The 71,002-nt window shown below is 47.1% G+C and overlaps 1 protein-coding gene and 1 long non-coding RNA gene across 4 annotated transcripts in view; both read left to right on the forward strand.

The window, feature by feature from the left end:
- The first annotated feature begins 17,120 nt into the window (after positions 1-17,120).
- Positions 17,121-48,351, forward strand: Proser2 (proline and serine rich 2). Of its 2 annotated transcripts, none has more exons than XM_075970410.1 (4): positions 17,121-17,421; positions 34,380-34,597; positions 45,065-45,320; positions 46,878-48,351. In XM_075970410.1, exons 2-4 carry the CDS (start codon positions 34,460-34,462, stop codon positions 47,903-47,905), a joined length of 1,422 nt encoding a protein of 473 aa, XP_075826525.1. In that variant the 5' UTR covers positions 17,121-17,421; positions 34,380-34,459; the 3' UTR covers positions 47,906-48,351. The 2 variants fall into 2 exon arrangements, with proteins under 2 accessions (XP_075826525.1, XP_075826526.1); XM_075970411.1 differs by having other exon boundaries at positions 17,121-17,275.
- A 19,821-nt stretch (positions 48,352-68,172) lies between these two features.
- The window catches only part of LOC142848934 (uncharacterized), a 10,986-nt gene continuing 8,156 nt past the window's right edge, over positions 68,173-71,002 (forward strand). For both annotated transcript variants that reach the window (XR_012910494.1, XR_012910493.1), the window contains exon 1: positions 68,173-68,280. This is a non-coding gene — a long non-coding RNA (uncharacterized LOC142848934). The remainder of the gene's footprint in view (positions 68,281-71,002) is intronic.

Genomic DNA, 71,002 nt, shown 5'->3' on the forward strand with positions numbered 1-71,002 from the left:
CTAGGCTTGTGGGTGAGCTCCCACACACCAGGATGGCAGTTAGAAGAGTAACTGGAGGGTGAGAAGGTCTGCTCTAATGGCCATAAATACCAGGAGGGGAACTTGGCAAGGCCTGTCTGTTCAGGATCTCAGCATCCCTGGGGAACTTTCTTTCTTTATAGAGCAGGACCCCTGTCACTTTGGGGGAGAAGAAAGCATGCCGACCTGCTTTGGCTGTCTTGTCCAAGGCCAAGGGGCCATGTTTAGCACATCTTTAACTCTTGAGTCTCTTCTATTAGTCCTAGGAATATTTTTACTTATTAATCAACAAGTCCATTGACTTATAATCCAGGGCCTGATGTAAATGAGTGTATGGTCCCTGGCTTTACAACTATCAAGGAGTTTCTGATGCCCTTGGAAATACACAGTAAGGTAGGTTGTTCTATAAGGAAGGTTTGAAGGAGGGCTTCAAAGAATAGCAAGATTCTTACAAGGGCCAGAACCAGAAGAGCACAAGCCAGGGCCTGGAGTCGGGAAGCTCAGGAAAAGCTCAGGAGACCATGGTCACCAGTGTCTAAGCAAGAGGAGACACAAGGGATCAGAAGGAAACAGGATTGCCGACCAAGCAGAGGGATGTAGACCTAGAGAGGTCCCACTGAGGTTGATGAGACAGTGAGCATTTCTGAGAGGGCCTTGTCTGTGGGAACTCATGAGATAGCAGAAATAATCCACAGAGATTTGGCCTTTCTTCCCCCAAAGTCTAATTACCAGTGTAGCTTCCCCTCAAAATTCCTAAGCCAAGCCTCTTGGTTTTGCCTACTAATGAAGAAAAAGGGGAAATTCAGTGGCTGTGCTACTCTGTAATTAGTAACAGACTCCAGCATTTTCTTGTGTCGGTGAATATGCAAGCACAAGTATGTGTGTGCACATGCATGTTTGTACGTGTGTGTGTGTGTGTGTGTGTGTGTGTGTGTGTGTGTAGGCCAGAGGTCAAGTTCAGCAGCCATTCATTGGGTACTGCCCATGTTGATGGCTTTTTGGGGTTTTTTTGTATGTATATATGTCAGTGGTGTACGTGTGTGGTGTGTGTGCAAGCCTGTGTGGGTGGATATATGGTACATATGTGCGTGCAAATGTACACGATGTGTATGTGTAGGTGTCTTCTTCAACTTCTCACCGTATTTACTGAGTCAGGGTCATCACTTAAAGCCAGAGCTTTCAGATTCGGCTAGTATAGCTGGCTGACTTTCTCCAGGGATCTTCTGTCTCCACCTTGTGCATGCTAAGATTAAAGGAAGACTGCCATTATCTGCTTGGAACTTATGTGAGGGGCCTGAAATTCCCAAGGATCCTCTTCCCCTGCCCCCCTAGTGCTAGGAGTCTGTGTACACACCACGTGTTCAGCTTTTGTGTTGGGGGTGGGGTTCTGGAGGGCAAATGAAAGTCCTTGAGCTTGTATGGCAAGCCTTTACTGACTGTCCCCCAACCCTCTTTCCTATTTTACAAAGACATAAACTTTGGGGTGAGGGCAGCATTTCCCTCCCCACTCTAGCCCCACTGAAGTCCATTGGTTTCCAGCTTACCAGCTGCTCTCCCAACCCCCTCCTCCCGACAGCAGCAGCTCTCTCCCAATGTGACTTTTGAGAGAAGTGGGTCATCACTCAACCATCTGGAAAGGCTGCCAAGAAGGCTCCTTCCCCGGAGCAGGGTACTAGCTGATCCTGGAAGGCAAGCCTGGCTGAAATGGAAGGCCTTTGAGATAGCAAACAATGCCATCAGGAACCGAGATCCCCAGCGAGTGTGGTCAGCCACAGGCTGGTGCTGAAATGTCACACTGCTTTGGCACAGAGCGGTCCTCCTGTTTCAGTTACGAGATACTTTTCACTAATTTAAAGATATCTCTCCAGTGCCACCCTATACACACCTCCTCACAGGGCAACGGCTCGAAGCTCATGATTAGAATACATGCTTGCATGTCTTTGTGTCCTGCTAAGGTGGATGGCTTTCTTTCCCCCAATCATCTGAAAGGTATTTTGTTGAAAAGATATGTTAGATTATTCTATTACTGCCTTGTTTTTGTTTACTTATTTACTTTCAATTTTTCAAGACAAGGGTTTCTCTCTGTAGTCCTGGCTCTCCTGGAACTCACAGATCTGCCTGAGTCTGCCTCTAAGAGCTGGGATTAAAGGAATGTGCCACCACCTCCTGGCATACTGCCTTGTTTAAACAAAAGCATTTCACAACAACCCCACCTGTATGGCAGTGTCCCTAAAAATGAACTAATTTATTGAAGACAGACTGGAGTCTGGAACCCTTTCTTCCTGGTTCAATTTTTCTTCTGAAGACAGATATGTAATTCATCTGATTAACTCTGAGAAACACTTTGAGACTCAGGCATGAAAACCATTCCAGGTCCAGAGTCAGATGTATCTCATCTTAGCAGAAAGAAGTAAAATGTGCTTCTAAAGCTGTGTGTAATCTGAATTCTACATCCACTGCCATTGCTGCCCTGCCTCCTCTTGGAATTAGAGCCACGGGAAGGTGGAGTTGGGCTGTCTGCATCTCACGTATGCAAGCAATGTCCGAGATTCCATATTTACTGAGACCACACTTCAAACTCACAACCACTCTACATGAAAATGTGGGGGGGGGGCTGGACTCACACCTAGGAACTCCCTCATGCTGGTTAAGCATTCTGAAGCATCCTACTACTGAAACATCCCTTGCTCCTGAATTTTCTTAGCACATGAGAGGCATTCACGATTTAGTAAATGTATCTATGAAATAAAAATATTTTCTCTTCAGGGTGTTTCAAGGTTTTATTTATTTATTTATTGAGAAAAGGGTTTCATATAGTCCAGAATCCCAAATGCTGCATATCCTTGGCTACCAAGGATAACCTGGAGTTTATGCTTCTCCTATATTGGCATCTTACACTGGGTTATGGCCATGTGCTGCCCAGCTAGTTTATGCGAGGCTGGAGATCAGACGTAGGGCCTTGTGTTTGCATTCTATCAACTGAGCCATGGTCCTAGCTCCAAATACTTGAATTTCAAAAACAATTTGATCTTACGTGTGTGTCCATCTGTGTGTGTGAACACAGGTGCACGTGCGCATGGCCAGTCGTCACTTTCCGCTTTGTCTGCGTCAGTCTCTCCCAACACCTCCACCCGCTGGGCTGAGAACTTCCGAGAATTCTTCCACCTCTGCCTCTACTCCCTCTACAGAGCACCAGGGCCACATTCGCCACACTGGGCTTCCGGAGGATCCTGGGGTTTGAACCGAGGTCTTCAGACTTGTAAGGCAAGCAATTTACTCATTGAGTCATCCCCTAAGACAATTGTTGGACACAATGTAATCCAGAAATGACCTCCATAATGTATCACACTCCATAATAAGATGATTCCTTGCTCGTGCATCCTGCGGAGCTCTGGAGACAACTCAGAATTGCTTGATGCCTTCAAATTATGACCTCAACAAAGCCTTTGGAGGCCTTAAGAGCTTCTTCCCAGGAGAGGAAGGAGAAAGGAAAAATCAATGAAAATTAAATGAGTTCATTTTGGTTTTGTAAAGTTGGGAAGTAGACTGGTGAAATACAAATCTCAAACCCATTATGGAATTATTTGTGTATCAAGTACCCCTGCTATCCTCCAGATACTTCATGGGATGTGTTAATGCCCCGCTGAGCATCAGCGCCTGCCGTAGTAAGCAGTTTACAGGGACAGCCCATCTGTTCTTGTTGGGAGAATTCAGGAGCGAAGCAGCCGTGTCTGGGACCAGCTCTTCCCCGAGCCTGTAAAATGATGACTTCAGTGGAGCTGGAATCCCAGCCGTGGTCTTTCTGCTGCTTCTGGGGCTTTGTTTGAGTGAAGGGTGTTTGTCTGTCTTGGGACGAGATGTTGTGCTCATGGAATTAGTTCGTTTTAGATTTAATTGGTTTTGGGGGAAGCACAGAACCTTTTTATAACTCTATGTATTGTTACTTCGTACTTGGCACTTGGTTATGCTTTACTATACACTTGAGAGAAAGTTTTGAGGCCTTGCATCCAAACCCTGCTGGATTTTCACGTCGTTCTCAAGCTCCAGCTGAAAGATGCAGCTTCTTCTTCATTATCCCTGTAGCCCCTCCTCTCATTGGCTCCTCAGCATCCTCACTCAGATGATTATCTAATAAAGGAAGATTTCCACATCTGTAATGAGATTTTCACATTCCCAATGTTTATTACCATTCCTTCATCTCTCATAAAGGTCTTACTTTTCCCAAGGCTAATTCGATAAGCTTGAAATAGCCAATAATTGGAGTACAAATACCTTAACTGGCTTCACGAAGTGGAAACGCAAGCCCTGTTATGGAAGGAAGCCACAGAATGGCAGTGGACAGCAATATGGGCTCTTTCTCTAGTCGCTGTAGTAACACACCTGCACAAGTGGTTCAAGGAAGGAAGGGTTTGTTCAGGCTCAGAGTTCAAGGCTAAGTCCATCTCAGCAGGAAGCCATGCCGGTAGGAACATACGTGAAGAGCATCCAGTCAGGAAGCAGAGAGGCAAACGCCGGTGCTCAGCCTGCTGCTGCTTTGTATCCAGCCCGGGACCCCGATCCACCAGTGCGATGGTGCAGCCCACTCGGAGTTGTCTTTCCTACTCGGGAAACATTTCTGTAAACACGCTTATAGACACCTAGAGGTGTGTTTCCATGGTGAGTCTAGATCCAGTCAAGTTAACAATAAAGATTAACCACCACAGCAGCTCTGGCAAAGGGCAAACAAGGCAGTCGCCTTAGTGACCAACCTGATGCTTGCTACACGAACGACTCTGAGAAAGCCGTCAAACCCTTTGGAGCCTTGATTTCCTCATCTGTAAAATGGGAGCATCTTTTAAGGCTACTGAGAGAATCAGATGTGTGTGAATGAGTTTTGTATACTGTAAAGTGATATAAAGATATAAGTGTCATAGCATTTATGAAATATGAGAACAAGATCTCTAGATTTTTTTGTTTGTGTATGTGTTTGTGTGTGTGTGTTTATGGGAGTGCACAGGTGTGCACGTTTTTTGGAAGCCAGAATCAACCTCAAGTTCATTCCTCAGGAGCTGCCCACCTTAGGTTTGTTTTTGTTTGAGAAAGGGACTCTCATTGCCCTGGAGCTATCAAGGGGAGTCTAGGCTGGGTGCAGGATGCCCCAGAAATCCGGCTGTCTCCACCTCCCGGGCACTCGGATTGCTAGTGCCCCCATGCTTCTCCATTTCTTTTTTTAATGCAGATTCTGGGGAATCAAACTCGGGTCCTTGTTTGCACAACGCATGCTTTACCTGGTGAGCTGTCTGTCTATCCAGCCCAAGATCTCCATGTTTTAATAAAAAGAACTTCAAAAAACGAAGATCAAAAGTCTGAGATGACAGGTTACGAGCTCAAAAGGAAGCATTTAGTGGTAGACAGAAGCCAGTCCCAGGAGCACGCTGACATGTATGAAGAAGGGACATGTAAGCTGCTGACCCATGCCACCTATGTGGATATTGATACAACCCACGCATCTCCTTGGTTTCCAACTTCTTGGCACGGCCTTATTTAATACCAAAATAAAACAGCAAACTGGGAATGCAACTCAATGATAGAGCACTGGCCTAGTATGCTCAAGGCCCAAGGTTCAATCCCTGAGCACTGGGGGGTGGGGTGGCATAAATAACTTTAATTAGCCGTAGTCTAGAGCAAACCCTCTTATTTCTCAGTCATATTAACAATCAAGGGACTTTGCATCCTCTCCACACTGTCGGAAACTTTCAGCTCTGTGTTAGACTCTGCTTGCTGTTCTGAAAGTGACTGGCTCTGCCTTCCTGGTCTACTCCTAGTGACGGAAGTCTTCTGAGCACCAGAGGAAATGACTACATCGTTTCCACGTCAGACGTCACTGTTTGAAAGCTTAGGTGTTCCCCCCACACTGGGGGTTCTTTAGATCCGAGTCTCTATACGAAGTCATGGACTTCTATTGCGTCTTTAGCTAGCGCTCCCTTCTTCCTCCAGAGAGCCTTCTTCAGGGTCCCCGTTCTCATGCTTCTCATCTTGTGAGAATCTAAAGACCGGGTTTGTTTTGGGTTTCTTGTTTTTGTGTGTGTGTGTGGTTTTTTTTGACACAGGGTCTCGGGTATGCCAGACTGGCCCCAAACTGCTGGTCTAGGATAACCTTGAACCTCTTGAATTCCTGCTTCCACCTCTGAACACTTTTGTTACCGGTTGAGCAGAACTGGGGGGGGGGGGGGTTCCAAGGTTATGCACGTGCTAGGCAAGCAATCTACTGATTAAGCTACATTCCTGACCTCTAAAATACTTCCCTCTCTCCACCCTAAAGTCTCACACATGCCAAACAAGTGCTCCACCACATAGCTATAGACAGCCTTCCAGTGGGTTCTCTGTCTCACATGGAATGACCTAACTTGGTTTTGTTTATTTTGAGTTTGTTCATTTTTGTCTGTAATTCTCCCCATCTCTTGCATTCCAATGAGAGAGCATCGCCTTCCACAACCAAATAAGGGAGGTGGATGGGTGGATGAGCTTAATGAATGTGCTGCCAGGCTCACAGTTTTCAAACAAGCTTTTCAGTCAGAACCAGAGGAGGTGCCCAACTCTTAAATGAAACAAACTATGTCCATGATGGAGACTTTCCAGGTCATCACGGAGGTAATACTGGAGGCCAGGGTGATGCGAGCTTTTGTTGGAGAAGAGCTGTCTGAACACTGTGCTGCACATTCGACTGTGGGGAAATGGGCACACTGAATGCATGGTCCAAACTGTCTAGTGCATGAAAATGAAGATGAGAACTAAAAATAAAATTATTGCGGCTGAATGGTGGTGAATAGAAGCCAGGCATCAGAGGGAAATAAAAAGGTAAAGGAAATAAATATGTTTAGCCTGCCTCGTCCTCTTGTGAAGCATTATTGAAGTGACTAAGAATTAAAAAAAAAAAAAAAAAGCCGGGGTGGGAGGGAGCGGGTTCTCTCTGCTTAGCACTTTATTTTTATAACTGGTTTATTTAGGGCTATAAAAAATGAAATTGTTCTATTGCTTCATTATCTTGCCTCCAGCAAATTTCCAATGAATTCCCATTTCCACACATCAGTGCTCAGACTGCCCAAATGAACAGTTCCTAAGTTTTTGCTATCACCAGTCTCAGTTCTGTACTTAAGAGTCAGTCTAACTTTTTTTTTTAAGGAGAACAATGGATGCTGACTAGGCCTCCAGAAAGCTGGACCCCTCACACATTACCAGCCAGAATGTAAGACGGTGTGTCTATGTCAGGCACGGCATGTCAGGTCCTCAAAAAGTTACACATCGGATATCCATATGCTTCAGCAATTCTACTCCTGGAGGGTACCAAAGCCACCAAAAGTGGGGAAGTGGGGACACAAGTGTTATTTGTATAGCAATGTTTATACAGCCTCATTCACACAAAGAAAAGATGGAAGTCTCCTAAATGTCACCTGTCAAGAGAAAAACTACCGTTGCAGATACAATGGGAATTCTACTCAGCCTCAAAAGGCTGCAGAAATGGGAGTAGAGGCAGGGGCAGCTGCTGGCGGGGACAGTTTGTATTTGTTGACTATCAGTCTTTGAAGGGTTAGCCAGTGGGGACTTGTGTGTGTGTGTGTGTGTGTGTGTGTGTGTGTGTGTGTGTGTGTGTGTGTGTGTGTGTGTTGTAGTCAGGACCTTACACACGCTAGGCAAGCCCTCTACCACTGAGCTACTACATCCCAACCCCTCTATGATGGATTTCCTGAATTTCAAATGTTAAGAGGTGGTAAATACCTGTTCTTGGCCCAGAGGGCTTAGTTTTAGGATAACAGGAAAATGTTACTTAGTGAGGGAATTCTGTGTGGTTTCCCTTTAGTTTCCCTGTTGTGATTCTTTGCAGGAAGAGTTTGTTTATTTGAATCCATTTGCCAATTTAGAAAATGAAATACGATATTTTAAATAGCTCAGAGAACTCAACAGGGGTCCCTTAGCCTCCTCTCTGACGAAACTGTAACTTGGAAATAGAAATGAGACCTAGTGCATGGGGAATCTGACATCATGGTTTGGGGACACGGAAAGAACAGAGTTGTTGGGTGTGGCAAGATCAGGGCACCCGTGGGGCTCACTGCCACACTATTTGGGCAACTGTCCCCATTCTGAAATACAGGGAGAAGAGTTTACTCAGAACCCCTGAAATTAAGATTAGTGTCATTGCGTTCCAGGTCACATCCGATAGCCGTGGATGGCTTGAGTCATGTGTAAGTTGTATGGGAAAACGCCAACCCTGTCACTCAGACATCTGTAATTGCACAGTACTTTAAGTGAGATAATATGACTAAACATTAAGCTTGAGGGTCGCTCAGTTGGTAGAGCGCTTGCCTAGCACGCATGAGGCACTGGGTTTGGTCCTCAGCACAGCATCTAACGGGGTTTTGTGATGTGGGCCTCAGTTTTGGGGAGTCAGGAGGATGAGAAATCCAGGGTCACCCTTGGAGTCTGAGGCCAGTCGGAGCTAAAGGAGACTGTTTCAACAAACAAAACTAGAATTAAACTGTCTGGAAAGATGGCACAAGCTAGAAATGTTAATTACTCAATATGGAACCATGTTTATCCACAGCCAATCAGGCCTAGGCTGAAACTGGGCCCTTCTGGTGCTTGTCACTCATCTAAGACCAGGCTCAACCACACTCAAATACGCTGAAGAGAGTCAGTCTACTCCCAGAGCATTCAGGGGGAAAGCTGGTGGGAAAATGGAGGTTAAGGGACATCTTGCCCAGGAAACCTCCTACCTCATATCTCTTTGGCAGGGCAGAATCGGATGCATCCACAATTCTAGCACCGAAGCAGTGAGCTGAAGAGCAGTCAGGGCTGGCTGGTGAGACTCTGCCTCAAAAGCAATTCCCCTTTGTGTCAGCAGCGGCCTTGTTCCCAGCTTCCGAAGACTATGCAGGCTTTTTTCCTTCTTTCCTTCCTTCCTTCCTTCCTTCCTTCCTTCCTTCCTTCCTTCCTTCCTTCCTTCCTTCCTCCCTCCCTCCCTCCCTCCCTCCCTCCCTCCCTCCGTCCCTCCCTCCCTCCCTCCCTCCTTTTTTTTCTTTCATTCTTATTGTTTTTATTGAACTAAACATTTTTCTCTACTTTACTCCCTTCCTCCTCTTTTCCCTTCTACCCCCTTCCATGACTCCCATGCTCCCAGTTCACTCAGGAGATCTTGTTTTTTTCACCTTCCTACGTATATCCCCATTTGTCTCTCTTAGGGTCCTCTTTGTTGTCTAGTTTCTCTGGGGTTGTGGCTTTTTCTTTAAGTCTAAAAGCCACTTGTAAGTGAGTACCTGTTGTATTTGTCTTTCTGGGTCTGGGTTACCTCACTCAATATGGTTTTTTTTTTTCCCTAGACCCATCCATTTGCCATGCAGGCTTTCCTTAGCAAACCAGCCAAGATCAGAAGCCGAACAAGTCATTCTCAGTCAAACCGTAGCCAGACTCTTCTGGGGGACAGGCAGGTCATTCTCCTGGCATCAGCATACAGTTAACAACTGATGGTCTTTCTATAAGCCTCTTGCCTGTATACCCCAACTCCTCCTAGACCCTATGCTCCACACAGATAGGGAACTTTCTTTACTGTCTGTTTGCATCTCTGGGACCTGACTCATAGGAACACTTAGGACACAAACCACAAATGATTTGTGCATGAAAAATTAGCAATCCTAACATTTACATAAGCGCCACTTGTTTTGATTTTGTTGGGTTATGGAGTTTTGGTTTTCACTAAGAATTTTTGGAGTCTTGCTTCTCTTTCAGGGCTGGGTGTTGGGTACATACTTACAGTCCCAGCACTTGAGACGCTGGTAGCAGGAGGATTGAAAGTTCAAGGTTAGCCTGGGCCACCTGAAGAAACTATCTCTAAAACACCAAAATAAAACAACCAATCAGCAAACTTTGAGTACCTGGGGGTGTGGCTCAGTGGTAAGCACTTGCCTAGCAAGTACTAACTAACTAGCTAACTAATTAATTTAGATGTAACTTACTGTTTTCTCCCATCTTCCCCTTCAAAACACTAACCTGCAATACAGTATAACACCATGCATTTGGTAGATGTGTGAAATCATCTATCTTTTTCTAAATTAAAAGAAAAAAATCTCTCACCCCAAATCTCCAGATCACAATTTTCTCACCTGTTGGAGAATGTATGTGTGCACATGTGTGGGTGTCTGTGAAGGCCAGAAGATGACATCAGATCCCCTTGAGCTGGAGTTACATGTGGCTGGAGCCACTGACCTGGGAGCTGGGCACTGAACTCTGGCCATCTGCGAGATCAACAAGCACTCTCAACCACTAAGCCATCTGGTTATTTCTTTTCAGTGAAACTTCACTGAAGTTAACTTTGAAACGAATCAGTCTCCTTTTCTTTCTTCCTTCCAGCAAACACGTGAACTCTTGGGGCTTTGTAGTGGTATATTATTTGTATTTTGATAAATAAATCTTGCCTGAAGAGCAGAGGCAAAGCAGAGGTCAGGCAATGGTGACACACACCTTTAATCCCAGTCCTAGGGAGCCACACATCTTTAACCCCAGTCCTAGGGAGGAGAAGCTTAGTCTGCTTAGTTTGTGGTCACCCAACCTTGGTAGAGGAAAGACTTCTCTTTTGCTATTTTGGTTTTTGGGTTGAACCCCAATACCTGTCTCTGGGTTTTTATTATTCGTGCTGCAGGGTTTAGTTTGTTTCCTGTGTTTTATCTCTTTGTGTGTTTGTCTTCCTCGAGTGGTGGGAACTGCATGGAGACCCTTAATGTTTGACAGATGCTAGGTTCTATATGCTCCATGTTAGCATTTATTGACTCACCAAAAAAAAAAACAATTAAAATTTATTAGTTTTTTTAGAGAGTACACAATACCATGAGAATCACACATAATCTCACCCAAAATGAGTAACTTCATTCTTTGGACATATTTTTTTTATGTTTTTTCATATATACTAGCCTTTCCAAAGCCTAAATGTTGAAATATGCCTGACCGGGTGTGTCAGTGGGTGATTTCGTTCCTGTGCGGACATCACTGTGCATTCCATAGAGAGGCTATGATGTCACTGGGTCACATAACTTAAACAGATCATGTAAGTTCCATACTGGCTAAAATGGTATTACATAGCATAAGATGTTTTTCTATTATAAAGTAAAAACATGCTCAGCTTCATTTACTAGCTTGTTATTGCTTCATATATGGTCTCTTGTAGCCAGGACTGATCTTAACAAGTAGACCAGGATGACCTTGAACTTACAATCCTCCTGCCTTCACCTCCCAAATGTTGAAATTGTAGACGTGAGGTCCTACGTTGGGGACACAGTGCTAGGGAGCTGCCATGCCAAGTTTACACATCTCCAGCCCCTCTACCTTCTCTTCAGAAGTTCTTTCAGAATTGTGACCCTGAAAGTTAAAAACTTGGCAAGGCCGTGAAAGAACCTGTAAAACATAACAACCTCTGAGTGGATTTTTCCTGTCCCCTTTCCACCTGAACAATGAAAAGTAAAGTTTTCTAAGGTCTGCGGCAGTGTGTGTGTATGTGTGCGTGTGTGTTTGTGTGTGTGTGTGTGTATGGGCGCACATGTATAATACCCTGGAAAATAAGTAACAACTTTTCAAGTGATGTTTAAAACAAATATATATGATGATAGTCCACCCTCTATTTCCAGAGTTCCAATACTTGAATCTGTTTTCAATTCCTAGTACTACTTTTTGAGACAGGGTCTCAGATAATCCAGGCTGGCCTTGAACTCTTCTCTGTAGCCAAGCCTGACTCTAACTCTTCCTGCCTCCAACTCTAGAGTGCTGGAATTACAGATGTAAGCCACTATGCCTGGTTTATTTATGGTGATGGGCTTGTAACCTGGGGCTTCCTGCAGTCTAGGTCAGCTCTTTTCCAACTGAGACACCCCTCGACCCTACTTCAGACTTTGAATTGAGGATACACCCGAGACCCCAGGGCAGAAAAGCCTCACCCAAGTAGGACAGAACTCACCACAGGGACAGAGAAACAAGAGACAGTCAAGGAGAAAGGCGCCCCTGCCCAAGGAGTGAGTGTCCCAATATTTGGTCTAGAGATATGCCCATAATACCCCATTTTCTCCCTCTAGACCCCATCTCTTAAAGGTCCCATTACTTCCCTAAGGCATCGTAGGCTGGTGAGAGACATTCCGGCTCCAAACTGTAGCACACATCATGATCTTAGTAAAAGTCAGCTGAAAAAGAGATTTATGAAGAAGAGGAGGAAGAAGAGGAAGAAGGAAGCTGCTGCAGCAGCAGGTCTGGAGTTCAGTGGTAGAGCTCGTGCCTAGACAGCATGTAGCCTTAGGTTTAATCGCCAGGACTGTGAAAGAAAAACAAATTGTAGTGGATTCAAAATAAGTTTTTTGTTGTTGTTGTTTTGTTTTCCGAACTCACAAAGATCTACCTCCTTAGGGGAGGAAGTGTAAATTTTTGAATGGAAAAATAAAGTAAAATTAAAAAGAATAATAATATAATAAAAAGATTTGCTAATACCCCCTGAGTGCTGGTATTAAAGCCGTGTACCACCACCGCCCAGCTCAAAGTAAGTTTTATAGAGTTACAAGGGTGCTTGGTACCTGCAAAAGTGTGAAGAAGGCCTTGGATTCCCCTAACTCTGGAGTCATAGACAGCCTTGAGCCACCGTGCAGATGCTGGGAATCAAACCTGGGTCCTCTGAAACAGACACAGACCAGTGCTCTTAGCCACTGAACCATTTCTCCAGCCCTTAGCTTTTAGCTTTTGTTTGCTTGTTTTTGAGACAGGGTCTCTCCATGTAACTCTGGCTGCTCTGGAACTAACTATGTAGACCAAGCTAGAATCCATTCATAAAAAATAGCCTGTTACTGTGTTGCTGGGATTAAAGGCAATTGTCACCTTGCTCAGCAAATTTCTTAAGTCTTAAAGCAGTGACAAAGACTAGGGCTGTATTTTACAGGTACATCTCCATCCTCAGGACCACCAAAAAAAAAAAGAGAAAAGAAATGAATGGGGGTGGGGGAACAGAGTAGAGAACAGGTAACATCCATCCCAGCACTCAGTGTGATAAAACCTTATCTTGAAAAATGAAAGCAGTAAGATTACTATAGACAAAGACCTCCAGGACAGTGGTTCTCACTCTGTGGGTCTCAACCCCTTGGGGAATCAAAGGACCCTTTGACGGGGTAGCCTAAGACCACCAGAAAACACAGATATTTACATTACAGACATAACAGTAGCAAAATTACAGTGATGAAAATAATTTTATGATTGGGGTCACCACAACATGAGGAACTGTATTGGAGGGTCACAGTATTGAGAAGGTTGAGAACCGCTGTTCTAGAGGTTTCCTTCCTAGAGATTGAGTATTTTTATGAATAACTATCCTTCAAGTCCCTTCTAAACTGGATCTATTTTTTCTTCACCTCACTTTGTGTATTTTTCACCATATATATCCAGTGGGTGGGTGTCTGGAGGGCACAAAGCTGTCTTGACAGGAGGTGAACAGGGGGCAGAAGCCAATGTGTTCTCCTTGGTTACACTGGTCCCTGCTCATCTGGAAAGGCGCTCAGGATTAATCCCCACAAGCACTGCGGTTTGCTAGCGGGAGCTGCCTCTTGGGTGAAATTTCTTTTTTCTTTTTTCTTTTTTTTTTTTGGTTTTTCGAGACAGGGTTTCTCTGTGGCTTTGGAGCCTGTCCTGGAACTAGCTCTGTAGACCAGGCTGGTCTCGAACTCACAGAGATCCGCCTGCCTCTGCCTCCTGAGTGCTGGGATTAAAGGCGTGCGCCACCACCGCCCGGCTGGGTGAAATTTCTTCACAGTCTCAACTGCTTTCTTGTTTTCTCTCTACCTCAATCTTTTTCTTTCTGCTTTTATCTTTTTTCTTCCTAATTCCTTCATCTGTCCATTCTCCCTTTTACTTCATCTACAAGAAAGAAACACGCCACGAACTTTAAGAAGACACACCCCAAAGCAGAGCTTAGAAAGAATAATAATACGTGAGAAGTCCTGGGAAGCACTTATTAAAGTGCCGGAATTCGGGGATTTGGTTTTCCTGCTTGTTTGAGACATGATTTCACTATGTGGCCCTGGCTGGGCTGGACTCACTCTGTAGACCAGGCTGGTTTCGAACTCAGAGAGATCCACCAGCCTCTGCTACCTGAGTGCTGGGATTAAAGGCGTGTGCCACCACACCGGACCTGACCTGTTTTCTTAAAGACAATAATTACCTATATTATATAGTACATTTTGCCTACAGCATTTAGTATTATATACCTTTTAAAAAGTGAATGAATGATCGATACATGCACGCTTAACATGGTGTGAGACAAAATTTTCAGGGTGAGAGAGCAAACAAAAACCCAGCAGAAATGGAACGCTTGGGTCTTCATTCACCAAGGGTGGGGGATGATCGGATTAGATTCTCTTCTGAATTTGCTTCAGAAAGACGGGGTAATAATACTTGCCTAATTAACCAGCATGTTGGGTAGATTGAAGTGCTTTGTAAACATTAATTAAAGATGCAGGAGCTAGGTGAGGCCAGTGTGTTATTAGAGAAAACTTCTTCTGCCCTTTAATCAGGGACCTCGTCTCCCTGGGGAGGGGCAAGGTATGACCCAATGGACTGAGGAATCGGACTCAGCCCCGACAGCTGTCTACAACCCGGGCGTTTTCTGCAGCCAGCCACTTCCTTCCTTAGCTTTCTGTGAAATGGGTATCCAGACATTTGGGGAATACAGATTGTTACAATGGCTGTTGTTCAAGCCCATGTTAAGTCTTAGAATTAATAAAACACATTCTTTTGGCTTTCTCGCTTGTATCATACATAAACTTCCACCCTCTTTTTTTTAAAATTTATTTATTTATTAAGAATTTCTGCCTCCTCCCCGCAACCGCCTCCCATTTCCCTCCCCCTCCCCCGATCAAGTCACCCTCCCTCATCTGCTCAAAGAGCAATCAGGGTTCCCTGACCTGTGGGAAGCCCAAGGACCGCCCACCTCTATCCAGGTCTCCTAAGGTGAGCATCCAAACTGCCTAGGCTCCCCCAAAGCCAGTACGTGCAGTAGGATCAAAAACCCACTGCGATTGTTCTTGAGTTCTCAGTATTCCTCATTGTCCTCCATGTTCAGCTAGTCCGGATTTATCCCATGCTTTTTCAGACCCAGGCCAGCTGGCCTTGGTGAGTTCCCGATAGAACATCCCCATTGTCTCAGTGTGTGGGTGCGCCCCTCGCGGTCCTGAGTTCCTTGCTCGTGCTCTCTCTCCTTCTGCTCCTGATTTGGACCTTGAGATTTCTGTCCCGTACTTCCACCCTCTTATAAAAGTCTTCCACAACTAGCTACTATTATTAGCGATTCAGAAATATTTCTGGCGGTAAAAGACATAGCAACAAACAGCGGGGTCAAAGAGTATTTCTTCAGTCTTGTCTACCTCAATATCCCCTCTCTGTAAAATAACCATAAGAAATCAAAGTACGTGACCGTGGAGATGGCTCATCAGTTGCTGTTCTTGCAGTGAGCCCCGAGTACTAGCCCACGCCTTGGAAAGAAAGTGAAGGTTGCCCTCTGACCTTCACTTGTGTGCAGCAACTCAGACACACACAAATGAATTAAAAAATAAATAAACAGAAGTATCAGAGTTCTCAAAAAACAAAAACAAAAAAACCAAGGAAGAATGTTAAAATTCAGGCATCTGTATTGGCCTGTCCTTGGGGTCCTGATAGGAGTGTTAGTATTCAGGCATCTGTACTGGCCTGCTCTTGGGGTCCTACGAGGCTATGACCTCAGCTGTAGCCACTAAGATCATCACCTGTGCACATTCACTAAGCTCCCATTTAAACACCTCCCAATCTCTATCTCTGTCTCTCCTGTCCCCTCTTCCCCCTCCCCTCCCCTCCTTTACTTGGCTCCTGTCCCCAGAGGCTGGTCTCCCCCTCCCCCCTTTTTCCATTCCCTTTCCCCCAATTAAAAAAAAAACCCTCCATGGTGTCTTTCTCTAGCTCTCTCTCATGCTGCTTTTTTAAAACTACAACAGGATTTTGACATTTTTCTTTCTTTTTTTCTCTTTCTCTTTCTTTTTTCTTTTTCTCCTTCCTTCTTTCTTTCTTTCTTTCTCTCTTTCTTTCTTTTCGAGACTGGGTTTCTCAGTAGCTGTGGAGCCTGTCCTGTCTCGGAACTCACTCTGTAGACCAGGCTGGCCTCGAACTCACAGAGATCTGTCTATCTCTGCCTCCCGAGTTCTGGGATTAAAAGCGTGTGCCACCACTACCGGCTTTGACATTTTTCGTGAATAAAAAAAAATTGATAAATATTTAAGGCGCTCTAGCTAAGCTTGTTCTGCTAACAACTCTGTTCAATGTGCATGTGTATGGGGACATTAGCACCTCACAAACCTATGCAAGTTTCCTACAAGTTCATTAAAAATAAAATAACGCTGGGCGTGGTGGCACACACCTTTAACCCCATTCAGGCAGATAGAGTTCTCCGAATTGGAGGCCAGCCTAGTCTATTGTGCCCTCCAGGCCAGCCAAGGCTACATAGTGAGATCCTTTGTCAAAAAGTAAAAACAAACAAAAATTTATCCCCCCGCATAGGGAAAAATAAAGCAAGCATTGCCCAAATGAATTAAATGAAATAATGTATGTTACATGTCTGAGAGTATAAATATTCCCTAAATGGCAGTCATTGTTATTATTAAATGAAAATAATCTCTTCAAGATAATGTTGCTGTAAAATGCCCGTAATTCCAGAAATCAGGAAGCTGAGGCAGGAGAATCACAAATTTAAAGTCATCCTGCATGGTGAAACACTACTTCAAAAACAAACACTAATGAAACTCTCAAAGTTGGTCCTGGAGTTGCTGGAGAAGTTCCCTCTCGTTCAGGACTTCAAAAGCACATCTGCATAACGTTGTCCCATTGCAAACCCTCAGTTCATTTTCACAAGTAGACCAAGACTTGGAAAGGTGGCCAAAGGCACAAGCTTGGGGCTTCAGGCTCTGGCCCTTTAAAAATCGCGGGGGCGCGCAGAGCACCTCTGGTGGACCGTAGTCCCGAAGCCAGGAGCGCGCAGCAGAGGCGCGGAGCGTGCACGACCGGGGGCGCGCGGCAGAGGTGCGGAGCGTGCAGCCGGGTGGCGGAGCGCGCTCGACAGGGAGCGCGCGGCGGGCCGTCCCGGACTGTCGGCGAGCGTGCGCAGCTTGCTGACGGGTGGACGGCGTGAGCATTGCGGGTCGGAGCTGGCGTGGACACCTGCGGCCCTGGGAGGGGACCTGGCTCGGTGAGTTCGGCCCTGCTGAACTGGGACAGACCCGGAGCCGGACGCGGGCGCGGCAGCAGCTGTCCGGATCACCGTGGCCGCCGAGTCCAGATCTCTGAAGTTGGGGAAGTCCTTTGCTCGTAGCTGGGGCGTCCGTCGTCGCCGAGGTCAGTGCCACCCAATGGCCTTCATCCCGGGACTTTAGGGGTCGCGGCGCGTGGCTTCCCACCTCGGGATTTACCCGACAGCGAGCGCTCAGTGGCTCGTAGCGTGTTGTCTGCGTTGGGTCCCTGACTTCCAAGCTTTGGTCCCCACTGACTTTCTCCGGAGCCTGGCGAGGGGATCGGCGCCCGACTGCGCGTGAGGACCGTGTCCCCTGCGAGGCTGAGACCCGGGAGATGGCTAGAATCACCTGTTAAACAGGGGTCCTCTGCGAATCTTTCCGGAGGTTTCCGTGCCCCCGCCAGTTTCCCACAGATAACTGAATCGCGCGAGGATGTGTGTGTAGATCTGCTCCGTGAACTGGGGCTTCAGGATTAGAAAGAGTATGTGGCTAATGGGACACGGCTTAACAAAAGCCAGTCCAACTGCGGCGTTTTTCCAAGACGGAAAGCTTCCCTGCATTGTTTTACAGATTGTAAATTTAAGCAGCTAACCCCCTCCCCTCGCCACTTAAACGCAACTTTTAACTCTTTGCCTGAACCTATTCGGTGCAAAACAGAAAATGAAGGTGTGTCTGTGTACGCGAGTGTGTGTGTGTGTTCCGTGCAAAGCAGAAAAATGAAGGAATGTGTGTGTGTGTGTGTGTGTGTGTGTTTCCCCTTAAACAGAGTACAACTTTCAAGTCCTGCCATGGGAAGATTCTTTCAGGTTCCAGTTGTAATAAAGAACAGCAAAAAGCTTTGTCCCTGCACCATCTGCAAACACCAAACCAGGTATTAAGCGTGAACTTGGGGAAAGTGCTCACAGGAAAGACTTTTATGAAAAGTCATTTTCTGTGAGGTGCTCCAATGTGTGCTGAAACTTTGCCCTCGTATTCCATGCCTGAATGTTCCAGAGTGTTTTTCTAGGTGGAGGAGGTATTTTCGTTGGTGTAGCCAATGTGGAAATACAAACAAATGCCCTATTTACTTGGGGTTGGGTGGGAAGGGTAGAAGTCAGCTAAGATCTCTCTTGCCAGGCTTGACAGTGTATGTATGGAATCTTGTGTATTTTCTTGCCCAGACGAGTAATAGCCTATTTTTCAGTGACTGGCTAGGTTCCTTCTAACAGTGCCTCCAATGAACTGCTGGAAAATTTTGGATGCTGATCATTTTAAGAACATTTTCTCCACTCACAGAAAACTGAAATTTGAAACTAGAATAGGTGGCAGTTATAAAGAGGATTTGTGCTTCTGAAAATACTAAGTCTGTTTGACCTGGTAGTTCTTTATTGCAGAGGGATTGGTCTGCTTTAACGCAGACCTGGTTAGACTCTTTGTTAGTTCATCATTGTGTTTGTAGTCTGTTTGGGCAGCTCCAGTGTGCTGAGTCCTGCCTCGCCATTGCACATGCAAGAATTTCTAGATAAGAGCCATATGGTCCAAACTGATTAAACCCAGATCTGGTAATCCTGCCTTCCTCAGTGGCTGACGAGACACCTGGCCTTGGTTCCAAAGTTCTCAGACACCTCAGGAGCCTGCAGTTGGCACCTTGTGTTGATCTGAAGATCAGCTCAGGTAACTCTTAGAGGCAGAACAGGGCCTTGAAATCTGAAGGGAGGGCAGTGGAAGGCCTGGGCGGAGCAGAGCCAAGCACAGGGAATCCTTTGGAACAGAAAGTTCAAAGGCATCGGGTCTGCCTTGTTATGGGATGAACGCCGATGGCATTGAGGCCATTTAGTAGGTGCCAGGGGAATCCCAGGAGCATCCGGGAACTTGAACACTTGTGATGGTCAAGGACAGCATTTTGTCTTAGTTTCCATTGCACTTTGTGGAGGTGAGGCCGTGGCTTCCTCATGGGTTCCCTACAGGGGATGGGCTGTCTCCATCCCCTTTCTGAATGACTCTGATCCTACTGGGACTTCCTTCTCTTCATATGGTGACATCCTTGATAACAGCCAGTCTGTGAAGAACCACAGTGAAGTTTCTCCTCCCAGTCTTGCCATTGCCTCCTCAGAGTTTCCAGTCTTGACATTCGAGAGACTTTAATAAAAGCTGGAATTGTACTAATGGTCTGTGCAACGTAACGGCTTGACTTTCTGGACCAGAGTCTGCTAGCTTTTTGTGAATGCATATCATCCTACTAGAGACTTTAGCACTGGGAAAACTTGATTCTCATCTCCTTTAGCTTGGGCTGGTCTTGAACTTGCTACCTGACAATGAGCAGCCTTGAGCTCCTGGCCCACCTCTGCCTCCCAAATTCTGAAATGGTTCTCATTTTAAAAACTGTTCATTACATTTATTTGTGTGTGTGTACACGTGTGCACATGCATGTGCATGTACCACAGTGTGCAACTTACAGGGATAGGCTCTCTTTCTCCACCATGTGAGTTCCTGGTATAGAACTCAGGTTGCCAACCTTGGTAGCAAGCACCTTCGCCCACTGAGCTGTTTCACCCGTCCAATTATCATTTTTTATTGTAGTAAAATATAAAGTACATAATTATATGCAATTTAGCATCTTAAAGTCTATTAAGGCATGGCACTAAGTGTATTAATAGTGGCGTGTAACCATCACACCTGTCTGGTTCTAGAATTTTTCCATCACCCTTCCCCATTAAACAGTCAGCCTCCCTTCCTCCATGGCCCTAGCCCCTGGCAGCTACTAAGCCGCTTTCTCCTTCTGAATTTGCCTGTTCTCATACAAATGGAATCTTAAAGTATTTGGCCTTTGTGGTTCAGGATTCATCAGCATTGTATTGGTCTTTTATCCCTTTTCTATGAGTAAACAGTGTTCCATTGTATGTGTAGGCCATGTGTTGCTTGTTAAGGTCATCCCAATGGTATGAAGTAGTAGCTCATTGTGGTTTTGATCTGCAGTTTCCTAGTGACTAACAGTGTTGAGAACTGTTTCCTGTGCTTGTTGGCCATTCCCATATTGACCTGCAGGGCGTGTGTGTGTGTGTGTGTGTGTGTGTGTGTGTGTGTGCGCGCGCGCGCATGTGATGGGGTATATACATGTGAGCGGTGTGGTGGGGGGGGAGGGCAGGGGTCAGTGCCACCCTTTTCCTCGAACATTCTCCACATTCCTCTCCCCCTCCTTTCTGCTTGAGACAGGGTCTCTCACCAGCCTGGAGCTAGGGTAGTTTGCCAGTGCGCTCCAGGTGGCCACCCGTGTCTGCCTCCCCAAGCTCCTAGAGGTGGTTATAGATGTGTGCCCACGCGCCCAGCTTTTCCATGGGTGCTGCGTGTCTGAACTCAGGTCTTCGTGCTTGGCCGGTCCTTTTCTAACTGGACTGTCTTCTGGCCTCCTCCTGTGCCATGCACACGCTTCGAGCCGTCCAGAGCCTGATATTCCCACAATGCAGTGCAGAGGACAGACATTTTGGAAGTGAGAGGGGCTTGTTGATGTGACTTTCATTTCAGCATATTGTCTCAATTGCTCTATCGTTAGTGACCTCTTCCTGTTCCTAATTTAGTTATGAGCTCCATCGCTGAATATATGTGTACACAGGAAAAACATTCTCTGGAGGGTTCAGTGCGCTACTCTGTACCGTGCATTTGTTGGGGTTCTTGGGCCGTGTCCTCTTCGGATAAAGGGGAAGGCTGCTTTTTAAAAATTTTTTATCTTTTTATTATTTTATTTTATCTATTTATTTGTCTGTGCGGGGGGTGCATTCATGCCACTGTGTACACATGGAGGTCAGAGGGCAACTTTGGGAACCAGTTCTTTCCTTTTACCGTGAGTTCCAGGGAGCAAACTCGGGTCATGGGACTTGTACTGCGAGCGCTCTTACCTGTTCAGCCATCTTTCCCGGCATCCTTAGAGAAATGTCTGCCAAGGACTTTATTCTCTCATTCGTTACTTTTGCTTTGCTGTGACCAAGATACAAGGACAGCTCAGAGGAGGAAAGGTTAATTTGGTGCCAGTGTGGTTGAGGAGAACATCATGGCCGGAGAGTTAGGGGGAAGTGGCCAGGAAGCAGAGAGGGAAAGAAGGGACCGGAGGGGGCCCAGGACACACTCTGCAGGAACCTACTCCTGGTGACCTACTTCCTTCAGCGAGGCCACACCTCCGAATGTTCACAGATACTCCCCAAACAGCCCCAGCAGCTGGGAGCCAAGCTCCCAACACCTGAGCCCTTGTGGGAGACACTCAGTGCCTATGCAAAATGTTGTTCTGTTTTGTTTTAGCTTTTTTTGCATCTCCAAAATCGTGTGGACAAGTGCATTCTCTGGATTGGGTTCTCTTTCAATTCGACTCTGTCCGGTTGTGGATTGTTTTGTTCTCCTCCTTTCTCTTTGAGACTGTTTCTCTCTCGGGGGCCAGTTGTCTCTCCAGTGCTGGGAAATATTGAAGCTTCTCTGCCTGTTTTTGTTATCCAGAACTCTAGGGTGTTTGTTTCTTCAGCAGATTTTGTGGCCCGCTCTGTCACCGATCATGTGCTGGGCCCTGAAGTAGTCCACGGCCAGACAAACTGATACGTACACATTACAAATTTATTTCTAAAACCTTCAAGTTAAAGAAGCGTAAGGAGAGCCACATTCCTCTGGGATTCATGGACTTGACTCAGGCTTCGTCACCAGATAGCCGCGTGCCCCAAGGGTTCACACTCGGAGCTTTCCTGTTTCTTGATTTTCTGTTCTGTAGTTTGGGATAGAACCACCGACTTCTCAGGCCTCTGTGGATCTTGAGACGGAAGATTCTGCCCTTCACAAACTCAGTTTCTGCAGATATTTAAAATAGTTGACTTTGTACATAATGGTTACAAGTTGGGGGTGGGAGTTACTTTTAGGATGCCTCCTAAAATGGTGCCTTGGCATTTTCAGAAAAGCTTCAGAGAACTGAAAGGGTTTTAGTGGATACTTAGTTTCCTTTCATATGGGGCTGGGTGGGTAGCAGAGTGCCAGCAGAAAGCACCCATGAAGTTCAAGGTCATTCCCGGCTACCTAGTGTGGTCAAGACCAACCGGGCCCATAAGAGATTCTGTCTCAAAAGAAAAAAAAATCCCCTCTCTCATATTCAGCACATTGGAAATTGTTCCAAAAACTTGAGATTAAAGAAAATAAGATACATACTGCTATCAGTATGAACTAATAACAAAGATACCCACTAGTCTTTGGGAGTGGAGGGGAGAGTGGAGTTGAGGCTCAAGCGGAAGGGCTGTGCTTTGGTCGCACAGAGCCCAGCTTTTGCCTTGGGCACCAGCCTCAAGGCTCGAGAGTGTGGTTGTCATAGTAGGTGCGTACTTGCTGCGGAGGGGACCTTCACACAGAATGCTCAGGAATGAGGAAGGGTGGTTAGACTATGAAGATGTAAAGATGGAATGCCACCAGCAGGAGAAGGCACCTGAAGAATGCCCAGTGGAATTTTTGGTGCACTGTGCAGAAGGTAGACAGCTAGAAAGCAGCTCCGGGAACTTGCTAAGCCACAGCAGCCCTGAACTTGCTAACTCCTGTGACAGGGTAAGTTGCCCCCCCCCCAAATACACGAGGAAATGGATGAGAAACTCCCTTGAGGCCCTCAGCATTTGGGGTGTAAATCAGAAGTCTTTAAACTGTTCATGAGGTAAGTACGCCCCTCTTTCCTCACCGTTTGTTGACTTCTATTCTGGTTTTAGAGATACTTTCTGTGGGAAAACTGTTGACATTAACAAATAATTCAACCGCATTCAGAATGAGGTGTGGTGGTAGACACCGGGCAAGGTCTCGGACTGTAGCTCCGTGCAGAGAACTTCCCCGGCATGCCCGATCCCTCGTTCTGCAGACAAATAAAACAGCAAAAAGCCTGCGGTGTATATTTAAGTCTGCATTGCTTAGCTAGTCTCCTCTGTGGGATAGGAGTTGTGTGTTCATTTTCCAAGATGGTTGTCGGGTTACAAGCCTGACTGCGCACCAGCCCACCGACCCTTGTCGTTATTTGAAGAGTTATCAAACTCTGCTCTTGAACTACTTGAAGGTGATCTGGTTTTCCTAGAGAGACTGATAGGCAGCGCTTGCAGCGTGACTGTTGATTGGAGTCAGAGAGTGTTTTCCACAAACACTGATGGTCTTTCTCAACGAAGAGCTAAGCGCCTCTTAAAGCAGGGCTGTGAACTCTCCTCACAGGCCAGCGTATAAAGTGGGTACTGCTGGAAGAATTTGTTGCCGGGTTCCCCGAACACATGCAGAATCTAGGGAGGAGGAGCCTGTGTAGGCATCCCCAGGTAGAGTGCTCCCCACTCCCCCCCTACACACACAAAAGCTAGCATTTCGTGAAGATCCAATTAAAACTTCTATGCTGGGGCTGAGGGTGTAGCAGTCAAACAGCAGAGCCCTGGGTTCCACTCCCAGCAATGCAAAAAAAAGGGGGGGGGCGTACCCAGCAGGAGGTCTTGTCTGAGCTTTACTCTGGTTTTGATTCAGATCTGCTCGTTTGAGATAAGACGCGTAAAGCCACTTCCAGTCTGACCAGGTGTTATGAATACCCAGTAAACAAACTCCACCGGGAGAAAGCTTCTGGTGAGAAGTTTAAGCTTCTTGGGAACAAAAGGCTTTGTAGAACACTGAGGTACAATTACTGCCTCTGAGTTAGAGGCCCTGCATTTATCTCCCCAGGGAGCACGTAGTGGGTGCTCAGTAGTATCTGGTGAATGAAGCACACACCGTGGTTTCTCAAAAAAAAAAAAACAAAAAAAAAAAAAACAGCTTAACCTGGGATTTCCTTCTGTTTTTAAAAGCCTGGCCTCCGGTATCTAGAAAGAAAGTAGGCATTTTGTGGTTTTTGGTTGTCTTGGGAGGTTTGTTTGTTTTGAGACAGGTTCCTTGATATAGCTCTGGCTGTCCTTGAACTCAATATGTAGGCAAGGCTGGCCATGGATATCTGCTTGCCCTGTCTCAACATAAAACATTTTTAAAAACACCGAGGACGTACGTAGCAGCAGAGTGATTACATAACGTGGACGTGGTTCAGGCCCCAGCGCTGCAGGGAGTGTCTATTTCTGTCTGTCTGTGTCTGCCCTACCCTGGGGTCCAGTTGACAGCATTGTAAACAAACAATGGTACCTCCTGGCCTTGAACCCTTATTTTCTTGCTCAGTCTCTGAATTTTGAGATTACAAATGCCAAACCCAAAAAGTCTGTTTTCTGGCCTGGAGATGAAGGTCAGTGGTGGTAGAGCCCTTGCCTTCCGTGAACAAGGCTCTGGGGCCCTGGGTTTGAACCCTCGAACTGCTGAAAACAAAACAAAAACCCTGAGGAGTAAGTTGTGTTCCTGAGCTGTGTATAAGACTCTGCCAGAAAACAAATCTAATTTAGGATTTCAGCCCACCCCTACCCCAAAGAAAATAAGATGGTTTTTGAGTTTTAAAATGTTTTTTAGCTGGGCATGGTGGTATAGGTTTGCAGTTTTGAGCTGGGCTTAGAAGGCTGGGAAAAGAGCTACAGGAAGCTGTGGAGATTGGATGTGTAGGAATCTGGGCAGAAAGGGTTCGTGTTGCGGAACTTTAGGTAGAAGAGGTAGGGACAGGCCAGATCTAGAGGACTGCTCTGAACCTATGTGCCTACAGATGGGTTCCTTGGCCTGTACGTCAGGAGAATGTAACGTCTGCCGGCTTGGTGGGTCTGCGCTCCTGAGAGCAATCTAGAGCCTTCGAGGGCTGTCTGCTTGGCAGGTTGCTGGGGACTGTGGCACTGAGTATTTGGTTTGCATTCTAGAAAGTTTCTGAAAGTAGGAATTCTTAGAAGAGAATGAGTCCCAGGACCAGCACAGCCACTTTGACCTCTCGGTTAAGTCCGTTCTGGGTTTCTGAGTGGGCAGTTTGGGTGTGTGGAGGGACTGGCGGACACCGACCCTGGCTCGGTGTGCAAAGTCAGACACACTTAAGTGAACTGAGAACTGTGCCCAGAGATAACCTGTGTGCTGTGATGGCCGAAGTGAAGCTGATCTTATGGAAGTGATTTATAAATGATTTTCAGTGAAAAAGAAAATAGTCTGAGAATTTTTTTAATTCTTCAGTTTTTTCAATAACAGAGGGTGTTGGAACTCAGTTTTCTATGAAGAATTGATTTGCAAAAATGGTACGCATCCTTCAAACTCACTCTGGTTATCATTATCTGTACACACACACAGCCAGACAGGGACTCTGAAAGCAGGAAAACAGCAAAATGCCTGTCACACAGAAGCCACTCGGGTGCCTGTTCATAGGAACAAATGTTGTCAAGAGCCGCTGGTCCAAAAGCCCACAAGGGCTGCTTTGTGTTTGCTGGTCTTTATTTCACCCACTTTAACCATATGAAAAGCCCACTCATGGTAATCAGCTGTGGCCGGTCTAAACGGGACCTACTGTGGGACACTTGCGGTTTTTAATGTTCTTGAAGGTCAGGGGAAAAACCTATCATCTTAGAAGTCACTTGGTCATTATGTCAGCCTACTGGGATTTTTCAGGGCTGAATTAAAGATCATTTCTTGGCTAGGTTGGTTTTCGTCTTGGCTTTTGGGAGACATGCTCTCAAAATCCCCGTGAATGGGGAAGAAGGAGAGGATCAAAGAGCAGGACCTGGGTTCCACGAGGGTCCTGCCCTATTCTGGAAGTGTTTATTTTAATCCAGCTTCTCTGCTTTCACACTTTTCTGTCCAGCCACTCTGTTTGTTTTCAGCTTCAGCTGGAATGAACTCGACTCTGTTTCTGCCTGCTTTTCTGATGCCATAAACATCGCCTGCACCCTGGGTTCCACTGCTCACATTCCTCTTACCTTTTCTTTAGAAATGCTTCCTAAGCCAGGCGGTGGTGGCGCACGCCTTTAATCCCAGCACTTGGGAGGCAGAGGCAGGTGGATCTCTGGGAGTTCGAGGCCAGCCTGGTCTACAAGAGCTACAAGAGCTAGTTCTGGGACAGGCACCAAAGCTACAGAGAAACCCTGTCTCGAAAAACCAAATTTAAAAAAAAAGAGAGAGAGAGAGAGAAATGCTTTCTAATTTCCAACACTGTTTCCAAGAGTTATTTAGAATAAATTTTAAAGATATTTTAAACTTATGTATATGTATCTATCTGCTTCTGTATATGCCGTGTGTGTGTGTGTGTGTGTGTGTGTGTGTGTGTGTGTGTGTGTGTGTGTTCCTTCGGAGGTCAGAAAAGGACCTCAGCTTCGTGTGTGTGTGTGTGTGTGTGTGTGTGTGTGTGTGTGTGTGTGTGTGTTCGTGCCTTCTGAGGTCAGAAAAGGACCTCAGATTCTCAGGAGCTACAGTTACAAGTGCTTGTGAGCTGTTCAAACATGGGGCCTGGGAACTGAACTTACGTGCTCTGGAAGAGCAGCCATCACTCCAACCCCAGAACTCAGTTCTTAGTGGCTACACACATGAATTCTTCTAGTTATCTTTGCGGACACGTAATACAGTTACGCTGTCCAAAGAGAGTGTTTCTTAACGTCAGTGTTGAGGAGTGCATACCATTCTGTCGGTAGTTTTCGCACATCTTTATGAAATTAAAGGAATGTTTGTTGTTTGGAGACAGGATCTGGGTATGTGGCTCAGATAACTTCACATTCTCCTACCCCCTGTCTTAGCCTCCTGAGTACTGAGGTTGTGGGGGCGCCACCAGGCCTGGTTGACGGAATGAGTGTTATGAAGTTGCTGTATCCTGGTATGCTGTGAACACTGACTAGATCAGACCTTTCCCCTGCTGGAGTCCTTAGTCTGCTTGACTTTGAAGTCTGTAGGGAAGGAGGTGCCGTCGATTGCTGTAGGAGAGTGGAGACAGCCAAGGAGTCCACTTGGACCCAGTGTAATAATACCGAAAAGGACAAAGAAGAACGGGACAGGCGAACTTCAAGATGGGCACGGCAGGTTGGCAGCAGATCAGCACGGGCTGCGGTGGGTCTGTACCAGGGCGGGGGCAGGAGGAAAGTGGGCATGTTACTGTTGTAAATAGGGAGAATCTGCAGGGCTGGCTGGCCGTGGGTGGCGGGAGGAGAGGGTGTCTTAGTTAGGGTTTCTGTTGCTGTGAAGAGACACCATGACCGTGGCAACTCTTCTGAAGGAAAACATTTAACTGGGGCTAACTTCCAGGTTCAGAGGTGTAGTCCATTATCTTCATGTCAGTGTGCAGGCAGACATGGTGCTAGAGAAGGAGCTGAAAGTTCTACACCTTGATCCAAAGGCAGCAGACGCTGTGCCACACTGAGCATAGCTTGAGCATAGGAGACCTCAAAGCCTACCTCCACAGTGACACACTTCCTCCAACAAGACCACCTACTCCAACAAAGCCACACCTCCTAATAGTGCCACTCCCTATAGAACCATTTTCTTTCAAACCACCAGAGAGAGAGACAGAGAAACCAAGAATATCTTCAAAGCTTTGTGCCTGTTGATGGGCCTTAGGGTGGCATAGGTCAGCTTTGAGATTCCACAGACTCTGCAGCTTTCAGGTGAACAGGGTGACACATTGACTTGGCTTGTTCTGTATGCCTACTAGCTATAAGGACGGGGGTGGGGGTGGGGGGAGAAACCTAGAAGGAAGGTTGTAAGCATACCCTCTAGGCTATGCTAGGTCTTTCTAAAATGTCCCCTTAGGAAGAAAATGAGCTGCCTTTTTCCTCTGGCTCCAGCAAACTCACTGCAGGGGGCTCACTTGCCTCCTTAGAGTCCTAGCTCAATGGCTATCGTTAGACTATCCCCCTCCTTTGGCTCAATAGCTATTGTTGGACCATCCTCCTCTGTTGGCTGATGTTCTCGCGAAATAAACCGTGCTGGGCAGATACAGACTCAATAAGATGATGAATGACCTTGGCCTTGATCTCTTGGCTCCAAGGGTGAACTGGGGGGTGGGGGTGCTTCTATTAAATAATGGGAAATAACCACAGGAAATATAAAAATACGAAACAATCAGTGTTTCTGATCTTGAAGCGGAGGCTTTGGGTTTTTACTGAAGCTTTGTCTGCCTGAGAACAGTCGGTTTCTTCACCCCTCCTGTTGACCCTGGCCTCACTTACTGCAGTGCGTACCTCATAAACCCAGAGAGACCCTAGATTGGACAAGGACAGTAGATATTTCAAAGTAGTGATGACCCTCACAGACCCGTGGTCAGTACCGTCCATCCTGTCTGCTCCAGCTTGAGTCCCTGTTGCAGTGTGTCCCATTTCAGGGTGGAGTTACTTCTTCGCTCAGCCCTTCAGAAAAATCTTCTTTTCACAGTGGACTTTCCATGAAATTCTATATGTTCAGTTCCTAGGGAGCCTCGATTCCTCAATTCTTTTAGAAATCAACTATTAATGTCTTGTAGCTGTGACGAATATAGAGCCAAGGCTTTGCCCTCTCTTCTGCCACCTTGGCCTTGTGGAAGAGCCTGCTTAGCTTCCTCATACACTTTTGAGAGAACAGCACACAGAAATCTTAGTTCCATTACAGCAGCATAAGCAAAAGGTGTCTGCTGGAACAGCACGGTAAGTCACTACCCTCCAGTCACACCGTGAAGCTCATGCGCTACCCTCACTGCCCAGACGGCACAGCTCCAGAACCTTCACAGGGTTGTGTGGGTGAATCTGCACTTCCTATCCCGCCCTCACCTTGCTGACTCCTGGGGAAGGCTGGTGTGCTCCAACCTCTTCCCTCCCCTTGGAGCTGTGATTCACTCAGGTCAGGACCCAGTTTGAGCTGAGTCAGTGGGTGGGACCCACAGGAAGGATGCAAGAATTAGCCTGCCTTCACTGCCTGGGCTGGCTCCCTTCGCCTGACTCCAGCCCATCCTGGGTCCAGGAGCAGAGTTGTACCATATGCGTCTACCTTTGCTGGGTCTTGCTGTTTGCCCTGGCCCCGTTGGTAGCCTTCTTGGTAGGGCAGTACGTGTTTTTATTAGTTGCGTACTAGATGTTTGATTTTTGAGACTAACTAGAGTTTCACCTTGTATATTGGAAAGCCTGACTTATATGCTATTAGTCATTTAGATATTATATAATCGTGTTACTATTTAAGGTCACATGTTATTAAATGAATTCCAAAACATTTTACTTTTGTTATGGTGGTGGTTTGGTTAGCTTTTTCCTGTTTTTGTTTTGTTTTGGTTGTCCTAGAACTCGCTCTATAAACCAGGCTGGCCTCGACCTCACAGAGATCCGCTGCCTCTACCTCCTGAGTGTTGGGATTAAAGGCGTGCGCCACCATGCCCTGCACTTGGCTAGGTTTTTTGGCATAGGTCCTCATACAGTCTGGGCTGACCTTGAATTCACTATGTACCTTAAACTTCTGATTCTCTCTGCCTTCCAACTGGCAGGACAACAGGCATGGACCACCACATCTAGTTTTGTTGTTTTTGTTTTGAGGCAGGGTCTTGTTCTATAGTTTAGGCTGGCTTCCATCTTGTGGAAGCATCCATCCAGCGCATGCGCGCGCAGCGTGCGCGCGCGCACACACACACACATTGAATAGGCCAGCATATTCAGCTTTAGACTTTAACCCTTTGAATTGCTTTCACATTATTTGGAGAAATGGTATATTCTAAAAGGCATGTGTGTTCAGAGTCTTTTGGTTTCCACACTTTACTCTTGAATTGGCATGGGGTAATCACTGAGACATGAAGAGAACTGGGGTAGGGAATCTCTCTTTAAATCTGTTCTTCTAGAGAGGTTTGCTACACTCCTTAGACTGAGAGAATCCTCTGACAGGTGCCAATATTGATTGAACTTTCTCCACAAATGGCTGTGTCTGTCAACTGGAGGCATATTTCTTTCTTTTTTAAATTGATTTTTATTGATCTCTACATTTTTCTCTGCTCCCCTCCCTGCCTTTCCCCTCCACTTCAACCCTCTCCCAAGGTCCCAATGCTACCAATTTACTCAGGAGATCTTGTCTTTTTCTACTTCCCATGTAGATTAGATCTATGTATGTCTCTCTTAGGGGCCTCATTGTTGTCTAGGTTCTCTGGGATTGTGATTTGTGGGTTGGCTTTCTTTGCTTTATGTTTAAAAACCACTTATGAGTGAGTACATGTGATAATTGTCTTTCTGGGTCAGGGTTACCTCACTCAAAATGATGTTTTCTAGCTTCATCCTTTTGCTGCAAATTCAAGATGTTATTATTTTTTTTTCTGCTGTGTAGTACTCCATTGTGTAAATGTACCACATTTTCCTTATCCATTCTTTTGGTCGAGGAGCATTTAGGTTGTTTCCAGGTTCTGGCTATGACAAACAATGCTGCTATGAACATAGTTGAGCACATGTCCTTGTGGCACAATTGAACATCCTTTGGGTATATACCCAAAAGTGGTATTGCTGGGTCTTGAGGAAGGTTGTTTTCTGATTTTCTGAGAAATTGCCACACTGACATCTAAAGGGGTTGTATCAGCTGGCATTCCCACCAGCAATGCACAAGTGTTCCCTTTTCCCCACAACCTCTCCAGCAAAAGTTGTCATCAGTATTTTTGATCTTGGCCATTCTTACAGGTGTAAGATGGAATCTCAGAGTTGTTTTGATTTGCATTTCTCTGATGACTAAGGATGTTGAACATTTCCTTAAGTGTCTTTCAGCCATTTTAGATTCCTCTGTTGAGAGTTCTCTGTTTAGGTCTGTACTCCATTTTTTTAAATTGGATTATTTCTTCTTTTTATGACCAATTTCTTGAGTTCTTTGTACATTTTGGAGATTAGACTTCTGTCTGATGTGGGGTTAGTAAAGATCTTTTCCCATTTTGTAGACTGTCATTTTGTCTTGTTGACCATGTTCTTTGCTTTACAGAAGCTTTTCAGTTTCAGGAGGTCCCATTTATTAATTTTTTCTCTCAGTGTCTATGCTACTGGGGTTATATTTAGAAAGTGGTCTCCTGTGCCAATGAGTTCAAGTGTACTTTTCACTTTCTCTTCTATGAGTTTCAGTGTGGCTGGCTTTATGTTGAAGTCTTTGATCCATTGGACTTGAGTTTTGTGCATGGTGATAAATATGGGTCTATTTTCACTCTTATACATGTTGATATCCAATTATGACAGCACTATTTGTTAAATATGCTTTCCTTTTTCCATTTAATATTTTTTTGCTTCTTTGTCAAAAATCAGGTGTCCAAAAGTGTGTGGATTAATATCCAGGTCTTCTATTCGGTTCCATTGGTCCTCCTATCTGTTTCTATGCCAGTACCAGGCTGTTTTCAGTACTATAGCTCTGTAGTAGAGTTTGAAGTCAGTGATTGTGATATGGGGCGTATTTCTAATTGTCTCTTTGGCCTTCTAGAATATTTTATTAAAGTCATTTGGTGTTTAGGGTGCTAGACCTGGTTTTCTACTAAGAAGGTCAGAAGATGAACTAAATTAGCTTACAGGGTACATTTTTTTTCTTTATTTTTTTGTTTGGGTCGGGAACATTTCAAGACAGGGTTTCTCTGTGTAGCCCTGGCTGTCCTAGAACTCAATCTGTAGGCCAAGCTGACCTTGAACTCAGCGATCCACCTGATTCTGCTCCCAAGTGCTACAATTAAAGATGTATGCCACCATGCCAGGTTTGGCACTTAAAAAAGAAGTGTGTGTTGTGTGTGTGTGTGTTCATGTGTATACAGGGGATATTTTTTAAAGATTTATTTTATTTGTCTGTGTATTTATTTGTGCATGTGTTTATGTGCACTGTGTGTGCACATAACAGAGACCAGAGGTCACTGTATTCCATTGGAACTGGATTAAGCTAGGTGTGAGACACCCGATAGAGGTCCCAGGAACCAAACCTAGTTTCTGTGGAAGAGCAATAAATGCTCTTAAGCATGGATGACTTTCTTCCTGGAAGTACTAGCGATGACCTCCTTGATAGGGTCAACTTAAATGACTTTCACCTTCTATGGAAATTGCAGTATCATCAGGCCTCAGACACCCTTTGGTCTTGGAGCTATCAACCATGCTTTCCAGCATTGTAGCCATTGCTGCCGCCTCCAAACTCTAAAGTGCAATGACCTGGAGAAGAAACCTGTTGTGGTGGCTGAGGCAGAAATGCCGGGAAAGTCTGAGGCAGAATGTACAGAGCCTAAGAGTACATCCCCTCTGTGAAGAGGACGATGCCAGAGTTGTTTTACCAAGTTCTCAGCAACGGTGTCATTTGTGATGCTTCTATTCCTTCATAAAAACTAGTCAGACATGGTGGCACGTGCCTTAATCCCAGCACTCAGGAGGCAGGTGTAGATGTCTACATCTACATGTAGATGGGTCTCTGTGAGTTCGAGACCATCCTAGTCTACATAGCAAGCTCCAGGCCAACCAGGGCTGTATCGTAAAACCCATTTCAAAAATATCTGTATGTTCTTATGTCCCGTGTATGTGTACCGTATTTTCTTTATCCATCACGTTTAGGTGGACATATGGGCTGGTTCTGTTTCCTAGCCATGTGACTGGACTACCAGCGACTACCAGCAGTGTGCAAGTTTCTCTGTGGTAGGGTGTAAATCCTTTGGTATTTGTCTGGAAGCGGTCCAGCTGGGTCATACGGAGGTTCTGTTTTCAGTCTCTTGAGAACCCTCTGGACTGATTCCCTTAGTGAGTTTACACTCCCACCTACAGCGGATAAAGGTCCCTCTTTCTCTACGTCCCTGACAGCATTTGCTGTCATCTGTTTCTTGGATGACTGCTATTCGGACTTGGCTGAGATGGAATCTCAATATAGTTTTAATCTCCATTTCCTTGATGGCTCAGGGTGTTGAACATGTCAGAAAATATTTATTGGCCATTTCAATTTCTTCTTGGGAGATCTCTGTAAAGTTACATAGTTCATTTTTTGATTGGGTGAATAGTTTCATTTAGAGTTTTAGATAGGTTTTTGGTTGGTTGGTTGGTTGGTTGGTTGGTTGGTTGGTTGGTTGGTTGGTTTTGGTCTGATGGTTTGGTCTTTTTAGACAAGGTCTCACTCTGTAGACTTGACTGGCCTGGAACTTACTATGTAGACCAGGCTGACCTCAAACTCACAGAGATCTGCCTGCCTCTGCCTCTGGAGTGCTGGGGTTAAAAGCATATGGCTCTCTGTTCAGCTTGTTAAGTTTTGGAGTTAATTTTCTAGATATTAATCTTCTCTTGGATGTGCAGCTTTGGTCTTCTCAAATTCTGCAGACTTTCTGCACCCGACTATCTGTTTCCTTTCCTGAGCAGAAGGTTTATGGTTTTGTAAGATCCCATAAGTCAACTATCAACTAGAGTCCTGTTTGGACGTTTTTACCTATTCCTGAATCTTAAAGTGTTTTCCTTTCGGTTCCAAAGTTTTAGGTCTCACATTAAGGTCTCTGATCCACTTGGGGTTATTTTCCGTGCAGGACCAGAGAAAATGATCTCGTTTCATTCTTCTGTATGCGGATATCTAGTTTTCCCAAGACCATTTGTTAAAGAGGATGTCTTTCCTCCAATATATATTTTTGACATCTTTGTCAAAAACCAATGGGTTTATGTTTGGATCTTACATTCCATCCCATTGATCTACATATCTGTTTTTGCGTCCATATCATGTCAGTTTTGTTGACTCTAGAGCATCATTTGGAATCAGGTATGATGATACCTCTGGCATTATTAATTGTGGGGATGGGTTATATCTGCATGTGTGGAGGTCAGAAGACACCGGGTACCCTACTCTGTCAGATTCTTACTCAATCTGGGCCACCAAGCCCCAGTGATCACCCTGCCCCCTACACACACACACACACACACACACACACACACACACACACACACACCGTGGCTGGGATTCAAGCCCAGGTCCTACTGCTTTTCCCGCAGGCCCTCTTACCCAATCGAACCATCTCCCTGGGCCCAGCATACCTTTGTTTGCTTATCTGAGGTATTTTATGTTTTCAAATGCAATTTAATATTATTCTTTCTATTTCTGTAAAAAGAAAAGAGTTGGAATTTTGATGAGATTGTACTGAATCTGTAGATTTCTTTTGGTAATATAACTGTTTTCACAGTGTTAATTCTTCCAGTCTGTGAGCAAGGGGCTGCCCTTCCACTTTGGAGCAGCCGGGCACTTTTCAGGTCACTAACTATCGTTGTGTGTTTAATTTCCTAGAAGACCTCCCCTGCCTCAGAATGGGACTCTGGCTCCTACCCGGTCTCCTGTGAACCAGCCAGTGACAACTTTCTGTGGGGATGCCTGGAAACCAGCAGAAACCGGAGTCTTTGGAGATGGACTCTGACTTGTCGCCAAGCTGCAGGCTCAGAGACTTGAGCAGAGGGGGCAGTCTGGAGAGCCGGAGCAGCAGCTCTAGGTCCAGAAGCTTCACTTTGGTGAGTGGTAGCGTTCTTTAAACCTTTCAGATGCTTTGGTTGGTTGATTTGGCCCCAGCGCTCCACCCCTTTGAGGAATAGCTTACAAAGCACTAATGGATATCTCTGAATACTTCCCTGTGAACTGGCATTTTCTTTTTAATCATATTAGATTTTGCACGTGGCTGTGGAGTGAATCTGTGGCCACTCAGGGCAGTTTAGCTCCGGAAATGACCATGCCTGAAGTCACTAACCACCTGGGCCATGGGCAGGGAAGCCACCCTACAGAAAAAGATAGCTCACTTTCAGAGAGATTCCAAGGCCTTTACAAAGCCCGGTCTTTCCGATCCATACCCTTACACAGCACTAACCAACCCGAGAACTTTAGGTCTTTTGAAGGATATATTGTTTTGTTTTGTTTTTCCACAAATCCTCCCTTTCTAGTGTTCCCACTCTTGGGATGGTAGACTGCCTGTTCCTAACCCAGCAGAACCACATTCACAGTCTTGAGTTCTTTTTCGAGACAGGATTTCTCTGTAGCTTTGGAGCCTGTCCTGGAACTAGCTCTTGTAGACCAGGCTGGTCTAGAACTCACAAAGATCCGCCTGCCTCTGCCTCCTGAGTGCTGGGATTACAGGCGTGCACCACCACCCCCTGGCCTGGTCTTGAGTTCTTATCCTCCCCCTGTGCCCCACCCCCACCCACCCAGAGGCAGGGTTTCTCTGTGTAGCCTGGGCGTTCTTATTCTGTTCCTGAAGCCTAGTCAACTCAAGGGCACACTGGAACATCCTCTGGAAAATAATGGGATTTTGAATTGTTGGAAAGAAGAGAGAGGTCTTCACAGGATTAATTCCTAAGGAATTAAACCCTAATCTGTGCCCACTCTTTGAGGATTGGGGGCACCCCACAATGCTCCCTAATCATTTTTATCTATGATTTGGGCAAAAACAGTGATCCAAATTCTTCCAAAATTGGCAAGGTTTTAAGATTAGTACCCAGTGAACTCTCGTGAATCCCGCCCCCACCCAAACTCTCTGGAGTCACAGAGCAGCTATGATTAGATGGCATTGCCAGCACTTGGGCCGCCCACACGCACGCCCCTTAGTCACAGAGTGAGGATGTAGGACTATTGAGCCGTGGGCACCGCTCTTCTCGTGGTGGGGTTAGGCACAAGTACACACAATGTCCCAGGATTTCGATAAACCGTTTGCTCTGTGATTTCAAGAGGGAAGAGAGATATGCAGACTGGTCGGCAAGTGACCCACAGCTGGCTTCTTCCCCGCACCAGGCCAGAAACTATTTGAGGACGTAGCCAAAGAGCTTCTGTCTAATCCATTAGTAAATAGTCTGCTGTGTACAAGAACTGAATAAAGCGGGGTTTTATTCAGGATTGCATCGAGGCATGGATAGCGCTAGGGCGGGGTGGCACAGCCTATACGGCGCTCCAGACATCAGACAGATGAGAGATCAAGGGCTCTGCTGCCAGTTTAAAGAAGTTTGAAGCCACCGAGCCCAGCTGTAAGCCTTTGAAGCCGTTCTCCTCCAGTTCTTCATCCAAGCTGTACACAGACCTCATTCTCTGCTGGTTTGTGTCTCTTTCTTAACTTCAGGAGAACAGGTTGAAGTTAGCCACAGCAAAAGAAAAAATTACAACAGTGTCTAGTTAGAGATACACATAATATAAGCCCTTGTTCTGCGGTAGGGAAGTCCCATGTGTACTTACGGGGACTCTGCCCAGCTTGCCAGAGACAGAACAGCACTTAGGCTGCGAGTCTTCTCCCTGCCTTTATTCCATTTTGGCATCAGCTTACATTATTAAATCAGTACAGCGTTGCTCAAATGGCAGGCAGGCCTTTGGTGTCTTTGAGAACATGCGATCCGGCTGGAGAGATGGCTCTGCAATCACCAGCACTGGCTGCTCCTCCGGAGGACCTGGGTTCAGGTCCCAGCACCCACATGGCTGCTTAGAGCTATCAGTAACTCCAGTTCTAGGGGATCTGATAGCTTCTTCTCACCTCCTAGGTACTAGGCATATGGTGTGCCTGTATACATGTTGATAAAACATCCATACATATAAAATAAAAATAAACCTTGGAGAAAAAAAAGAATACGTGATCATTAAATCAGATGCCTCCAAGACAGAATATCATTGCTTGCCTGCCTGGGGGATGAGTAGCGAAGAATCCTGGTTCAGGTCTCCTTTCACAATATTTGTTTACTCACCTCTGCCCGCCCGCCCACCCGCCTGCCCGCCTGCCCGCTACTTGCTTCCTTGTGAATGAGTCTTGCTATGCAGCCCAGGCTGGCATGGAAATAACTCCATGTAGCCCAAGCTGGCCTCAAACTTGAGATGATCCTCCCGCTTCAGCCTGAGTGCTGGGATCCCAGGCTGCACCCTCACACCGGGCTCGGGTCGTCCTCGTTTTTACAATAAGTACTTTCTTTTCTTTGGTCTTTCTGGTTCCTGGGTGCATTCAGGTCGTATTCAACGAACTGTTTTTCCTGAAAAACAAAAGGAAAAAGAAAAGCCTGACTTAATTATAGGAGTTAAAGCGAGTGGCTTTTTTTTTAATTATAAGCTGATTGGCCCATTAGCTCTAGCCTCTCACTGGCTAACTCACATCTCGAATAACCCATTTTTCCGATCTATGTTAGCCATGTGGCTCAGTACCTTTTTTCAGTGGGGCATATCACATCCTGCTGCTTTGGTGGTCTGGGGAGGAGTGGGAAGAATCAGCTTCTTCCTTTTCAGAATTCTCCTGTTCTCCTTGCATCATTTCTATTTCCTGTTTGGTTTTCCCGCCTATACTTCCTGCCTGGCCAATCAGCATTTATTTAAAACATGATTGACAGAATACAGACAAGGCTATTTTAGAGTGTCTATTTAAGTCTTCTCAGGTCTTTAGGTTTGGGTTTTTTTCCTTTCTCTAGTATCCTTGCCCTGCCCTCCCACCCCAAACACTCCTATTTCTAGTCTGTCCTAACACAGATAGATCTGTCCTATTGACTTTATCTTACTGTCGTTCCTTTAAAGTCTGTCCTAGGCTGGAAGGTGACTCAGTGGGTAAAGAGCTTGCTGTGCAAGTGTCAGGAGCTGAGGTCAAATCCCTAGAACCCACGTAGGCCAAGTGCAGTCGTGCGCATCTGCATTCTCCCTGTCCCTGCTGTGTGATGCAAGGCAGAGACAGGTAGATATAAGGTCAACGGCCAGTTAGCCTGGTGTGTGCAGCAGCAGTAAACGAGAGGAGAGGACTGACGTCCATATCCAACCATGGCATTTGTAGGCACACTTGCTTAATCACATGCACACGTGCACGCATGGACGCACGAGCGCACGTACACACACACACACACCAAAGGAAAGTTTATCATCCACCTTTTAAAAAATTTGTGTAATTAGGGGACAGGCATAGTGCATGCCTTTAGTTCCAGCACTCAGGAAGAGTCAGGTGAATCCTGCCTGATCTGCATAGTGAGTTCCAGGACAGCCAGGATGACAAAAAAAAAAAAGTCTGTATTAATTGTACTGAGTGATGGGTTTACTGTGACACTTCCCACTGCCATGTGCCATTTGTCGGGATGCTCCCTCTGTTTGAGTTAGACTAGAGAGCTCTTTCCTGCTATATTACCGGAGTGAATGTGATCGTTGGCAAGGCTTTGTTGTTGTTCTTCTAACTGTTTGTTTGGTTGGTTGGTTTTTTGAGACAGGGTTTCTCTGTGTAACAGCCCTAGCTGTCCTAGAACTCACTTTGTAAGCCAGGCTGGCCTCGAACTCAACAGAGATCCACCTGCCTCTGCCTCCCGAATGCTTGGAGTAAAAGCGCGTGTCACCACCACTGGCTGAAGGTTCTGATCTTTGTGGGAAGCTTGCTCAGTGCACATTCCAATTACCCAGTATACTTAGCACTTGGAGTTTTCTGATTTGAAAAATTAGTTCATAAATGATTTTTTCAAAAACCATAACATACACAGTAGGGGAGGGATTGCTTCATGCGTCTTGAAGCAGAGTCTTCCCCCAGAGACTTGTAAATCTTACCTTTAAGTTGGCGTGCTGGGCTAAGAATGAGAGATGCTTTTTTATAGTATACCACAGCGCTGAGTGACTGGACAGGCAATTCAGTGCCTAGGAGCACTGGCTGCTCTTGTAGCGGATCCAGGCTTGGTTTACGCACCTACATGGTAGCTCACAACCACCTGTAACTCTAGTTCCAGATCGAAGGCCCTCTTCTGCCATCCATGGGCACTGTGGTACACAGATACACACACAGGCAAAAATACCCATACACATGATTTTTAAAGTACACTACAGAGCTATGATCAAGCAGCCTACTAGGAGCTAGGGGTATAGCTCAGTGGCACATGACTTTCTTCAAATGCACAAGGCCTTGGGTTTAATTGTTAGCTCCATACAAACGCACATGCACAAATCAACATAGTATTAATGTAAATCCAGACACACAGACCAGTGGAACATAATAGAGAGCCTAGAAGTAAAACCCACACACACATCAGCTGACTTTCAGCAAGCATGCTACCAATACACACACACTGAAGAAAGTACAGGCATTTTAGTCGGTGGTACTGGGAAGTCAGATGTCCACCTGCCAAAGATTGGCATGAACCCAATCTCTCATTAATTATAAAAATCAACTCAACATAAACAACAGAGTGAAGGGAAAACCTACAATATCAGGAAAATATTTACAAATTATTCATCTGTGAAGGGGTTGGTAGTAACAATACACAAGGAATCAGAAGCTAAACAAAAAAAAATCCAATTGAAAAAATGAGCAATAACCATAAATTGATGTTTCTTAAGACATACAACAGGTTCAGCTTAATTAATCATCAGGGAAATGCACATCAAAACCACGGTGAGATAGCACCTCACCTCAGTAAGAATGGTTGTTATCAGAAAGCCTGAAAACATCAGACGCTTGTGTTGGTGTAGAGAAAAGGGGGCCTGTTAGCATGTGTGGGGTTGCATTGCTGTGATAAAAAAACAGATGGAGTTTGCTCAGAAAATGAAGACTAGATGTGCTCTATGACCCAGCAGTCCAGTATGTTAAAGAACAGTCTGTTTCCACGGCAATGGTGACAGTATTGACAGTTACTATGAAATGCAGAAGCCAGGCATGGTGTTACATGCTTCTGATCCCAGGCCTTGAGGCAGAGGCGAGATCATGAGTTTGAGGCCAACCTGGGTAACATAGCGAATTCAAACTGGCATCCATAATGAGAGCCTGTCTCCAAACACACATAGAGAAAGACATGGAAACAACCCAAGTGTAGATGGAGACTGCTCGTTCATTTGCAGTATGAAAAATTTCCATACCCAAGTGCCTGTCATCCAATCCGTGGATAAAGAAAATGTGTTACATATGCCCAATGGGATGCTATTCTGCCATAAAATAGATACGCTGCTGTCATCTGCAACAACGTGGGTGGAACTGGAATAAGCCGGGCTTGGAAAACCCAATGTGACATGGTCTGCCTCACATATGGAATCTTAAAGACTTGATCTTGGGGCCAGAGAGCTGGCTTAGCAGTTAAGAATACTTGGATCCAGCCGGGCGGTGGTGGCGCACACCTGTAATCCCAGCACTCGGGAGGCAGGCGGATCTCTGTGAGTTCGAGGCCGGCCTGGTCTACAAAGGAAGTTTCAGGACAGGCTCCAAAACTACAGAGAAACCCTGTCTCGAAAAACAAACAAACAAAAAAAAAAAACCAAACAAAAAACAAAAGGAATACTTGGATCCTAGGATCCAGTTCGGTTCCCAGATACCATGTGGCAGCTTACAAGCACCTGTAACTCCAATCCCAAGGGATCCAACACCTTCTGGCCTCCGTGAGCACCAGTCATCCACATGGTGCACAGACAGACACACTTGCAGGCAAGGCACCCGTATGCATGAAGTAAAAGGAAAGAAAGTTTTTGAAAAAAGGTTGATCTCATAGAAGCTGCAGGCAGGATGGCAGTCACCAGAGGCTGGGGAGATAGCAACAGGGAGAACTAACTGATCATGGCTACTAAGTTACAGTCAACTAGAAACAAGGTCTGGTGTGCTATTGCACAGCTGACCCCTGACAGCAGCCCTGTGCACTCATTTGTAAAACCTAGAAGAAAAGGTTTGAAGGTTTTCAGCGTAGTGAAGAGTGTTTACAGAAAGAGGTCTGTCTGGCCTGGTTTGCTATTACATGGGATCCCATAAATATACACACAATTTTTATGTTTTGCATGTTGGTTAAAGTAAATGGATTCTCTGTGTGTACAGAGATCACCATAGTCAGTTCTAGAACATTTTATCTCCCCTAAAGAAATCCTGTGCCCATTCAGTTTTCCATTGCCTGCTCTACGCCCCTGGCCAGAACTTCCTTTCTGACTCTGGATATATCTCGCTGCCACACCTCTTACTGCTCAGCCTCTCCCTCAGGACCAAGAATGTCTTCCTTTTACAACCCTATCCGGGTAGTGTTCAGCATCTCCCCAGAACCATCTTGGCCCGGGACCAAGAGCCCTTCTCCTGGCCCTGGTGTACCTTGCTCCGCTGCCTAGCCTTGCCTTCTTTCCTCTGCCAGGTTCACTGGGAGAAAGCTTCAAGTCTTAGACGTTGAGCCCATAGCATGTTTGACCTTATCACAAGCCAGGACTCCAGGCCAGGCTGATGGCAAAGAAAGCATGCCATTCACCCAGACCCACACTAGGGAGAAAGCCCTTGGGCTGAGGATGCTAGGTTCGGAGTGACCTGGGGGTCTTGTTTCTGAGCAGACTGGCTGGAGGTGATTTGTATCTCACATCGTGTACTGAGGGAAAGAGAACATTGAGAGAACTGAAGAACCCCCTGGTAAATTGCACAAGACTCACACAGGCATCTCTGCAAGATCTGTCGATACTTGCTAGGATAGGATTAGAAAGGGAGAAACAGAAGGCAAGCAGAGAGCTGAGTTCTAGTAGGCTAGGCCCCTGGGTGAAGTCGTGGTGAGACCCTTGGAAAGTCATGCCAAGCCTTTCATAATGTACAGGCACGACCAGGCATGTGGGACGCACCTTCCTGAGCCTGGTTTCCAGATTTCTCATGGCAGGACTGCTTGCTTCCGGGCTGGATTAAACATGGCCCATTGTTCTTAAACGTATAGAAGAGATTGCCTGTGTGCGTATGCACACCACAGATGCGCCTGGTGCTTGTGGAGGTCAGAAGGAGGAATCAAATCCCACGGAACTGGAGCCACAAGTGGCTGTGAGCCACCATGTGGGTGCTGGGAATAAACACCCAGGACCTCTGCAAGAACAAGTGCCCGCAACCGCTGAGCTGTCTCTCTAGCCCCCTTCTAGTCCATTCTTACATTGTCTTCTTGTGGGATATTGGGATGTGTCTTAAGCTGAAGGTCCATTTTAGGGTCTTGTTTTTGAAAACTTTTATGCTATGTTTATTTTCTAGTACTGAGGCTAGAATGCAGGGCCTTGAGAATCGTGGGCAAGCTTCCTATCATTTAGCTAGACCCTCGGCCAGGCTAGTGCAATTTCAGTTCTGTGACGTAGCGAGGAGAATGATTATACCTAACCAAAATAGGCTCTAAAAGTTAAGCATGGGGCTGGAGAAATAACTCAGGGTTCAAAGTGCAGGGAGGACCGAATAGATAGGAGTTCTCAGCATCCACATCAGGGAGCTCACAACCACCTGTAACTTCAGCTCCAGGGGATCCAGTGTCCTTTTCTGGCTTCAGTGGGCACGGCGCTCATGTTCATACATACCTCCAATCCACATAATCAAAAACAAAAATCTTTTAAAAGCCATGCATCCTCTGAAGTGCCCCGCATAAAAGTCACCACAAGGCAGAGAATGTATTTCTCCAGACTTGATGTTTCAGCACTGGAGGCCAACACTTGTGTAATGGTTGTGACCTCTGTCACGTCACCCTGACAAAATCCATAATGGCTGAAGTTTAACTAGAGGGAATCTTTGTTACGCCAAGAGCCCTAATGGTTTTAGACTTGTAGTGCTTGTGTTGCAACAATGAATGAACTGGCTGGGTGATGGTGACACACGCCTTTAATCCCAGCACTCGAGAGGCAGAGGCAGGTGGATCTCTGTGAGTTCGAGACCAGCCTGGTCTATAGAGCTAGTTCCAGGACAGGCTCCAAAACCACAGAGAAACCCTGTCTCGAAAAACCAAAAAAAAAACAAAAACAACAACAAAAACAAACAATGAATGAACTGGTCTTGGTGGTGCACACCTTTAATCCTAGCACTTGGAAGGCAGAGGCAGGAGGATCTTTGTGATTTCGAGGCCAGCCTGGTCTACATAGCAAGTTCAGCTACACAGAAAGATGTTTTCGCAAAGAAAAGAGTATTGCTGGATTTCTTAGAGGCTTTATGTTTTAGGCATCAAAAGTCAGAACAGGCACACATGGTGAGGAGACACCTGATATTTTGGTTACAATAACTCCTTGTGTAAGCCTTGATATTATCCAGTGTGAGTCTTTAAAAAATATATATTATATATTTATATATAATATATATATACACACACATACATATGTGTATATGACTTACTTTTATTTTATGTTCCTTGGTGCTTTGCTTATGTGTGTCCATGTGAGGATGTCAGAAGCCCTGGAACTGGAGTTACAGACAGGTGTAAGTTGCCATATGGGTGCTTAGAATTGAACCTGGGTCCTCTGGAAGATCAGCCAGTGCTCTTAACCGCTGAGCCATCCCTCCAGCCCCTACAATGTTATTCCTAAGTGTAAAATCTAATGGAGGCGAAAAGCATGGGTCTTCAGTAATCACAGTGCGAAAAAATGTTACATTAGGAACCGATTCTGCTTTTTTTCTCCTTCTCTCTTTGGTTTTTCGAGACAGGGTTTCTCAGTGTAAAAGCCCCGACTATCCTAGAACTTGCTTTGTAAACCAGGCTGGCCTCAAACTCACAGAGATCCGCCTGCCTCTGCCTCCTGAGTGCTGGGATTAAAAGGGTGCACCACCACTGCCCGGCCTGATTCATCTTTTCAAATAACTCACAAATCCGTCCCCTCTCTTCCCATTGTCACTATGCTTGTACCTCTAGCTCTCAAGACTGTCTCAAAAATATGCATTTAATTTTGTTTTTTATTATTTTTTAATTCTTAATTGTGTGAATATGAGGGCTGCACATAAGTACAGTACCCACTGAAGCCAGAAGAGGGCATCAGGTCTCCTGAGATGGAGTCACAGGCAGCCGTGAGCTGCCCAGCATGGGCGCTGGGAACTAAACGCAGGTCCTCTGGAAGAGCAATGTGTTTCCTTTACCACTGAGTGTCTCTTCAGCCCGGGCTGAAATTCTGATGTGGGCATGTTGACTGGCCTCCGCCTGGAAATCAATACCCACTCCTCCGTTTTCTGCGCGGTTCTTCCCCGTCAACTCGGCTTCACTGCCTCTACTACTAACTCCTTTAAGAGTAAACCCTTCATCCGCATAGTGGTGGCGCACACTTTAAACCCAGCACTCGGGAGGCAGGGCAGGCGGATCTCTGTGAGTTCGAGACCAGCCTGGTCTACAGAGCTAGTTCCAGGACATCTAGGACTGTTACACAGAGAAACCCTGTCTTGAAAATAAACAAGCAAACAGAATAAACCCTTCCTTTTCTGCTGGGGTGACCCATCGAGACTTGCAGCTGGCTCTGCCCTTCAGGCGTCACGGGCTCCATCCGGGTCACACATCCCCAGCAGGTTGGCTGTAGGCTTTCCTGGCGCGGATGTAATTGCAGCCTCAGCTTGTCTCTCATCACCTCCTCCCTTCTGCTTTCGTTGGCATCATCTCCTTCCCTGTTATTTATGTCTTTGTGATTTCTGCCTAGTTAAGGAAGCTAATAAGGTCCCAGGCTGGAGAGGTGGCTTAACAAGTAAGAACATGCGTTGTTCTTGCAGAGGACCTGGGTTAGATTCCCAGCACCACCCACATGACAGCCTAGAGCTCTCTGTACCTGTAGTCCCAGGAAATCCAGCACCCTCTTCTGGCCTCTGTGGGCACCAGGCACACTCACAGGGCATAGACATATCTACAGGCAAACACTCACACCACAGAATCATTAATAAGATCCCTTAATTGTTTTAGCAGCATTTCTGGAGGAAGGGGAGATAAATGGTGAGTTCAGTCCAGTGTTTGAACACGAGAAGTCTCCCTTGTTGGTACGGAGACAACAGGGTGCCTGGTCCTGGAGCCCCTGGAGAATACTTCCTCTACTGTGCTGACTCCATGGTAACCACAGCTAGAGCTCATGATAGGGTAAAGGCCTTGGGTTTTCTGCATCTCTTGACAGTATCCCTTTTCTGTGCAGGCAAAATAGTGAGTGACTTACAGGTCATTTGTCAGAGGGGTGACCCAAATGGCAGGGGCCTTCCAGGACACAGAGAAGCATGCCCTAGGCTAGGTTTTGACTCCTACTTCCTGTGACTCTCTTTCTTCACATCACTGTGTATCTCTCACCGATCCCAAATCTACTTACAGGATGATGAGAGCCTGAAGCACCTCACACATGAGGAGAAGGACGTCATCCTGTTCTTTGAAGAGACTCTTGATTCCCTGGAATACGACTTTGATGAGCCAGGCCTATGCGACAGTGGCATTCATTGCCACTCTCCACAGTCTCTGGAAGAGAGCCCTTCCAGTCACTCGGAACCTGAAGATGTCATTGATTTAGTCCAAGCAGGCCCCGAGAGCCTTCCAGATGTGGAGAGCCTTCCAGATGTGGCTCACATAGCAGGTACACACAGGTTCCCACGCCTTTGACTTGGTGTGGTGGTGCACCTGAGGCACACTGGCACCTTCTTTTCTGTCTGCCTCTGCTTGTCAGGATAGACGCTCTTGAAGCTCTTTCAGCTTCTGGAAGACCGAATTATCCTCTTGGTAGTCTCTCCAGCAAGGGGAACTCCAGAAAGACTGAATGAAGAAAGCCAACTGAAAGGAGAGAGAGAGAGAGAGAGAGAGAGAGAGAGAGAGAGAGAGAGAGAGAGAGAGAGAGAGAGGAGAGACCAGCATATAGATTGATAGATTGTGTGTGTGTGGTGTGTGTTTATGTGTCGCGGGGCACCTGATTTGTCCTGCATGATTATGTCCCATTTCTAACACGCGACTCTGTGAGGTAGTCCTAGAAAGAGCAGACAAGGTGCAGGCCAGCGCCCTCTTTGTATGCCCTGCATCACTGAGTGGCATCCATGAAGATGCCCATTGAATCCTGGAATAGAACTGGGAGGAAATGGTGTGAAAAGTTTCTTAGAGCCTTTATTTGCCGATGGGAAGTGATATTAACAACAAATGAAGGAGGCACCCAGGACTAGACGAGAGACGAAACAGCGGAAACGCGTGTGATTTGCAGCCTGTAAACACCGGTGTTTGTCATAAGCTTCAGGGGAGGGTGTCTTTCTTTGTGAGACAGGGTCTCTCTGTGCATCTCCAGCTGACCTGGAGCTTGCTGTGCAGCCCAGCCTGACCGAATGCTGTCCTCCTGTTTCTGCCTCTGGAGCACTGCGATTACAGTATATGTTACCATTCTTGGCCTATTGTGTTTTCTTGTATAGCAAACTGCCTTACTCAGAATTGGCATCCCACACAAAAGAGCATGGTTTGCAGCCAACCCTTGAGAGAAGAGACATTAAATTTTGCATTTTTTTAAACACTTCAGCCTTAAAGTATAGTTTCTAAAGTAACTTGAACCAACTGATCCTTTAAAAAGATTGGATCATGTAATCACACCAGAGAAAATGGGTTTGGAAAATTCAGCACGTGTGCCCAGCAATTCTCTAACCTACTATTTCCATATCTTCTTTTGTTTGCTTGCTTTTTGAGACACGGTTTCTTTTTGTAGTCTTGGTTGTCCTGGAACTCGCTGTGTAAACCGGGCTGGCCTTGAACCATAGAGATCCACCTTCCTCTACCTCCTGAGCACTGGGATTCAAGACGGGCACCCCCGTCTTCCACTCGGTGCTTTCTGAAGCCCCCTATGAGGTGGTCATTGCTTGCCTCCTGTCACATGCCCGCAGGGTGAGGGAGCCTCAGAAGCACGCCTTTCCAGACTGCTTCCTAACAGTTTCTGCCTGTAGATCTTCATCACCCTTTCAGGAATCTGTTGGGTCTCAGTGTATGGCCCTGGGGTAAATGGACTGCTTTCTTTCTCAGTGGTGCCGGCAGCAGAACCAGCATTTTGATTAGGCTTTGTAGAGGTTGGTAGTCTCCCACTGTGACTTTCTAAAGTTCAGTGGGCAGGAATGCCAGGTGTCTACTTTTAGTAGGGTGAAAACTTACGAGGTCTCTTTTCTTTCAGGGGCCACATCTGTTACAAAACAGGGCACTCCTGCTCCTGAAGGTGGGAAACAAGCCGCTGAGAATTCCCTGCCACCACCAGACTCCAAGGATCCTGAGGTGTTTCCTCTGCCACCCTCTCCGCCTGTCTCTGCGCCCTCTGCCCCCCGAAAGGAGCTGATATCCCCCTCTCCTCCGGTAGAGCATCCCAAGCTGTCCCGTTCCGTGCCCACTCCTCTGGTGATTGCTCAGAAAATTTCTGAGAAGTTGGCGGGAAACGAAGCCCTGTCCCCCACGTCCCCTTCAAAGGAGGGCAGGCCTGGGGAATGGAGAATGCCGCCGACTTCGATAGCTTCTCGAAATGGGGACCAGGTCGGCGTGTGGCACCGACACACGGCCCAGCCAGCGCCCAAGGTCCACCGCTTCCCCAGCAACATAAGCGTGACCAACAGCGCGGGCAAGGACTTCAACAAGACTATCTCCAAGGCGGCTGTCAACGTGCAGGAGCGGAAGGCCCAGGTCCTGGCCAACATCAATGGCATGTCCTTCATCGCTGCGGGTGACACGTCATCGGAAGAGCGGTGGCAGAAGGCTGAGGAGCAGAGGGGCGGCTCTGCGGACGGAGGGCGCTCCCAGAGCAGGGTGGGCATGGCCGGGGAGCCTGGAGGGTCACGTGCAGGAGGCCCAATTAGGGCGCAGCAGTCCCGGGCCGTCCAGACCGAGCAGCCGCCAGCGCTGGCCAATGGCTTCCAGAGCGTGCATGAGGCTCTGCGCAGCGAGCCCAGCCCCTTCGTCCCCACCAGCAAGACCATCACCTTCCGGCCAGACCCCGCTGTAGCGGGCAAGCTGGCGCGCCAGAACGCCAGCCGCAGCCTGTACGAGCCGCGCCTGGACGGCTCCCAGGATGCCCGCAAGCGCACAGGCTCGCTCCCCCGGGCTGTGGGCTTCCGGCCACAGGGCATCACAGTGCAGTTCTCAGGCCGTGGCTCCACAGAGGAAGCACGACGTGAGGCCCTGCGCAAGCTCGGGCTGCTGAAGGAGAACTTGTGATGGCCACAGTGGGACTGCCGCAGTGTCTGGGTAGACCCAGTATCCCCGCACTGGGTGTTCTATTCTCTAAGCACAGGAGCCGGGTAGCACAAAGTGCGGCATGTTCGGGGAAAATGCCTCCACCCCAACACCCCTGTGTCCAGTGCAGCGTGGAGCCAGGGGCCAGTGGGGCACGGACCAGACCGCCGGAGCTGTCCTCTTCCTTTCCTGGGGTCATGGGATAACCTTTAGGACCTGTGGGCTCCCATGGCTACAGATGACCTATGACTTACATATGTCAGGACGGCCTTGGCTGGACTTGGTCCAGGATCTCTGATCTGAACCTTTAATCCCGCGCAGGACTTGAAAGCCAGTGTAGTTCTCTGATGCTCAGGATTCCCCCTCCTCGAAAACTAAAAAGAAATGCTTGTTAAATTGTATAGTGTCAATATACACTTTGAAGTCTAGCTGTGTGTGTGTGTGTGTGTGTGTGTTTGTATTTTTGAAGAGTAGAAGATGGTACTTTACCAATCTGGATTTGTTTCTTGGCATAATTTGGTTTGCCCCATTTTCTTAACTGAAACTCTTAATGAACCCTTTAGAGTAAGATTTACTGTAATTTTGAACTGTAAGAACAAAACAGGATGTCAAGTTTGGAAAAGGTGGTAATTATGAGAAAGCAAGTCTCATGGGGCCAGGGATATGTGTATGAGTCTGTTGTGTATAAATATGTGTGCCTATGCTAACACATGAGTATTGTGTGTCTGTGTATGCACATTTCTTAGGACATAAGTATCTCCTTCCGAAGACACCGTTCTCTAACTACAGGATATGAACACTTCCTTTTCTCTCACAGACACCTCGGCATTGTGGTGAGCACTACGAAGTCTTCCTATTATGGAAGTTGGCTAGGGACACATGAACCCCAAGTCCCTTTTCCTCAACGGTGTGTTCTGTTCCCAATTAAAGTAGTATTTCCTGCTTTCAAATAAGCAAGGTAGTTCCTGTTTTTACTTAAGAACATTTTTTTTTCATTTAAAGAAAAATTAAAATCTTCTTTGTCGCCTCCCTAGTTTGTGTTGCAAGGTAGTAGACGGAAGGGAACGATCTGACTGGTTATGCTCCACGCACACTGTCTCAGGACTCACTCGAAGGAGAAAACTGAACTCAGTTATACAGCATGAAGAGTTTTCTTTTCTCCCAGACTTTGTCTGTTTTACAGACAAAGAGTTGTGGCCACAAGTGTTATTATCAAAACTATTTAAGGCTGGAGTCTCAAACCTCTAAGAATAGATGGGGAAAGACTGGCCTGGGAGCCACACCCGCGGGTCCACAGCAGCACTGCGACAGAGCCCTGTTTCCTTTCCAGCTGAGCATCACTGAGACGCTGAGCTGTTGAAGGCCATTTTCACGGTACTCTGCTCGCCTTGTAAGTTCCGTAAGATGAATGATTAGGTTTTATGTCTTCAGAACCATGGTCTAGCAACTCGCCCAGCTCTTTCTTCTTCTGAAGTCTTTGCAAACATTTTTTGATCCTATTTAAGAAAGGACTTCAAACTTTTAAAAGTACCTTTAATTTTGCTCCTGCTTATGATGGATTTTTTTTTTGACAGGAGCCCGGAGGTTTCCCTTTGACAAAGTCAGATGCCACACACAGTGTTTAATAATTGACGGTCTCAATACAGCTATTACAGACATCCTTCATAGAGGATTTTCCTATCACTTTATTGCGAATAGACTGAGTTTGACTGTAGATTAATATATTCTTGTAATGACATTTTTGAAAAAACATATTTTTATCTTACCTATAAACAACTGTATTACATTATGCACTATATTACTTCCTTTTAAAGGGTTATATCTTTTTCTTCTATTTATTCATGTTTTCTTTCTATTTAATCCATGATTATATTGACTGTTACTTTGTTTCTTGTGTCCAAAGCCCTAATGATTAAAGCCCTATTTTTGTGAATGGTGAGGGCTCTGCCGTGTGTCTCGTCTGCTGAAAAGCATTAGTTTCCTTGCAGTAGTTATGGGGTGTGACGTGTTTGTTTGTTTTCAAGACAGGGTTTCTCTGTAGCTTTGGAGCCTGTCCTGAAACTCACTCTGTAGACCAGGCTGGCCTCGAATTCACAGAGATCTGCCTGTCTCTGCCTCCTGAGTGCTGGGATTAAAGACATGCGCTGCCATCACCCAGCTGTGATGTGACATTCTTAAATGACATCTAGTTCCCAGTGTTGAAGGACCATAATTCAAAGCAAGATTGTAACGAAAAGCGAAGGTAGATCTAAAGTCCCAGTTAATCCTCAGGTGACATTATAAACACCCCTTCATCTCTAGGAAACTGTTGTGCTACGTAAAAGTCAGGAAACAAACAAAACAATTTCTCCTTCCCTTTACTATCTATCGATGTCCAAACTAGAGTCCCACAGCACAGCCCTACCTAGCTGTCCCTGGGAGAAGCGGCTGCTCCAGCTCTTGCCTCCGAATCTGCACCCTACCTTAGTGTGCGTGCTCATCTTCACAAAATAGGCAGAACCTTTGCCCTTTGCTCTCTTCCTCACTAAGGTTACATCCTCTTGTGATGCCTGCTCGAGGAGAAAGGGAGGAGTCAGGCTGTAGGATGTTACCCACCAGACGTGCCTAGGCCCCTGACACACAGTGACTGACCACGGAGCCCTCAAAAATCACGAAGCATACAGACAGACGGGGCTACAGAAATAGACTTTTGACTGTAGAAGTCTTTGCATGCCGTGCTCGTGGGGAGCAGGGTAGGACCCCACTGAGAACTAGCTTCCACGAGGAGCTTGGTAGAGCTGCCCAGAGGCCAATGGAGCCCTGGTATCTCAAAACAAAACAAAGGGAAGTGCATTCTTCCCAAACCCCCAGAGCTTTGGCCCGGAGGATCAGACCTTTCCCAGGATTTAGTGGTGACTTCTGTGCAGGTGATATCAGTTCTTTAACGTGTATTAAAGAGGAAGAAAGATGATAAATATGACAACAATTTACTCTTATCAAAGAAATGTGTGTCTGCTACACAGCTGTTTTCCTAGCTGGTACAAGAACAATGAAGGCATTGTTTCTCTCTGGCTACTTTATTGACGTGACCTGGGCAAGGTTAATAAACTTAGCTTTGCCCTAAACTGTGTTCTCAAACTTCTGTCATCCAATAGCGGTGTAGTCTAGATGAGCAGTAGCCTTGCTTCTCTGGGTCCCTTGTCCTCGTCCTGGTCCCCAGCCAAGACTGCTGGATGGAAGGAGGAAGGGGAGGGTCATGAATGTTCACCTGGAGAGGTTTCTGTTCTCTCTAAAGTGACAAGTCACCAAACAGGTTTTGTGTCTTCTTTTCACGAGGCTTTCTCAGCCTGGCTTTAAAGTATGGGGACACGTTCCCATATCCTTTTCTAATCTAGTCGGACAAGCTGTGCTTTCAGATACCTGAGAAAAGAGAAGCCTGGACTGTAAGCTGCCGTGTCCTGGGAATGTCGCTGCTCTTTGGGGCTGAGTTTGAAACGGAGGCCCAGTTGGAAATTCAGTTCAGCCACTGGCCTCCCATTCAGGGCCAGAATCATCTGCTTTCTCTGGGCATCAAAGCCGGGGGTGGGGGCTAGGGAGGATGTGGGGGGAGAAGCGGCACTGGGAATCTGCTTCTGGAGATGCTGGAGAGACATCACATACTTCTTAGCCTTTGTGGGTGGCAGTTGAAATGCTTTTAAAGGTGCCTTGATTCAGAAAGATACAGCAAAACCGTCCTCTGCAGTCCTGTTTCCTAAGACTTCTGGCTGGACGTGTGGTGCACTGCTGTATTAGCCCTGCTTGGGAGGGGAGGTAGGCAGATGAGTTAAGGTCATCCTCAGCCACAAAGCAATGTTGGGGTCTTCTAAAGACCCAGTCTTGAGAGCACAGCAAAATTCCAGAAATGTCACTCCTTCCTGGTGCCGGTGACAGCAGAGACGGGGGTGGGGAGGCAGCACAAAGAATCCCCAGGAACGGGAACTATTTCCTTCAGTCTTCCTCCTTGTCCTTCCTCTGAACTACACAAACTTTCTGTTGTGCAACTGTTAAAGGAGGAAGGAGGCATAAGGAGGACTTCCAGAAACGTCTGTGTGGCCCACCAGAGAGTCTCCAGTCTAGAGGAGGACAGAGCCTCATGTGTCTCAGAAATTTCTTACCAGTCCCCCAGGCGCCATTGCTTTAAGGTATCCTGGGATCTAGACTGGGCAGATTAGGAGGGGTCTTCATGGTGTGTTTAATAGAGGTTCTCAAATCCCAAGCTTACCTCAAAATTCTCAGAGCCCACCAGGTGGTGGTAGCACATGCCTTTAATCCCAGCACTTGGGAGGAAGAGGCAGACGGATCTCTGTGAGTTTGAGGCCAGCCTGGTCTACAGAGTGATTTCCAGGACAGGTTCCAAAGGTTACACAGAGAAACCCTGTCTCGAAAAACAAAACAAAAGCAAGACCAAAAATCCTCAGGGGGCATCTATTTCCTCACTGGGGAGAGTTTGGAAGGGGAAACTCCAAGCTAAAGTCTAGCTACTCTTAGGTTCAGGGCTCCAGTCCCCACTGCCAGCTATGGTGGCAGGCTGCATCTAACACTGTAGTCACAGTCACCGTTGGAAGCTGAAGTTAATGGAGCCTCATCACCGTCACCGACAAACAGGTTCATCAACTCTAACTACAGATACGTGTGTGTGCAGCCAAGCTGCCGACGGTACTAGTCAAAATTCTGGAAATGCCTTCAAAGGGTGAAGCTGAATGAAAAGGAACCCTAGGCCAGGGAATTGGCATGATGCCTGTGTGTGTGCAAGCACGCATGTGTGCAAGCATGTGTGTGATGCTTACACTCTTCTAGAGTGACCAGGCTGACGTCAGCCCTTGGCATCTCTGATTTGCACTCATTATATTGAGTATATTGGCCTTGAGTGTGCCACTTACAGCTAGAGGCCTGACCTTGTTACTAATGACGCCCCTAGGTCTCTGTGGCCTTGGGAAATGACGTAAGCCCTTGGTACGCCTGAAATCAGGTTGCTTGTAAGTTGCTGTGACGGCAAGTTTCAAAGCTCCCTTCAGGTTCCATCTCATTTTATTGCCCAACAGTTTCCTGGCCCATGAAACTAGGTAGACTTTGTCCATCTATTTGTTTGCTGTCTACATGTGTGGTGTGTGAGCATTTGAGTTTGGGGAAGATGCTCACACTCTGCCTTGTGAGGCAGAATGAAGAAGGGCTTGTGGAGCCCAGGACACTGTATTAACTGAAGTACCTCCTGCCTATCTTTATACATAAGCCCTCCAGCCAGGCCCCTTTCCCGAGGGCCTCCAACTGCCAGGTTCCATCAAAGAATACTCTAGCTGCCCTAACTGCTGGACCTGCCCCCAACCCTACAAAATAAAAAACCCAATATCTTAATGTGAAATTCCACCAGTCTTCACCCTGAAAAGTTCACCCTCCTGGCAAGAAACTTTATACAAACCTGTATCCTGTTCCGTTTCTTTCCTGAGCAGAGGCAGCCACCCTCCCATTTTCTTCCCTCCCAATAAATCTCTTGTGTGAGGTTTGTTGTGTGGTGTGATCTTGTGGTATTCCTTGGCTCCTGACTACCAGGATACCTTTCCATCCAAGCTGTTATGCTTATATTATAAACTTAACCATATTCTTTTATGTTCATATCTATGTTTCTGAAGCTTTCTGTAAGGTTATTTTTCAGTGTACTTTTGTGTATGCGTGCATGTGTGTGTATGTGTGTGTGTGTGTGTGTGTGCGTGTGTGTACTGTATGTGCTTCTGTGCACCTAGGGGTGGCAGAGGAAGATTATCAGCTGTCTTCTCCTAACACCCATATCCACCTTATTCCCGTGAGACAGGGTCTCTGGATCTCTAGTGAGAGAACTTGGAGCTTAACTGCTTTCAGCTAGTCTGCCACCCCCCCAACCCCCACCCCAGCCCCCAGCCCTGACTCCCTGTGCTCGTGTTACAGGTACATAAAACCACGTTTGACTTTTTATGAGGTCTGGGGATCTGAACTCAGATCCTAATGCTTGAGCAGCAAGCCCTCTTCCCCCAGCAAGCCACCATCACCCACAGATCTTCCAGTCCTCCTACCTGGCCCTCCAGAATCCTGGGAGCACAGGTGTGTGTCACCATGCCTGGATTCTCAGTTCACTCCAAAAGAGTAGGATTAAGGCATGTCTGATGTCAGCCAATGGGAGTGCGTCCATGACTACATAATTTGCTTATTGAGACAGGGTCTCACTGCGTAGCCCAGGCTGATCTCACGCTTGTCCTCCTGCCTCAGTCTCTGGAGCAGTTTGGGTTACAGGAACAAATCACCTGGCTCTATTTAAAACTAGTTTTCTTATTCTCTAAAGTTTGGGAGGCAAACCAGTAGGTGCCAAGTGATACCAGTTTCTTTTATTCAGCAAAAGCCTTGTGTCCCTTGCCCAGGGTGGGTGTTGAGTGGTGATAAATACCCTTTTGGTCCTAAATACCTGCTAGGGGTGTGGCATGAGCAGTGGCCACTCAGGAAGGTTCCTCTCCACCGGGTCCTCCTGGGAACCCTGTTTCCACTGCCCTGGTGGCCTACAGTTGCCTCACCTCCCACCCTTCTGTTGATGCTCAAGCCAGGCCAGGGCTGTTCCTCCTAGCCTTCTGTTTTCCTCGGTGTTGAGCTGGCTGCACCCCACCAGGTCATCCCCCCTAGTGCCTCTCTACAGAGCTTGTCTCCTCTCCCTGAGTCACCTCCTGCTCTCTCCCAGACTTGGAGTTGTGGTCCTCCTACAATTAGACCAAGTGTGTGTGTGTGCACGCACATGTGGTGGTGGTGGGTGCCTTTCACTTTGAATGTGATGTGCCTGGGTCGTTTTGAATCTGGGCTTGGAGTCTGCACAGCTGAGTCTTTGGGGAGAAGGGAGGGAGTGTGCCAGGACTTGCAGCAAGGGCAGGAGCCTCTGACCTTGGAAGAACCACTTTAAGAGAAGTTCCCTGTTTCCATCCATTCACCCCAGGACTTGATTTGAAACTCAGAACTCTGCACAATGGGAACTTGGGGGCAGGAGTTGCCCAGCTGCCCACTGCAATCCTTAGAAGTCATGGCAGGTCCTGGAAAGACTGATAGGCCTCAGTGCGGCACTCTGGTTAGGGCTGCAGGTTCCAAGAAGACATGGGTGAGAAGGTGCATGGTCCCCACGTATCTGGCCCCATTCCCTTCATGGTACTACCACAGTGCAAACCCTGGCCCTCTAACCATCTTGGCAGAAATGACGACAGTTCTGCCAATGTCTGCAAATGGTATTGCTGACATTTGTACCCCATTCTGCCGAGAAGTGCCTGCATCAAAGAACACAGTGTTTCCTGCCTTGGGAGGCGCTACCCTTCCCTTAAACTTGTTGCTATTTTTGTAAAAAAAAAAAATTTTCTGGCAATAACTGCTTTCTGTGCCTTTAGGCCAGACAGTAAAAAGAACACCTCACAATTTCCTTTTAGGTTTTTTCCCCCTCAGTTCAGTCATTCACCTCCTACAGTCTTAATTCTAGGAATGATTTGCTATTTCTGAACATGAGATCCAGGCAGGGGTGTGGACACACCTCTGCAATCCCTCACTGGGGAGGTGGAGGCAGAAGGATCAGGAGTCCAAGGTGATCCTGGACTAAACAGTGGACCTGAGGCCAACCTGGGCTACATGAAACTCTATGAAAACAAACACATCAAGAATTTTGGCCTCTGGATTTCAGATTCCACATAGTGCCCTACGTGTTAGTGAGGAGGAGAGAGGTCCCAAAAGGACTAAACACCTTGAACCTGGGCATGGAGAGGGTCTAAAGGCCCCGAGGGTTGGTGTGAACTGTGTAGCAGTTAGACTGGCTGGAGGGGGAAGGGTGTCCACCCACACAGAGGATCACCCGCCTCTGAGTCCCCAGCCTGTGACTGCTTACTATGGTCTGACCCTTGGAGTCCCAAGGGGGTTGATCGGGATGAGCCATCCTTAGCTCTCAGGGTCATCTAGGGGCCTGAGTGAGATCATAGGCTTAGCACATGACTGGCTCACACCCCATCACCACGGCTATTGCCCATACCACGATGATAGCAGAGAAGTCCCCCACGGCCCTGGGGACCTGAGCAAGATGTGGAGTGATGGCCGCAGCAGGACAGAGCACTCTGCTGTTCTGCAGAGGTCCCAAGCCAGCACACAGTCTGTGGGGCCTGGCTTCCTGCTTAGAGACACAACCAACTGGCTTTAGATTCCATTCCACAGGGAACTAAGCTGCAGGGCTTGCCCACTTTCTAAAAATATGTGTCCAGAGTTTGTTTTCCTTCTCTGGGGCTGGGTTTGCCTGGTTTCCTGCTCAGAAGCCCAGTGCTGGATCTTGCCGGGTATCTGAGCCCATACTTCATGTCGCCTTTCTAGGCCCGTGGAGGACTTGAAGCTCTCCCTGGAGCCTCCCTTCTGGGTCTCCTCCCTAGAGGGAATGCCAGGCAGCTCTGCCAGAACATTGGGGGACTGTGTGGCCAGCAATGGCCCTGGGATGTGTCCCCCACACACACCATTTTCATACTATGTAGACCAGGCTAGCCTGGAACTCAGAGATCCACCTACCTCTCCTGAGTGCGGAGATTAAAGGTGTGCAACACCATGCCTGGCAGAGGCTGGGTTAGAGTCCCTTTGTAAGCCTCCAATGCGTGGCCAGAAAACAGAGCGTGTATTCCTCTGCTGAGGTGCACAGTGAAAGAAGTTCCCTAAGGATTGGGTGCTGGACTGCAGTATCTATGAGGTGGGGGCCACGTTATACTTACCTTTGCAGCTCCAGTGTACCTGAAGTGGCCTCTGGCACATAAAAAACAAACAAACAAACAAACAACAACAACAAAACAGCTAGTAAATTGAACAGTTGTGAGAGAATAAGAGCAGTTCAGACTTTTCAGAGTCTGTTACTCCCTTAGCAGAAACAGGCAGGCTCAGAGGACGCGGGGGGGGGGGGGGGGGGATGCAGAGTAGACAGACAGACAACAGTAGGCTGAGGCCATTTTGAAGAGCTGAGCATGACACCATCCAGATAATCAATGGAGACCCTGACAGGGGTCAGGCTCTGATTCCAGCATCTTCCACACGTGGCCTCTGGGTTTACCTTGAATGTCTTCGCCTTACCAGCATGTTGTCCCTGCTATGTGCTGTTTGGGGAGCTGAGCACGTAGTGGTGAGCAGACCACTCAGGCCGCATCCTCCCCAGGCCTGCAGCTCAGGTGGGGGGACAGACAGGGTGATCTGTAACCATACTGAGGAAGGACAAATATGGGAACTACGGAACTGAGGGCAGGGACATGGCCAAGCTGATACTTAAAGGACCAACCAGAGCTAATGGGACTGAAAGTCTGGCCGAGGGTGCTCAGACAGAAGGAACAGCACTGGGAAAGACCCAGAGCAGGTTAAGAAGAGGAAGGTGTGTGAGGAGGAACAGTTGCTTGTACTGTCTGTCATTGGGCAAACACTGCCCCTGAGTGAGGCAGGGCCTGTGGGAAGAGCTGTGGTTCCTGCCCACCCAGGCGCTACAACCAATAGTCATTCAACAAACAACACCATTCCGCACACTGGGGACACAGTCAAACAGAAGCCAAAAGGAAAAGGAAAGTCCTATTCTTGACCTTGTTATTCTGGTGGCGAAGACAGAAAACAAAGGTGGAGCAATTGTGGGGAGAGGGCTAGGGCCTAGACGTAGCTGACAGGACGGGTGGGTGGGGCCCGCGAGTGGAAGGGCTGTGTCGTCACAGGTAATTATGAGTTGGGAATGTGCCAAGTCAGCTCTCAAGTCACCTCCGCAGCTTCAGCCTAATGGCTTCAACATCCCTGCTTGCGGTCAAAGAAGGGAAAATGTCCAGGCTTCCTGGGAAGATAGAAAATACTCTCTGCGTTGTAGGGCCCTGTGCTCTGCCTGTTCACCGCGCAGCGCCCACTGGCTCCCCCATGCTCTCCTTACTCTGCGCCACCACACTGCAGCTCGGCAAATGTTTCCAGAACTGAGTCAAGGTTCCTGCAGCTGAGAACAAGGAGCCCCACTTGCTGGGCTTGGTGTTTGGGGCCTCAGTCCCATGCTGTGGGGTGACAGAGCCGTTTCTAAAGCTGGCTCTCTGTCCATTCACTTCCCAGACTGTCAGGACAAATGATGAATGGCGGGCAGGGAGGGGCCTGTAGGTCAGGCTAATCACACTTAATGGGAGATGGAGTCTCGGATCCAGACAGCAGCCACACTGGCTGATCCTCTAATCATAGAGGACGCGGGGTGGGTGTGCCTCCTGCGTGGGTTGGCCGCCTTTGGAGGTGTCAGCACAGGGGAGCCCTCATCAGATTGGACCTTGAACAAAACTTTCCTTGGGTTCACATTTTCTATTTTTGAACACTTTTTTTTAAAGATGCATTTCCTTTTTAATTATGCGTGGGGGGGGGTCTGTGTGTGGATATGTGCACATGTAAGTTACAGGCAGCTGTGCAGGGAAACACACTCGGTCCTCCACAAGAACCCACGCCTAACCACTGAGCCCAAAGCTCAGCCCCTCATTTTGTAGGTCTGAAGAAGTGTGAAGGAGGAGGAAATGCCTGGAGGTGCAAACTGGTTTATCTGAAAATAAAGATGAGCACCTGCCGGGCCCTGCCACAAACGTGCTACGCAGCCCGGCCCATTTCCCATTCTTCCACTCCTCGTGGGATGAGCCAGGAGCCCTCAGACATTGCTACCGTAAGAATCCCCCGTGGTCTCAGGGGCTTAACAAAATGAAGTCTGTTTTACTTACTGCCATCCCGTAGGTCTGGTATCCCTGTCCTCATGAGGCTGGGGGCACCAGCCTATGGTTTAACTTTATCCCCTCGAATTCCAGTATTAGAAGCTTCACCCCAAGTGCGACAGTGCAGGATGTGGGGTCTACTGGACAGTGTGACAATCAGAAGGATGGCCAGTGGCTTTGTTATGTAAGCGAGCTCTGCCCTCTCTTGCCGGTTTTGGCGTGTCTTCCTGCCAGACAATACCTCTCACCAGAGAAGACCTTCGCCAGACACAGCTCCCCCACCTTGAACTTCCTGACCTCAAAACTGTGAGCCAGGCCGGGCGATGGTGGCGCACGCCCTTAATCCCAGCACTCGGGAGGCAGAGGCAGGCGGATCTCTGTGAGTTTGAGACCAGCCTGGTCTACAGAGCTAGTTCCAGGACAGGCTCCAAAGCCACAGAGAAACCCTGTCTCGAAAAACCAAAAAAAAAACAAAAAACAAAAAAAACAAAAAAAAAAACAAAAAAAAAAACGAACAAACAAACAAAAAAAAAAAACCTGTGAGCCAACTTGAACTTTTCTTGTTTGTAACCGACCAGGCAGTGGCATTCCAGAATAGCAGCGTGCGGGGCCCAGCCCGGCTGACGTTTCTCCTCCTACCGCGCCCCCCATCACTGGACTGGGTTCGTTGGGGTGCACGGTCAGGTGTCAGCAGTGAGTGTGTCTCCCCAGGAGGACACAACTGTGGAGAGCGCGCAGCAAGGGCTTCACACTCCCGGTGCTGAATGCTGTCTGTCGTTCATGCTCCACTGAGACTTCCCTGTCCTCAAACCGTCCAGTGAGTGACACACAGAGCCGCAGCAGTTACAGTCCTGGACGGTGACAAGGGGTGCAGCCTGGAGAGACGCCAAGGGTGATTTAGCAACTGGCTCTCCCCAAAACACATCTGTGTATATACACACGGTAATGTGTTTCTGGGGCTGGGGAGATGGATCAGTGGTCAAGAGGACTGGTTGCTCTTGCAGAGGACACAGGTTCAGGTCCCAGAACCTTCATGGTGGCAAACAACAACATGTAATTCCTCTTCCAGGAAATCCAATGCCTTCTTCTAGTGACCTTGGGTACCAGGCAAACATGGGGTGCAAGCAAAACACTCATACACATAAGATTTTAAAACACTAAACAAAAACCCCAAATATGTGTTTCTTATAAATTCTGCTGGTATAAAGGGTGCAGAAAAGACAATTTTTATAGCTATTTTATAAATAATGTTAAAATATACAATACTCTAATTGTAAATTCTGTATACTCAGTTGATTCATATATGACTTGTTCAGTGATTTGGGTCAAACTCGTATTTAGCTATGATTTGACAAATGAACTCATGTCTCAATTGACACCTTTAATTTTCCCATTAACTATTGTCCTTAGGGACTGGAGAGATGATTCTGTGGTTAGGAGCTTATACAGCATTTGCAAAGGACCTGAGTTCAGTTCCCAGAGCCCACATCTGGTGTCTCACAGCTGCCTGCTAACCCAGCTCTAGAGATCTCTCAGACCTGGCCTCCACAGACACTTGGAACGTGACACAGACACACTTGGGACACATATACATGTAAACGTATAAACAAACCCTTAAAAATCTATTGTCAGCCGGGTGGTGGTCGTGCACGCCTTTAATCCCAGCACTCAGGAGGCAGAGGTAGGCGGATATGTGAGTTCGAGACCAGTCTGGTCTTCAAGAGCTAGTTCTAGGACAGGCTCCAAAGCTACAGGGAAACCCTGTCTCGAAAAACAAAACAAAAAAATCTATTGTCCTTAAACCTGCTATGTGATCTTTACACAGATTTTATTTATTAAAAATTATATTTATTAAAAGGTCTTAGTGAATTGGGTAATAGTTTTCAAAGACTAGAAAAAAAAATATCCTCCCCACCTTTTCTCTCTCTGTCTTTAGCATTGTGTTCGGGTAAAACCCATGTCTCAGTTGATCTGCCTACTCACATTTTCTTCCTTCATCTCTTTCTCAAGTGCAGCCCCAGCTACAAAGCAATACGCCAAGCCCGATTTGTCGTATTTGCCTACTGCGGGGACTTACACACTCCTACTTGGCTGGGCCAGTTTCCAGGGCATGACATCACTGAGCTGAACTGGGAAGAGGTGTGCAGCAGGAAACCACTGTGTGGTTTTTCCCTTAAGGACCAGGCCAGGGGGAGCTCAAGGCCAGGCCTTCGGGCTCTGCCTCACACTGCTGAGGTATGAACGTGTTTGCGTATGGTGGGTGAGGCCAAACCACTAACCTAGCAAAGCAGCCCAGGACATCCATCCTGAAATCTGTTACCAGGCTTTGAGGTCTTGGCAAAATGAAGCAAAGAAGTTCTGGAACAGACTGTCTTTGTGGAAATAGAAGACCACAGAGCCTCCAGGATGCTGTGTCTTACGGCATCACCAGTGTTATAGTCGGACAGAGAGGGAGTGTATCTGAGAGCTGTCTGGGATTCAGACCGAATATGTGTATTAGCCAGCAGGTCAGCCCCAAGAGAGATGCATTATGGGTCAGGGCCAGAGCTGAGAACACAGCAGCCTCTTTGATGTGACCCAGGCTGCTGTCCCCCTCAGAGGGGCCTGTCCTAGGCACTTTCTCTCCATTCCGGGATGCCCTGAGCCTAGGAGCCTTGAAGACATGAACAAGGCTGTGGGACTAGCAGCTTAGATGACTTGGGGACATTTATTGTACATAGAGTATAGGCCAGGCATGGCACATGACTTCAATCCCAGCACTTGGGAGGCAGAGGCAGGTGAGTTCAAGACTCGCCTGAGCTACATAAAAAGATTCAGACCGGCCAGGGCTACATAGTGAGACCCTATCTGAAAAGAAACAAAAACAAAAATAGAAAACAAACTAACAAAACCGAACAGCAATAAAATACAAAACCTAACTGAACCAGGGTTCCTCAGGGTCTTTCTTCTGTGTCTCTTTTCTCTGGAAAAGTGAAGCGACATCCTAGAAACCAGCTCAGGGGGTCCAAAGAAAAATTCCAGAATAGCTGGCCTCATTGTCTATTCCCTGTGGAGTGGGATGCGGCCCCTTAGGTGTGCCTGGGGTGCGGGTTGCTGGTGGCAGGAGTGATCCAAATGGGAAGGGCTAGCACACACCCACTTTTGGAAAGCAACAAGAACCCGAGGGGAGATGGGAAATTCCCTGTGGGCAGGAAGCTGGTGGAGCAGAAGGAGGTAACCCAGCCAGCTTCCAGCAGGCAGTCTAAGGAGGAAGTGAGGGCCTGCTCCACCCTTGGGTACCATCACTGTTACAGCGTCACAAGTAACCCACCCTCACCAGAAAGCATCACTCCTGAAGGTCATCTGAGGGAGTTATCACCCAGGCTACATTTTGGACTTGCATGTTTCTTTTTTGTATGGTAGGGAATGTGTAGGCTTGAGTCAGGGTCTTACTATGTAGCTCTGGCTGTTCTGGAACTCGCTAAATAGACCAAACTGGCCACAAACTCAGATCCACCTGCCACCTGAGCACTGGGATTAAAGGCTTGTGCTACCCAGCATGCCTAGCTGGGTTTGTATGTTTCAAAAGTCACCAACACAACTGACTAGAATATTCTCTGCCAGCAGGAGGCCCCTGGGGTAGATAAGGGTAACTAGGAGGTGCCAGCTCCCAGCTGAAAGAAGTTCACTGGCCCAAGAGGAAGATGAGGCCCCAGCTGAAAGAAATCCAGTGGCCCAAGTGGAAGATGAGAAGGCTGCTGGGGGTGGGGGCGAATGGCCTGGGACCGCAGGAGAGTATAGATAGCATCCCCACAGAAGAGGCAAGGGTTACAAGGCCAATCTCTACAGAGGGTGTGACCAGATAAGTCAGGATCTGAAGGACCGTAGAGCCAGTCTCTCCTACCAGGGGAGCGCTATGAGCATAGAACGTCCAGAATGAACCTTTTCTGTGGAGCTGGAGACACGGATGTGAGCTCCATTGTTACTCTACATGGACTAAGAGTGAGGCAGCACAGGCACAAACATGTGTGTCTGCAAGTCCATGTGCATAGACGGACCTGAGCCTGCAAGCACCAAAGGCCTCAGGCCAGTCCCAGTGTGAGCTCCCTGGGCCCACACAGACGTGGCCTTCTGATCCTATTCATTCTCTGCTGACCGGAGGAGGGCTCTACAGAGAGGAGGTGACTCCAGAGCTGGGGCAGGGACCGCAGAGAACAGAAAATAACGTAGGGGTTGTGGTGCACGCCTGGAAGCCAGGCATGTGGATCTCTGTGAGTTCAAGGCCAGTCTGGTCCTGGCCCATACAGAGTTCCGGATCAACTGGGGCCACACAGTGAGACCTTACTAGAAGAAGAAGGAGAGGAGGAGGAGAAGAAGAAATGTCTGAAAGATGGTGACATGCAGGACCCAGAAGCTGGCTTGAAGGGGCTCCCACTGACCAAACCTGACGTCATTTGAGCATGAAACAGTGATAATAGATTATAGCCCATTACAACCCATTAAATAAAAAGGGAATCCATGTGAGGCCAAATATACATTAATTATACTAGTCATGGTTATATTCGTAAACATACTTATCATTAATTATTAACTATAATGATTTACTTGATGAGTAAAAGGATTTTTATGTAGTTTCAAAGTATCGCTCCACAAAATATTTAACTAATTACAAAGCAAAAATAACTTCATTTTTGAATGAGGTAGACGCTACCTCATTCAATTGGCACAGTAATACCAGGGATGAAGTGGACGGAAATCACGCCATGGGAACAGTGTCACTTCATACTGTTCCTTCCAGAGTTGAAACCTCCATTCAGTCCCCACATCAGAAAGCAGAAAACTTTAGCTGGCTCAGCAATACTCAAATGTTGTCATCGTAAATTAATAAAAGGCTATAAACTCCCTGATGGAAGGGACATAAAAGACGTGACAATCAAATACACAAATTTCTGCTCTGGAACCTTTCTGCTTGTGTAAATGAAATGTCAAAGCTGTCAAGTTCAAAATGTTGTTGTCTGTGTCAACCTTAACAACAACAGAAGGAAATCAAGCTGGAAGTGTATGGGCTGGGAGGATGGCTCCGCGGGTAAATACAAGCAGGAAAACCCTGAGTTCAGATCCTCGGCAGGGCTTGGCCGTCCACATCTGCCATCCCTGCATCAGGGAGGTAGAAACGGGGATCCTTGCTGCTCAGCCTCCCTGAATCGGTGAGCTCCAGACTCAGTGAGAGAGCCTGCCCCAAAGTAAGACAGAGAGTGATTGAGACAGGCAACTGACATGGACCTGGGGCACATATGCACACGTATGCACATGTGTGCATGCACACACACACACACACACACACAGGGGATTTATGAACAAAAGGTTATTTATAACACCTACTTCTATCGGTAGAAGCCTTGCCAAGGAAATGCCTGTTTAGCCTTAGACTGTCAGTGCTCTGGTAACCAAACCGTCCGGTGTAATCCTCCTCATATTATGCTTACAAATGTCCTCTAGCTTTAGTTTCCTGGAATATGACATAATTCCCAAGGTGCACGTAGTCCCACAATAATGCTCAGATAGTCGCTAGTAAATGCCACTACTGTTTTTCTATGTATGTATATGTGTACATATGTTCTGCATGCGTGTTCAAATATTGTATATGAGGAAAGCCGGGTGGTGGTGGCGCACGCCTTTAATCCCAGCATTTGGGAGGCAGAGGCAGGCGGATCTCTGTGAGTTCGAGACCAGCCTGGTCTACAAGAGCTAGTTCCAGGACAGGCTCCAAAACCACAGAGAAACCCTGTCTCGAAAAACCAAAAAAAAAAAAATATTGTATATGCGGGGGTGCTTGTGTGTGTGTGTGTGTTTCCGTGTGCACATATGTGTGCAGACGTCAGTCTGAGCTGTCTTTCTCGGATGTCATCCACTTTTTAAAATTGTATTACTATTATTTGTGTGTATGATGTCTGTGTGGGGGTTAGAGGACAACTCTACAGTGTCATCTCTCACTCTAGAGGTTAAACTCAGGTCACCCCACTCTCATAGCAGAGCCTCACCCACTGAGCCATCCTTCGCTATCTTTCTTTCTTTCTTTTTAAGACAGGGTCTCTCATTGAACCTCACCAAGGATACTGGGTGGTCGGCCAGCAAATGCCCAGAATCTGCCTCTGCTGCGCAGCGCTGGAATTACCAGCACACATGATCAATCTGCCTCTGCTGCCCAGCGCTGGAATTACCAGCACACATGATCAATCTGCCTCTGCTGCCCAGCGCTGGAATTACCAGCACACATGATCAATCTGCCTCTGCTGCCCAGCGCTGGAATTACCAGCACACATGATCAATCTGCCTCTGCTGCCCAGCGCTGGAATTACCAGCACACATGATCAATCTGCCTCTGCTGCGCAGCGCTGGAATTACCAGCACACATGATCACTCTCTGCTCTCTACAAACCTGGTTCTGGAGATTCGGTTCCGGCCGCATGTTGGTGTGACAAGCACTTCATCAAGAGAGCCACCTCTCTAACCCATATCAAATTCTCTGATTCTCATTAAAAGGACACCACAGGAAGACCAGGAGAACTTGAACCATTGGTCGTGATAGTCAACACAAATGCCCAGGTTTTGACACCTGTATCGTGGTGACATCGAAGGCGTTCTTGCTGAAAATGTTTGTCTCCACATTTGAAAGTGATGGGGTCCTGACACAAGGTTTTCACAGATGGTTCTGAAAAAAAATCAAAATTTCTACTTTCAAGCTTTTCCGTGAAAGTGTGAGGTCATTGCTAAATGAGTCAGGCGGTGGGGCTGGAGAGATGCCTGCTTTACCAAAGGACCAGGGTTCGATTCCCAGCACCCACATGACTGCTCACAGACACCTGTAACTCAGTTCCAGGGGATCTGACACCTTCTTCTGGCCTCTACAGGCACTACACATATGTGGTACCCATACACACATGCAGGCAAAACATTCATATACATAAACTAAAAATAAATTTTAGGAAGCAGGTGCTGGAGAGATGTCACAGTGATTAAGAACACTGGCTGCTCTTCCAGAGGGCCCAGGTTCAATTCCCAACATCCACATGGCAGCTCACAACTGTCTGTAATTCCAGAGGATCTGACACCCTCATTCAGGCAAAACAGCAATGCATATACAAAAATGTTAGGAAGAAAACCCTTCTCTTCTCTCTACTGTGCACTTGTTTTTTGTTTGCTTCTTTAGTGTGTGTGTGTGTGTGTGCACTCGTGCGTATGTTCTTATGTTTGTTGTAATAGATAATTGTCCCCCAATCATTTAATCAAACTGACACTTCAAAGGGTACAGCAAGTTATCCTGTGGCTTTGTTTGCTTCCTGGCTCATGTCCACGTAATCTCAAGGATTCATAGCTCTTGAGGATCCAAATCAAATCAGAGAGAGAGAAAGAGAGATAAAGAGAGAAAGGGGGGAAGGAGGAGGAAGAAGAAGAAGAAGAGGAGGAGGAGGAGAAGGAGGAGGAGGAGGAGGAGAAGGAGGAGGAGGAGGAAGAGAAGAAGAAGAAGAAGAAGAAGAAGAAGAAGAAGAAGAAGAAGAAGAAGAAGAAGAAGAAGAAGAAGAAGAAGAAGAAGAAAGAAAGAACGAAAGAAGATAGAAGTCTAAACACACTCACTTCCTAAGGAAATCGTTTAATCTCAGGGAGAGGAGGGAGATGAGAACCATGAATGAGGGCATAGAGCTGGGCTCTGCAGGGCAGGCCTCTCATCCTCAGACACCGGGAAGCCTGAGGTAAGCAATCTGAGTTTGAAAGTTCAAGGTCAGCACAGTGAGACCTTGTCAGAAACAGAAAGCTTCACCAAACAATGATGAAAAGAGCAGCAGAGGGACTGGAGGGGAGGGAGGGAAACTGGGTTGACACAGTCAACCTTCACTTTTGTGAGTCTGGCCTCCTTCCAGCCCTGACCTCTGACATCACTGAGCAAGCATTTGTAGCAGTTGCTTCACACCTGCTGGCCCCAGAACATTCCATTCTGAGGCCCTTTGCCAGGAGCAGTGCATTCTCTGGCAAAGGGTGAAGCTCCAGGGAGACCCCGCTGGGTCCTGGCTAGGAGTTCAAACCAGCAATTACCAGCCTTCACTGCCTCCCTCTACAGCCTTTCATCTCCCATCTGCTACACCTCCGTCCTCTCTCCCCATCAGGCCTCGGCCTCAGGGCTGCCTGGGGCCACTGGAGGAGGTCCTCAGATGGAGTGACCAGGCCCACCCAATGGGACTTACAGGTCAGGCCAGAAACGAAATGAAGCCTCCTGGAGATAAAATGGTACTAAAGCCAGGTCCCCATGACTGAGAGTGGCTGAGAGTGCCGTCCCTCCCTCCCAACGGCCTGTTGAGTGCAGACTCACTGTTCTCATTACCCAAGAAAAGCCAACTTTATCAGGATTCCACCTTGGCTGGGCAAGGCCAGGTCAGGCGAGTGAGGGGTGCAATTGACAGTCAAGGGGGTGAGCATACGCTGTCTACACACCAGGGACATTGTCAATGGTCCTGCGGCCCTAAGTGGACTCTCCAAACCAACTCTCTTGACAGGCGGTGAGGTGACCCCTTATTTTCTCCATTGAAGAACCTGTGAAGTGAAGATCTTCCAAGGTGACAGAGACAGTGAATGACAGGGCACAGCCCAGCCATCAGACTCCTTGGCACTCATCCTTTATCTAGACCTTTAAATTGCCAGGCAGAATGAAGATGCCCTGGGACACACCGTTTCCACAGTGTTATTTAGTTTCCATGGACACACCGAGGTCAAATGACCAGGTGGGTTGTATCATCCACTCTCCTGTACCCATCTGGGTGTGATGTTAATGAAAAGCATACAAGAGCTAATTATAAGAGGTAAGAAAGAAAAAAAGAAAAAGTCGGGGAGTGGTGGCCCACGCCTTTAATCCCAGCACTCAGGAGGTAGAGGCAGGCGATCTTTGTGAGTTCGAGGCCAGGCTGCTCTACAGAGTGAGTTCCAGGACAGGCTCCAAAGCTACACAGAGACACCCTGTCTCGAAAAATAAAATAAAAAAAAGGAAAAAAGAAAAAAAGGTAGGAAGTATTGGTAGGCCTCTAATCCTCAGACTCAGGAGGCTGAGGCAGGAGGATTGCTGTGAGTTTGGGGCCAGCTTGGGCTATAGACTGAGACCCTCTCTCAAACAACAAATAGAAAAACAAACAATCCATAGCAACAACAACAAAACCAAAGTGTGAACTTGAAGAGGTTACACTCTCCCCCTGCAGTCCACATCCACCTCACCACCTGCTCACAGATGCCAGCAGAGTGGTGCGGCACCTGCCCAGATCCCACATTCACAATGCAACACCATAGGCAGGAACAGACTCTGCACTGCCTGCAGAAATGGCTCTTCTGTAAAACCACTGAATTCTCATTTCTAGAGTAAACTGGAGTGAGGGCCTTTGACCCACTGACCACATGCAAACAGACAGCCTGCAACCAAAAGTTGTCCCTGGAAACAGTGGGAGCAGAAATCACACCTGTGGCCCTGTGGTCACGGGAAAAAACAACACTCCTTTCTCCCTTGCAATCACTTCGGGGGCGCTAGAAGACAGCACCATTCTGGCAGCTTCAGCTCCTGCAGGGCTGCACCTCCATCCTGCAGCGTGGCAGACATAAGGCTTCCTGCAGGTACGAGCTGGCTGAAGCAAGGAGTCCAGGGGGTCACAGAGAGCTAAGACAGGTTCCCAGCACAGATTTATGTTTTGTAAATGTGTGTGTGTGTGTGTGTGTGTGTGTGTGTGTGTGTGTGTGTGTGTGTGTGTATAGTGCTAAGGTGTGTAGGGGCTGCATCTTTGAACTATGCAGGGCAGGTGGCGCTAGTGGAGGTATAATAGTAGAAACTGTTAGCCCCATTTCCTACTTCCTTCTCCCAGCTTTCAAAGGGGGCATGGCTTTATCAGACGAAGTCAGGGAATGGTGAGCAAAGGTCACCACGAGGCTGTGAAAAGAATGCGCTAGCAAAGTGCTGTATCACGCTGTGGCTTCTCCCGAAACCACATTCTTCCGATTCCTGTTGGGAGTGACTCTTTACGAGGCCAGCAGCTAGTGTTACATAGGCAGGGTGGGTCTCCCAAGCCCTTATTTTCCTACATGATGTCCCTGCGGTTCTGAAGGGCATTGTCTAAATTTGTATTTTAATATATTTTCTCTTGCTTTATTTTTGATACATTTTTTTAAAAAAAATAAAAATTTCCTACAAAAAAATAAAAGTCTAAACCCTTGGACTGAATCAGTACAGGAAGGTCAGGGGTCACTGCTGAGAGGTCCTTGTGAGTAGACAAACAGTAGTCCCATAGAGAGGCCAGACCCTAGCTGGATGTATGTCTCTTGCATCACTCATGGACAGACCCTGGCCTGGTTACCAGCTCCCTAACTCCTTCTACATGCTCCGGACTTGACCTTCCTCACCAAAACTTGGCCCCCTATGGGCAAACACAAACAGAAAGGGCCACTTATCTGCGTTACCCAACCAAGGCAAACAGCTGTAGCTGGTCCCTGCCCACACCCCCAAGGTTGGGCTGTTGAGCCAAAGCTAGAACACAGGGGTAGATTATTTTTTCTCCTTCTGTTTCCTCCTGGCAAGGCTCCTGCGTTCAAGGCTTCCATCACCAACATAGAAAACCAAGTCTACAAGCATCTCTGAGCAGTTATGAAACTGCTCATTCCTTTTCAAAGGAACCCGCACAACTGCCACCCTCCCTACATTCCAATGACACATCTTTTTAAAACAGAAAGTCCAGGCGAATCTTTCTCAGATTTCAGGATAGGCCTGTTCCCCTCTACTGTGGTTTCAGGTCAACAGACTGGTTCCTTGCTGCAGGTGGGGGGTCTCCATTCATACCACAATAGCTGAAGGCATTGATTGCCTGTCCAAGTTTTGATTGGGTCCCCTCAGCTGTGTGGCCTTGTGCAAATCCCTTAACCTCCTCCTAACCCTTGGTGTACTCATTTGTAAAATAAGGACCTGAACTACATGGTTCTTGTTATAGGATGAATGTGTCCTTTGATGTCCCTGTTCCCAGTGTGACTGTATTGAAGATGAGGCCATAAGGGTAATTAAGGTTAAAAGAGGTCATGAAGATGGGACCATAACTGAATATTGGTGTCTTTATAGGAGGAGGAAGTGGGGTTGGGGAGATGGCTCAGTCAGTAAAGTGGTGGCTGCACAAGCTTGAGGACCTGAGTTCAAATCCCCAGCACCCAAGTAAAAGTCAGTCTAGCACTGGTGAGGGGAGAGGGGAGGAGATAAAAGGATCCCTGGGGCATACTGGCTGACTTGGTGAGTTCCAGGCTCCATGACAGATGCTGTCTCTATAAACAAGGTGTGTGCACACACGTACAGAGGAATAAATGCATTAATTAAATTAAATAAAAAGGAAGAGGAAGACACACCAGAGGCCTCCCTTCTCAGGCTGAGTAAACCCTGAACAAAGCAAAGGGGCTGCCACAGGACCCAGCCCCAGGCGCCTTGACCTTGGACTGACAGCTTTTAGAGCTACTAGGCTTGGTTTCGTGGCTCAAGCAACCAGTGTGTGGTCCTTTATTAGATGAGCCTTGCAGACTGAGGAATTCGACCCCCATGATTCTCTGGGCAGTGTATCTGAAAACTCCCTTCACACCCAGCCCCCTTGTAGTTAGCGATACCTCGTGCCCTGTTCCAGTACACACACTCCCACAGGGCCTCTGACAGTCCCAGCCGAGGCTCCTGTTTCTGGTGTCACCTTTGCCCGCTAGCCTCTCTCTGCCTTTACAGATCATTTACCGTTCTTCACCTCACATCACCTCAGTCTGCCCTTCCACAAACGCCTCTCTGACTTAGGCTCTCTCTGTGTGTATGAGGATGTGAGGAGTCCAGAGGCAGACGCCTGGTGTCTTCTTCAATCATTCTCCACAGTGTATTTTGAGACAGTCTCTCACTGAGCCTAAAGTTCACAGATTAGCTAGACAGCTCTGGGGAACTGCATATCTCTGCACCCCCACAGCCCACCCACACCTGCACCCCCAAACACACGCCTATAGTGCTAAGGTTTACAAACACCTTTAGTCTGGGTGCTTGGAATCTGAACTCAGGTCCTCAGGCTTGTACAGCGGGCACTTTTCCAGCTGAGCCGTCTTCCCACCCCCAACCCCTACTCTTTCTGAGACATAGTTTTACTATGTTGTCTAGAATAGTTTCCGACTTCCGGGCTCAAGCAGTCCTCTCGTGTCTGCTCCCTAATAGCTAGGACTGCAAGAATGCACTACAGTGCCTGGCTTTATTTAGTTTTGTTGTTGTTGCTCTAATAGAATACCTGAAATTGGGTTGTTTATAAGGAAAATTGATTTAAGGTCATAGTTTTGGAGTCTAGGA

Source organism: Microtus pennsylvanicus, chromosome 4 (assembly GCF_037038515.1).
Source record: "Microtus pennsylvanicus isolate mMicPen1 chromosome 4, mMicPen1.hap1, whole genome shotgun sequence".
NCBI classification, from domain to species: domain Eukaryota; kingdom Metazoa; phylum Chordata; class Mammalia; order Rodentia; family Cricetidae; genus Microtus; species Microtus pennsylvanicus.

Bases quoted from the DNA above. Each gene is read 5' to 3' on its own strand.
- Proser2 (XM_075970410.1), top strand. From the start codon at position 34,460: ATGCCTGGAAACCAGCAGAAACCGGAGTCTTTGGAGATGGACTCTGAC. The intron at 34,598-45,064 runs GTGAGTGGTAGC...ATCTACTTACAG, and splicing joins GGTCCAGAAGCTTCACTTTG to GATGATGAGAGCCTGAAGCA. The intron at 45,321-46,877 runs GTACACACAGGT...CTTTTCTTTCAG, and splicing joins AGATGTGGCTCACATAGCAG to GGGCCACATCTGTTACAAAA.